At 33.9% G+C, this 61,783-nt stretch overlaps 2 protein-coding genes across 3 annotated transcripts; one reads left to right on the forward strand and one right to left on the reverse strand.

Moving 5' to 3' along the window:
- The first annotated feature begins 20,099 nt into the window (after nucleotides 1–20,099).
- LOC145032220 (uncharacterized) lies at nucleotides 20,100–25,413 on the forward strand. Of its 2 annotated transcripts, none has more exons than XM_078980963.1 (4): nucleotides 20,100–20,748; nucleotides 21,449–21,820; nucleotides 21,893–25,122; nucleotides 25,203–25,413. In XM_078980963.1, exons 1-3 carry the CDS (start codon nucleotides 20,617–20,619, stop codon nucleotides 25,088–25,090), a joined length of 3,702 nt encoding a protein of 1,233 aa, XP_078837089.1. In that variant the 5' UTR covers nucleotides 20,100–20,616; the 3' UTR covers nucleotides 25,091–25,122; nucleotides 25,203–25,413. The 2 variants fall into 2 exon arrangements, with proteins under 2 accessions (XP_078837089.1, XP_078837091.1); XM_078980965.1 differs by having other exon boundaries at nucleotides 21,908–25,122.
- On the reverse strand, nucleotides 25,372–51,499 carry LOC145032221 (alpha-dioxygenase PIOX-like). The gene is made up of 10 exons (XM_078980966.1): nucleotides 51,204–51,499; nucleotides 50,858–51,124; nucleotides 27,715–27,864; nucleotides 27,489–27,622; nucleotides 27,146–27,359; nucleotides 26,927–27,072; nucleotides 26,631–26,858; nucleotides 26,360–26,562; nucleotides 25,885–26,128; nucleotides 25,372–25,801 (listed from the first exon to the last, which is right to left on the reverse strand). The coding sequence occupies exons 1-10, from the start codon at nucleotides 51,321–51,323 to the stop codon at nucleotides 25,576–25,578; spliced, it is 1,932 nt and encodes a 643-aa protein (XP_078837092.1). The 5' UTR covers nucleotides 51,324–51,499; the 3' UTR covers nucleotides 25,372–25,575.
- Between the last annotated feature and the right edge of the window lie 10,284 nt (nucleotides 51,500–61,783).

Here is a 61,783-nt window from a genome sequence, read left to right on the forward strand (position 1 = left end):
TATATATATATATATGAAATTACATTGCTTCCCCTTGAAGACATAACCCTAAAATCACGTTTCCACTCCAGTATCCTCCTTACACTTCTCTTCGTTCAATCGTTCTTCTACTCCATCCGACACACCCAAAAATCGAAATTACTCTTATTTCGTAGAAGTAGCAAGTAGAAAGCAGCAATACACCACAAGGGAAGCAGCGACTCGGCGAGGCAACGACCAGCGACCAACGACTCAGCAACGACCAGTGAAGCAGCGACTCAGTGACTCAGCAACGTGCGACCCAGCGACTCAGCAACGTGTGACGACCAGGGAAGCAGCGACTCGGCGAGGCAGCGACCAGTGAGACGGATACGCAACCCACACGATTCACGAAGAAATCGACTTCGATCGATGCCACGCACAAGAGGTAATTTCGATTATTGAAATTGGTATGAACATTGAAATTTCGATTCTTGAAATCGATCACAGCTTGTAATTTCGATTCTTGAAATCCATATGAACATTGAAATCTGTTTGTGGTATTAATTTCGATTGCACCATTTGTAATATGTTTATTTATCATGAGTATTAATAGCTTAATAGCTTATTGATCTTAGGTATTAATTTCGATCACAGCTTAATAGCTTATTCACCAAGTCTGATTTCTCTACACATGGTATATGTAATATGTTTATTGATATTTCATTTCCTTAGATTGCATCATTTGGGTCTGAACTATGAATCAGTATTTAACTATCTTTGCTATTAGAATATAAAAGTATTTATTGGCTTCCATGAAATTTTTGGTCTAGATACTTGAATGATATTACAAATATAGATATAATAAAGATAAAAAAAAACACCCGGGATAATTGCACCACAAATGATGCAATTATCAGGATATTATTAGAGAAACTTCCTCTAAAATCACTAATGATGAATGGTGATTTGTTTCATATGCGTTGATGAGCACATATTCTCAATCTTATTGTCCAAGATGGCTTATCTCTCATTAAATTTGAGATTGAGAGAATCAGAGAGAGTGTTGCATTTTGGTTTGCATCACCAAAGAGGGAGCAAAATTTTGTGACAGCAGCAGAGCAGTTGGGAATACCATACTCAAAGAAGTTGATACTTGACTGCAAGACACGATGGAACTCTACATTCTTGATGTTGAGTGTTGCTATAAGCTACAAAGAGGTTTTCGACCGGGTGAAGACAAGAGATCCCAAGTATATATGTTTTCCTACAGACCAGGATTGGGAGTTGGCTAGTGAGATTTGTGAAAGATTACAACTTTTTATGAGGTGACTGATATGTTCCCTGGTTCAAAGTATCCTACAGCTAATGTTTTTTTTCCTTTGATATGTGAGATTGGGTATTCTTTGCGTGAGTGGACGAAATCTCCTATTGAGGAGATTAAGGTGATGGCTGACCAAATGCTTTCTAAGTTCAATAAGTATTGGTCTGTAATTCATGGGATAATGGGAATGGCAACGGTTTTAGATCCACGATACAAGTTAAAGTTTGTGGAGTTACTTTTGCCTGTGCTTTATGGAGAAGAAAAGGCAAATATTGAATTTCAAATTTTGGAGGGGTTTGTCACAACTTTGTTTTAAGAGCACGAGTCAAGTAATGCATCTAAAAAAAGGAAGAGTGAAGGTATTGTATTCTTCTTATTGTTTATATAATAAATAGAACATTATCTTAAATTATTAACATTTTTATACTAAACATTACGTGTTTATGGTGGTTCAGTTCCTGGTTCATCTTCATTTGGTTCTAGTATCTCTTCTGGTCATTGTGTTGGATTCAAAAAGCTCTTATCGGATATTGCTTCTATTACTAGAGATGATGATGAATCAGGAGGTATGAGTGAGTTGGATAACTACTTGAAGGAGAAATTGTTGCCTAAAGACATGGAACTTGATTTGTTGGCATGGTGGAAAACAAATGGGATTAAGTACCCGACACTACAAAGGATAGCTAAAGATATATTAGTTGTTCGTGTTTCCACTGTTGCCTCGGAATCAGCTTTCAGCACAAGTGGAAGATTAGTAAGTCCTCATCGTAGTCGACTTCATCCAAAGACATTGGAGGCTTTAATGTGTGATCAAAGTTGGTTGTTGAATGAAATTCGAGGTAGTATACTATTTTATATTAATTATATGAAATTGTGAATTTTTTTTGCATATTAATAATATTAATTTTACACAACAACTTGTTCTGAAGAGACCGAGGCATATTGTCGTTCTGTTGAATTTGATTATGATGTGGAAGAGGTAAAATGAAACTCCTAAAAATATTAATTTTATATAGTTTCCATGATTTGGTTTGATTTTGAGTTTGTTTGATATTTTGTAGGAAAACACTAAAGAAGGCGGGACAACAAGTTTGGATGATTTTGTTTGATTTTGAGTTTGTAACTTTGTTTTAATGTTAAGTGGTAATGTATTATTGTGATGAATTAGTTTTTAATGTTGTGTACTTGGGTGTTTTGGTTGATTGGTTGATGTTACAATATTAGACTATTAGTAATTTCTATTTGGTTAAATGATTTAAGAACTTATTTGGTATTTTAAGTTTATGCATCGTCTTAATTTATCATTCTGTATTTATAGTTTTTCCTTCTTTTTTTTTCTGCCATATTTCGGGTTTTAGGGTCGTGTTTTCGGGTAATTATCGGGTTTCGGGTTTAGGGTCGGGTTTGGGGAGAGTTTCAGCCCCGACGGGGCGCCCCGATAAGAAACCCGTCGGGTATCAGGTCGGGTTTGGGCACATATGTAGATATCGGGTTCAGGTTTGGGAAACCATGCCCCGCCCCGTTGCCATTCCTAGGGACAGGTGGTTGGTGCGAGGGCGAGACACAGAGGCGAGGTGTAGGAGGCACGTCGGAAGATGCGAAGGCCACGAGGCAGCCTCTGATTGGTCGAGACTTCGGTCCGAGGAGAATGGGATACGCATCAGATCCGGACTTGACCACAACTCGGTGACGTAGCAGCTTCGGACACGAGGCGAGGGTGACGTGGCCGGCTCCTATTCATGCGAATATTTCGAAAATTGCACCCAAAACTTCTAAAATTCATAACTTTTGCATACGAGCTCCGTTTTTGACGTTCTTTATATGCACGCATAGGCAGGAATATATTCTACAACTTTCGTTTAAACTTCATCGGCTAATTTTGACTTTAATTTAATATTATTAGTTTTAACAGACCGTGACAGGAAAATCCGTTAAAAATTCATAAATTCTCCATCTGACGTCCGTTTTCGTCAGTCTTTTTATCGTTGTACTACTATTAACGAGACCTTCGATTCTCATTTAGGTTGTGTCGGCTAAATATCGCTCGATTTTAAATTCGAGTTTTTAGTTGTCTACTGCTCCACTAAAACTTAGAAAAATCATAACTTCCTCATACGAAGTTAGATTTGGACGTTATTTTTTATCAAAATTCTCGGCTTAACGAATACTATGACTTTTGTTTAGATTGTTAAGGCTAAAAAGCACTTTATCGTATATTCACTTTTTTTTATGCTTCCCGGTGCTATGCCGGTTCCGTCGCGAAACTTTGACAGGTCATAACTTTTTCGTTATAACTCGGATTTCGGTGTTCTTTATATCTCCAGAATTCTTGTTTCGGCCACTACAACTTTCTTAAAAGATATCGGCTTTTTCTAATATTTATTTTCAATGATTATTTTCATTATTAATTAATTAAATCATAATAATTAAGCAAATAAGCATATAATTCACATGATATTCACATAATTCCTCTTTATTACTTCAAAATGAGTTACAAAGGTTGACCTAGACTATTACAACGTTATTAATGCTTTTAGGCCATAAACACGGGCATTACAATTCTCTCCCCCTTAGGATGATTCCGTCCCCGGAATCACACATCAGCAAACAAATGCTGGTAGCGACTCATCATGTCACTCTCTGTTTCCCAAGTGAGATTTGGACCATTCGTATGTTTCCATTGCACAAGCACTAAATCGACCATCTTGCATCACAACTTTTTAGTCTTACGGTCAACGATTGCCTCTGGTTCTTCGATTAACCTCTTGCTTTCATCCAACCTTAACTCAGATATTGGAATTATGTTGGGAACATCTCCCGTGAACTTCCTTAAATAACACACATGGAAAGTGTTATGAATACCATCTAGTTCTTCTGGTAGTTCTAGCTTGTAAGCTTGATTCCCAATCCTCTGAATAACTTTAAATGGTACAATAAACCTTGGACTCAACTTTCCTCTTTTACCAAATCTTATAAGTCCCTTCTGTAACGCCCAGGTTTCAGGGCTAAGCATTTTAGATAATGTAATAGTCTAGGTCAACTCTTGTAACTCTTTTTGAAGTAATAAAGATGAAATATTTGAGTATTATGTGAATTATGTGTATTTATGTGCTTATTATTTAATTATAAATGTATAATAAATAAAAGATAAAAATAAGCATCAAAATTAAAGTATGAGATAATCCCGATATCTTTACATAATGTTGTAGTGGTTGAAACAAGGATTCCGAGGATATAAGGAACGCCGAAATCCGAGTTATAACGAAGAAGTTATGACCCGTCGAAGTTTCGCGACACGATACCGGGAAGCGTAAATAGTGAATTTACGATAGAGTGAGATTTAGCCTTAGCAATATAAACAAAAGCCGTAGAATATGTTAAACTAAGAACATCGATAAAAAGAACGCCCAAATCTGACTTCGTATGAAGAAGTTATGATGTTTCGAAGTTTCAGATTAGAAGTATATAGCCCGAAATTTGAATATTAGATCAAGTGATTTTTAGCCGACATGACCTAAACAAGGATCGAAGATATCGTTAAGAGTAGTGTAATGAGAAAAATATGGGCAAAAACGGACGTCAGATGAAGAAGTTATGAGGATTTAACGGACCAATCCTGTCCCGGCCCGTTAATAATATAAATTTTAAAATCGAGTCAAAATTAGCCGACGAAGTCTAAACGAAAGTTGTAGAGTACATTCCCACCTTCACGTGGATATAAAGAACGTCGAAAGCGGAGCTCGTATGTGAAAGTTACGAATTTTTAAAGTTGGAAAGTGAATTTACGAAGCTGCTGCATGGACTGATGACGTGGCTTAATCCTGACCATCGCTTGCGGCCCACGGTCCTCGCTTCAGATGATGACGCGTCACCCTCGCTATTACGCCCCGCGTACGAAGAAGTTACGCCTCGCGTAACTTCGGTCTGATCCTTCCGAGATAAGTGCGAGACAGCTGGCTTCGGCTGGCATCCATACCTGAGGAGTACGCCCAGTGTAAAACTAAGGCTTCGCGCCTATAAATAGCTGCGAGGGCAGCCTCATTTATCACCCATTTTTCATTTCTCTCTCTACAATCTTTCTCTCTCTACGTGCTATAAACCCCCCTAAGCCCTAGATAAAACCCCAAGCTCCCAAGGGAAGCCCCGAGGCTCCCGGAGCCCCGAGAAAAAGGAGTCTTTCAGTTTCGAAACGCTGCTCCAATTAAGTTCCGGTTTTCGATAAAATTCGCTGTAAGTGTGCTACGCTTACGCAATTTTTAATATAGCTTTCAAATAATTATAGGAATGTTATTAGGTCCTTAAAATAATTATTTGGGCTATTATTATGAGTTATATTGAGTGTTATTAACGCTTGTATAATAATAATAATAGTTAGACTAATTAATTTGTCGCGGTTATCGTTAGACTAAACCCTATTGGTATTGGTAGTAGGTTTTATCAAAGGAAAATCGTTTTGAGAGTATCGAAGCGTTGTCCGAGTGCTGAGTCACCACCTTTCAGGTGAGTGCATAGTTACTTTCAGCTTACACATAGATATGAAGTATTTTATATAAATTACGTGCTATGTGTGCATATTACCTGAATACTTGCTATCTATGTTGGATGAACATTTTATACATGTTTTCAATGATTTAAACTGTATATGTATTTTATATCTACGAAAATGTTGGGGTAAAACATGGGTAGATGTATTAGTTGTTATGTAATAAAATGAAATAATGAGAGGCTTCGTTATAGATGTTATTGATGATCCAGTCATCTAGCGGAGTATAGATGACGACCACGGACTATTCTAGACAGTCCAGTGGAACGCTAGCAGGCTCGCAACCTGTAGGTGTTTATTCGAACTGTGTGTTTATTTGAACTGTGTGCTCACTAGACGTACTCCATCCCCCACATGGTTGCCTTAAGGACATTTATTGCTAAGGAATCCCCTTAGCAGTAGTGTCCATCCTGATGATAGTCCTTAGACTAGGTCCCTTATGTTAGATGTTTTAGGGACGTAAAGTGAGGATAAAGGGAATGGGTAACCGGGTTTGTTTGGTTTGATAAAGTTAATAAACTTATTTATTGTGGGTTGAAAACCCTATGTGCTCACCAGGCTCCCAAGCCTGACCCACTCAGTTTCTTGTATTACAGGTAGTGGCGCATGAGCATAGATCTGATGTCTTGGGATGAGAGATTAATGGATTTTAGGTCTGTAAATACGAAATAATGTAGTAAGGCCTATGTTGTATTGTTTATACTTATGTACTGTATCGAACATGACATCCCGAGTCTTTTTAATGAAATACATTTCTACGGAAATGCTTTTGATAAATCTTTATCATAATATTGTTTTGGGACAAATTTCGCAACTCTTTTATTAAAAGATTACTCTGATTTTGAAATAAAGTATAAACAAAACTGGTCTTTTTTGGCCGTGATTTTGGGGATGTCACACCTTCCACGGTGAGACTTTAAGCGAAACCGAATCACCAACTTCGAATGTTATCAGTTTTCTTTTCTTGTCAGTATAGCTCTTTTGACGATCTTGAGCTGCTAACATCCTTTCCCTAATCACTTTCAACTTTTCAGCAGTCTGATGGACTATCTCATGTCCCATAAACTACTTTTCTCCAGCTTCAAGCCAACAAGACAGTGTACGACACTTCTATCCATACAAAGCGTGATAAGGTTCCATCTTTATGCTCGAGTGGAAACTATTGTTGTATGAAAATTCTACTAAAGGTAAATGTTCATCCCAGTTACCTTGGAATTCCAGGGTACATGCTCTCAGCATATCTTCAAGTGTTTGTATTGTTCTTTCGCTCTGACCATCGGTTTGTGGATGGTAAGCTGTACTTAAACACAACTTGGTACCCATTTCCTCTTGTAGACTTTTCCAAAATTGTGACGTGAAACGACTATCACGATCTGATACAATTGTTAGAGTAACACCGTGAAGTCTCACAATTTCCTTCACGTAAGCATTCGCAAGCTTATCCATAAACCATTTTTTCATTGGCTGCTATGAAGTGTGCACTCTTGGTGAAACGATCCACAACCACCCAAATCATGTTGTGACCGCTCTTTGTTCTGGGTAGTTAATTCACAAAATCCATGGTGATGTCTTCCCATTTACCCATGGGTACAAGTAAAGGTTCTAAACTCCCATACGGTTTCTGATGCTGTGCTTTGACCCTTGCACATGTCACACACTCGGTCACATACTTAGCAACATCGAGCTTCATCATTGGCCACCAGTAATAGGGTTTTAAATCCATATATATTTTCGTACTGCCGGGATGAATCGAGTACATGGTCTTGTGAGCTTCTTCCATCAAAACATCTCTTACTCCTCCTGTCTTAGGTACCCAAATCCTATCTTGGAATACCTCCAACCCTTGGTTGTTTGTACCGAATACTAATGTTTTGCCTAAGCGTTCTTATTTTCGGTAATTCTTCTCTAAAGCTTCTTCCCGAGCTTTCTTTATACTCTCCAGAATTGTTGAGACAACCTTAATTCTCAACGCTCTTGACCTTTTCTTTTTAAGGTTGACTTTCCGGCTGAGAGCATCAGCAACAACATTTGTTTTACCAAGGTGATAAAGTATCTCACAGTCGTAGTCCTTGAGTAATTCCAGCCAGCGTCGTTGCCTCATATTCAATTCCTTCTGATTAAAGAGTTACTGGAGACTCTTATGATCAGTGAAAAGTTTGCACTTCGTGCCATAGAGGTAATGCCTCCATATTTTTAGAGCCAAAACTACCGCTGCCAACTCCAAATTATGAGTAGGGTAGTTATTTTCATGCTCCTTCAGTTGTCTTGATGCATATGCTATCACTTTATCTCACTAGGTCAGAACACAACCTAACCCAACTCCTGATGCATCACTATAGACTGCAAAGTCTTCAATTCCTTTGGGTAAAGAAAGAATTGGTGCTTCACATAATTTCTTCTTCAACTTCTCAATGGCTTCCTTATGCTTTTCACTCCAAGTATAAGTAGCTCCTTTGTGGGTCAAGGCTGTCAATGGAGCAACTATCGAAGAAAAGCCTTGGATAAACCTTCGGTAATATCCAGCTAATCCCAAAAAGCTTCGGATCTTCATGGGACTTTACGTGCATGCAAGGTATTAAAGGCTTAGAACACCAAAAACTAAGTTTATAATGAGGTTTAGGTCATGTTGAGGGATCAATACAAGATAAAGTTGATAGCTTTGTGAATTTCGGACCTGGAGGAGTCCAGATCTGAACTTCAGATCATTGCCAATACCTGAAATGGCTCACATATAGGCTAAAAATGACCCTAAACTCAAGCATGGAGAGATCTAGCTAGAGGGAAGTCAAGTTAACGACTTGATACCTTCAAAATGATGGCAAGATGAGGTAGAGTTAGATTCATAATATATTCTTTGCTCCAAGCTACTTAAGCTCCAACCCTTATTCACAAAATGCACCAAATCACTCTTTAAATCTCACAAACACTTAAGAACAAGATCTAGACTGATTAGGGTTTCCTCTGGCCGTCAATAGGTGGTAAGGGATTGGAGGTAAGGACTTAAGGTCCTTTAAATAAGGTGCAAACCCTAAAAATTAGGATTTCATCTTCCAGCTCCTACTCGTCGAGTTCGGGTCCTCCTACTTGTCGAGTAGGTCCAATAATCTACGCAGTCTATCCTGCCTCTACACGACGAGTTGGGGCAACCAACTCGTCGAGTAGGTCCATTAACATGTACATAATGTTTTAAAATGTATACCTCAAAGTCGGGGTGTTACATAAGCACAAGACTATAAAATCTAATCTTGATCAAATTTATTCTTCCATGCTCCACATCCACACTTCTTCTTAGCCCCTGGAAATTAGAACAAATGTGAAATCCACATCCTGTAGCAAGGACCCAAAAACTAGAATATGATGAGTTTTTAGATAACATATTGTATATACTTGTAAAAGTCGGCTTCACTTTGATGTCTTTAATGTCTTGTGGGTATTTTGAGCAACTTCATTTCAAATACCCTTTGTCATTGCAATAGAAGCAGGTGGCCTTTTTGGGATCCGAGACGCGGGGAGCATCAGAACCAGCTTTTCCTTTGGTCCTATTGCTTGATGACCCAGCTTGAGATTTTGCCTTCCAATTATGTCTTGGAGGACCTTCCACTTTTTCCCTTTCGCTTGACCAATGGCCAGAATGGGAGCACTAGAAGGAGTGTAGGCAACACTTTTTCCCTTTATTCCTGCTTCAGTTATTCGCAGGTGGTTATGTAGTTGACACAAAGTAGATTCATTGTTGTTCAAATGATACGTCAATATGAACTGATCATAATAAATCGATAAGAAGTTCAACACAATGTTGATTGCCAAATCTTCATCAAAATTCACATTAAGATTGACAAGCTTGTCCACATATCGTTGCATTTTTTATACGTCGCTGCTAATAGATTCTCCCCCATTCATCTTCCTTGCTATAAGGGACTTTACTACCTTATACTTTTCCAGATGAGCTTGCTTATGGTATTTCTCCATAAGGTCATTGTTCATCTCGTACAACCAGTAATCCTTGTAGTATCTTTGCAATCCAGGATTCGGCGTGGCCACCATGATGCATGCAACTTTTTTTGCATCATTGTAGTGTTTCTTATAAGCGACCATTTCATCGATCTCATCCGATGGTCTCTCAAGGACATATTCCTTGTCCTCGAAATGAAGTGTCAACTTTCTGTTGCACATTCAATCATTGTAGTTTGTGCCATCTAATGTCACGTTGGAGCAGATGTTAAACAAGGAAAAGTTATAGGAGGGGGAGGAGGAACCAGAAGCATCATTTGGAGAAGACATCTGTAAAAGAAAGGTACTTTTAGTTAGATAAGAACAATTCTCAATATAACAGCCCAAAAATGAAATGTTAAGGTTAGGATCCAACTATAAAATTTACAACTTAGAAAAGGGATGTCGTAATCTAATTGTAAATTTTATAAATATAGGTAAATGACAATTTACCAATTCCACCATGAGAAAACGGAATTTGAATGAAATTTAGTTGAGTGATTTACCAATTCCACCATGAGAAAACAAAATTTGAATGAAATTTAGTTGAGTGAAATTCCTAGATCTTTTGAGACTCATTGAAACTATTCAATAGCATGTTTAATCTCATTTTATGCTCTTCCATTTGTGAATGAGATACCGAGGATCACAAAAAAATGTGAATAACCATGCAAATTTGATTGGTACTCTCTATGTCATTTATCATCTCATTGTAATGTGTCGGTTAATTACACACGCTCCATTAATCAGCGATAATTTTCAAGATGCCCATTATTACTATTTATAGTCACTATCAGTGTGTCGGTTAACCGCACATGCTCCACTAACTACTATAAAGTATAATGTGCAATTTCATGGGTTAGCATACAAATTCACATTAATCCTAAAGTAACTACGATTGAGATTTAAATAAAATGATCTAGTTACTTTTTAATCGCATTATACTTATTAATAAGAATTAATTCGTCCTATCAAACCCATTCGGCTAATGACCATCCACTAATTAAGGAAGCGGTGGGTGAGAGCAGACACTCATTCAACTATCATTTTATAGGTAGTTTCCTTATACCCCCTTTATAAACCAGCTTTGTGAATTAGGCATACTAGCGGTTTGACTGAATTAGTCTTATACATATGGTAATAGTTAAACTTTTAATTTTACATATAGCATAATGTGTATTTTAAAACATTTACGTAACACCCATAAAAATCAAGCCAATTTAAAACTTTTTCAAACATTTAAAAGCCATTAGTTATTACAAAATGTTTTCAAAATAGTTTAATATCAGAGTCTCCCAGAAACATAGTCATAAAATGTGAGGAGCTATACGATCACGCCTTTGTCTTTCCGCGATCATCTGAGGTACCTGAAACCAAAACTGAAACTGTAAGCCCAAAGCTTAGTGAGTTTCCCCAAAATACCGATAAATTGCAAATAACACATATACAAATAACAACATATACTGGGTCCACAACTTTACACATTGGATTACCCCTGACCCACAGTATGAGTCTGGATTGGCTTCCGGGCCCACAACTCACATTTGGATTGCCTCCGAGCCCATAGTTTGAGTCTCGTATGCCCCACTCGAGCCTCAGCTCGTATCTGGTATGCTCTCAAGCCCACAGTACGAATCTAGCATGCCCTACCTGACCCTTAAAATCGCGGTTTTAGTCAATGTTAAATGTTAATCGACTCGTCTACTCCATTTTGTTTATAATTCTAAAACCGACTTCTGTAACATGAAGACGAAGGCAAATAAACTCGGAAAAACATCAACTCTTTGGAGTTTGGATACGATAGAGGGTACTTAATTTTTGTACACGGTTTTTTGAGCTTGTATATACTAATAAAACTTTGGTTAGTAAAGTAGTATATAATTGAAGTTTATTTTGGAATGAATGTTGTTGGTTTTAGCGATTTATATTAATGCATAATTATAACATAATCTTAATATTGCAAACGAGTCTTGTAAAATGGTTGGAAATCGGTTGATCCAGTGGATAAGGATATGAGTTTAATTATCTAAAACCCTACGGATTACGGATCGGATGTGAATCAATATTAGAAAATTAGTTAATGAGTTTGGATCAAGGTTGATCCTCTCCATTATCATGCCTAGTAAAGGGTACTTTTTAAGAAATGGTTTGTACTTCAAATAATTATAAGAGATTTTTTTGCACCGCCTTTTTAAGAAAAATATGAGAGGCATTTATAAAAATCAAATAATTTTTTGGTCTACTATTTTAATAATATATCGCATCAAAGTTCGAATTTTAATTGGAAAAATAGGCACAGAGGTCACATTCAACACCATGTATTAACGTATACAAAACAATCCATTATTCAAACTCATAGATAAAGACATGGACTTTGTCTAAATTACATGACCCCAAACTTCTTTCATGTTATTTTTGTAGGTTTGTTCATGTATTTGTAGTTCATCAACTAGAAAACCATTATATATATATATATATATATATATATATATATATATATATATATATATATATATATATATATATATATAATAATAATAATAATAATAATAATAATAAGTATTGTAGTTAATAATTTAAATGAGGGAAAAATATTACATGAGATGTTGCTATCATATGTTTAAAAGGCTTCCCCAATTTCAAAGCTGAAAGGAACATCAATGTGTCTTTTTCCAACCCGTCCCCTTCTAAACACCCATTTTTTGATAGTGATGGTTTTTAAATATATTATATAATAATTAATAAATGAAAAGAAACAAAAAGAACAATCCTATTTCAAATGGAATTATATCGTATCTGATTTTGTGCTATAAAGAAATCAAACATTGTGTTTAATGAAAACAAATGATTACGTATACAAAAATGTTATGTTTGACATGTCTCACGAATTATTTTTGTTTTTTTAATAATGATCAAATACGTAAAATAGTTCTTAGTTGCATAAATCCAAAATGATTGTATTAATGCAATAAGTTTACTAACACACTAATGAGTATTACTCATTGGAAACGGTGTATTTATCTTTCTTTTAATATAAAAACATATGCATTCAATGGCTAGGTTTTTGATCATTTGGAAATGATTAGTTCTACTAGACGTAATCAAGCATATCAAATTCCTCTCTACATCATAATATCTACTTGCTCGTGAGGTGGTGTTCTACTAGACGTAATCAAGCATACATGTCTCGCACATCAACATTTCAGCCGTAAAATCCTTTCGTACCCCAAAACCTTAGTTTGTCATTTTAGTGTGATATAACATCACTTCTACTTACTAGGATTTCACTCCTTTAATTATAGTTTGTCATTTAACTATCATGTCATTTTTCTCTCATTCTTTGTTTAGAGCATTAGGTATGAGCCCGTTGAAGTGATGTTATAACAACTTATAACACCAAAGGAGAAATGATGTTCATGGTGTTATGACAATATTACGAGAAAGCTAAGAGGAGAAAAATAGAGAGGGAAGAAATGTGCAGCTAATCAATGTTCTCGTTTCAATATGTCATAACGCCAACAAGATATGTCATTACACCAAAGAAGAAATGGTGTTCATAGTGTTATGATTATGTTATGAGATGCCACATCAGCAAAAACATCACTTCTCGTTGCTCATACCATATACTTTTAATATTGAAAATAGTCACATATCACATTCATTTATTCATATTTAAATAAAATTATAAGACTATAATGTAAAAGAAAAATATAAACTTATAATTTATTTCTAATAATATAAAACTAATAACAATAATTAAAATAGGACATCATTACGAACACAAACCTTGTTGATGTATTTTTTTCAAATGTTTCTTTTGATGGCAGTTACATTTTCGAAATAAACTCGACTTCCGGCTTGGGAGGGGTTGGGTTTCCGGAACATATACAAGAAAAGCTGATAAGTTGTTAAATATGTTCAGTAACGGTTGATACAAGATAAATTTATTGCACATTTTAAAATTGAAAATGAGGGGTAAATAAATAGGGAAGTCTAGTTGGGGTCGGTAAAGTGCTATCAAAGGATCGAAAGCAAAAATGTTATAATATATGTTCTTGACCTAGCAACATGAAACTTTCTTTCAATGAATCTTGGGGTGAGGCTCTTGGGAGGTTTGTTGGAATCCATTTTGATGAAAAATAGATTGAATGGTAGAATGTGATAGAAGGTTGTATGTAGAGTCGGTCTAAACCGTGTTGAGACCATTGTAAATAAAAAAGAGGTCTTAAGTATAAGAATTATAGTTAATAATTACAATTAATGTCGGAAAAAATAACATGCGTAATTTAAAAAACAAACATGTGTAATTCACTTTTTTTTTTTGGGGTAAAAAAGGACGACACCTCCGAAATTAATTAATCAAAATAATTAATACGATAGAGGATGAGGACTACACAAAAACATACATGGATTACTAAATGGACTACCATCTATTTATCCGTAATAGTATCACATTGTTTAACAACATGAGCTACACCTTAAAGTAAGATAATAGAAGCAAGTCGTCTTGCGTTTTCACATGCTACCCTATCTAGTTTTAAATACGATCGAGATATGGGGAAAATCATGTTTGTGAACACCCATTTTCAAGACATATTTAGGTTGCACACCAACAATGCACAAAAACATGATAGATGAAAATAGTTGTACACTTGAAGTAGATAATACAACGATACCAATTACTATAACTTATAAAAAATGAAAATCCCCTTAATATATGGAATTGGTTCAAGGGATATCTACATAAAAATAAACATGCTAATGGTTTCTTTGCTAATACACCACTCGACGGTGACCTTCCTAATATTGAGACTTTTAGAACCCCTAAATATCACATTTTCAAGTACTAAAGTTATCTTTTTAAACATGTATAATTTTTTAAACATGTATAATTTTCGCCACTTAAACGGAGGACTAAGCACAAAACAAGTGAACATTATGCTAGGTTTTTTTTTTATACTTTTGGGGAGAGTTGTTGTAACATGTCACACCCTCGAACTAGACGGCGGAAACGTCTGGGGGCTTGTGTGTGACTTCATCTTCTAGTATCATCACAATGTATATAATTGAAACAAGACAACATCATCATCATACATAACAAAATACAACCATCATTGTTTACATCAAGTATAGTATCATAAATTACATGCCAAAATATTTAATGTATGATGGAAACAAAATACGACAAATTCCACGTGTTATTGTTGACCATTCCGGTTAACGATTCCCTAAAAATACAAGTTATCTTGAAAATGTCAACATAAATAATATTGGTAAATTCATAAGCATGTTTGAATGAAAAGTTTTGTATTGTTCGTAAAACGTCAGAAAATCCGATACTTTTTGAAAAATGGTTTGAAAGTGATGTGTCAATATCAAGTACTAATCCGACCACATTGTTCCTTACATCCTTTCATCTCCCTTCTTCGTTTAACCGATTTGTAGATCTAGGGTATGGATTTGGGGTTTATTTTAGGGTTTAATTCAAGGTTTCTTTTTTATTTTTGGAGACGAATGGTGGTGTGTTGTCGAAGTTAGCTGGTGGCCGGAGGTGGCTGGTGTCAGAAGTGACTGGTTGTAGGAGGTTGTTGATGGTGGGAAGGTTCGGAAACAATTTAAGTGGAATTTCCATTTTCTAAAAATTATACTTAACAAAAAAAATAGTATATAAATTATAAACAAATGAAAAATAAATGAAAAAAGAAAAAGAAAATGGCAAGATAGTCATTTTATGTTTGCGATGGACGAAGCATGCAACTTTTAACCAAATAAGGGACGGTCCGAGTTAGTTTTTGAAAATAGGGACCAAACGTGCTTTTGGGCACATGCACGATGAAAGATTGGTGTAATTTACCCTTAGTTTTAATATATTGTTTGATGTGAACTAATATCATTTTATAGATATAATTTTGGAACAATTTGTATATAATACTTAGAATATTAATTTAAGTATAACATTATAGAGTCAACCTAAATATAAATTTTAGTTTAACTTAAACAACTCAAAAAATATATGTAAATAGTTAAAAGTGATAATTTTAGTGTCTTTCTAATAATGATTATAATTTGGTTAATAAGGTTAAATAAATATCAAACCTAAAGTGTAATCATAAATAAACTAAATTTTAATTTTAAAATAATATATTTACTTCTACTTATAAAGTCATGTCTTTAAATTTTAACATATTATACTTAATTTATTATATTTAGAAAGTTGTTGTATGTAAACTATTGTCAGTTTAAAGCTGCAACTTTTGAACAGTCTGGACAAAATACTTAAATTGTTAATTTAAATATAACATTACAATGTCAATTTATAAATAAATTTCAGTTCCACTTTAAAAAAACAATAAATATTTTGTAAATAGTTAAAAGTGATAAATTGTAGTGATAAATACAAAAACTAAATTGTAATCTAAGTCTAACTAAAATATTTCCTAAATATATTTTTATAATCGTTAATTTTTTTCAAATAAGTAGCTTAAAATAACTTATAATAACAATAGTTAAAAATAACTCTATATAAATGATTATATTGTTACCTTTAAAATCGAAAAACAATGTTTGATGTTTTAAATAATTTTAATGATAGAAATTAAAACATTAAGCAAATAAATTTTTAAAAATTAATTAACAACAACAACAACTATAAGTAACATTAAATTATATATTATATTAATTTTATTCTTGTGTAACTCGCGGGTAGAAATCATTCAAATGATTGAGATTATGCAGTTATAATAGATATATATATATATTACAATATAATTCAAAATAATCAATATATTATATCAATTTAGTATACGGATTATTTTATCAAAATTAACAATAATATTATTGTTCTATTTTAAAAAATATATATTTAAATAATATATTTACTTCTACTTATAAAGTTATGTTGTTTAATTTCTAACACATTATACCTAATTTATTAGTTTTAATATATTGTTGGATGTAAACCATTATCATTTTAAAGATATAATTTTGGAACAATTTTTGTAAAATACTTAAACTATTAATTTAAATATAACATTATAGTTTCAACTTAAATATAAATTTTAATTTAACTTAAAAAACCTAAACAATATTTTGTAAATAACTAAAAATGATTAATTGTAGTGTTTTTTCTAATAATGATTATAAGTTTGTTAATAAGGTTAAATAAATATCAAACCTAAAGTGAAATCATAAATAAACCAATTTTCAATTTTAAAATAATATTTTTATTTCTACTTATAAAATTATTTATTTAACTTTAACATATTATACTTAACTTATTAGATTTAATATGTTGTTGCATGTAAATCATTATCAATTTAAAACTACAAATTTTGAACAATTTGAAAAAAATACTTAAATCGTAATATCAATTTAACTAAAAAATTACCAAATATATTTTTATAGCAATTGAAAGTTTTCAAATAAGTAGCTTAAAATAAATTATAATAACAATAATTAAAAATAACTTTATATAGATGGTTATATTGTTACCCTTAAAATCAAAAAATAATGTTTGATGTTTTAAGTAATTATAATGATAGAAATTAAAACATTAAGCAAATAAATATTAAAAAATTAATTAACAATAACAACTATAAATAATATTAAACCGTATATTATAGTTAACTTTATTCATGAGTAACTCGTTGGTAGAAGTTATTCAAACGATTGAGATTATGCAGTTATAATAGATGTATATATTATCACATAATTCAAAATAATCAATATATTATATAAATTTAGTATACGAATTATTATATCAAATATAACAACAACTTTATTGTTATATTTAAAAGAAAACATATATTTGTAAAGACTTCAACTATATAAGTGTTTATGCGCAACGCACGAACATTTGCCTAGTATCTTATAATATAAGCATTTTTCTAAGCATCACACTGATTTGAAACTCCTCTGTCTTTTCTATTCTTAAATGACTATATTTCTAAGCATCACATTGATTTGAAACTCATTTGTCTTTTCATATTCTCAAATGACTTTTCAAATGTCTTATAAGTAATTGATTTAACATTAAACACTAAACATGCTATATTACATGTAAGAAGGATGTCATAAGAAAATGAAAAGAAAAATTTTCAATAGACACAATTCTTTTAGAATGTATTAGCAGTGATGAGTCCCTAAAAGAATTCTACAAATCAAGGTTGTGGATGAATGTATCATTTTTTACTCATAGTTTGATCGTGTTTTTTTTTTGTAGTATTGATGTGCAATTCGAGTTGTAGTTTGCAAATTTCGAAATTACATGTGAGAACATCATCATTATCCTATTTGTTTTTATCTATTTGTTTTTGTTATGAATATTTCAATATGCTTTGTTTTTTTTTAGATTTTTGTTTCCTTTTATATTTACATTTGTACATGTATAAAAGGTTGTTTGAACCACATATTGTAATTGACTAATCTAGTCATACATACTTATAAAGCTAACATTTTTCTTAAATATTATGCATTTGAAACCCCATTTTTTAACTTCTTCAAACCACATTCATTTGAAACCCTTTTTTTTTTTAACTAATGGAACTCAAAGATTTTCTTAATTATGATTTAACACTCAAAAGTTTTATAACTTATATTATGTTTAATTAGCATACAGTGAAAAGTTTATTTGTTTATGTAATTAGAAAACAATGTGTACATAGAATGACTACTTCAATTTCACATAGGAATCGATACCACTAGAGAGGTATGTTGTCTTTAATCGGTGGAAGGATATTCACATACCCTGATATCATTTTTAATTATTTATATTAATGCTTAGTAATATCTATTTTATATTCATATTCACCTTAATTTTTTAAAGTACAAATTAAGAAAGAGGATTTTCGGCTCACCAACATAAAGTTAATCGTATGTCTTGCAAAATTTGTAATTAAAATTAAATATTTTATTTACTAATCGACTTATTTTAAAACTCTTGATGATATTTATGTATAATGGTATATTTTATATGACTTTATCCTTAATTTCAATGTTTAATATTTGAAAGTTCATATATGAAACCTTGGATGTTATGGTGTAATATAAATAGTCTAATACAAAATTTATTAGTTCAATATTGTTTATTAATAACTCATTTAAAACAACTTATTTCTTATTTTATCCAAAAAAATATTATCAGACATAAGAAAAGTAGATTATTTTAATGTTATACAAAAACTTATAATATATATTGGATATTATAAAAGTAAAAGTAAAGTTTATAAGGTATTGACTATATTAGATAGTATCAAAATATAAATTGATGGATTTTTATGTTATTTAATAATTCGTATAATGCCCAAAATCTAACTAAAAGCGTAAATTTCAACATATTTAATTTTTTTTCCATAATTATTTTAACCACTTAAATGCATTATTGCGCAACGCGCGAGGTTACGCCTAGTATACTTATAAAAAAGACATTTTTACTTGCACCACGTGCATTTGAAATCTCCATGACTTTTCAATTTCTTTTTAATAATTATTATAAATTAGTTAATAATATTAAATTAATATAAAAGCAAAAATATAATAATAAATTAACTAAACTACAATATTAAAATATTATATTTTACTTCTATTTATAAAATTATAAATTTAACTTTTTATATTATAGTTAACTTATTACTTTAAATATGTTGTCATATGTAATCAGTTGTTATTTTAAAATCATAACCGTTGTATAATTTATGATTTTATGCAAATAGTTAAATTATTAATTTCAATATAATCTTAAACTGTTAGCATAAATCAAAATTTCAGTTAAACTATAAAAAGTCGAGAGACTATTTTATAAAAAATTAAAAGTGATAAATTAGAGGGTTAAACTTAAATTGCAATCCTAAATTAAAAAAAATCCATAAAACTATTTTTTATAATCACTAAGAATTTTTATATAAGTAGTTTAAAAATAACTTACAATAAGAATAATTAAAAATATTATTATATAAAAAATTATAATGTTTTTTTTTTCGAAACAAAAACGATATTTGTTGTTTTAAATAATTAGAATTAAAATACAATTATATACGAAAATTATATTGTTACATTTAAAAACAAAAAACAATTGTTGATGTTTTAAATAATTACAAAATGATAGATATTAAAATCCTTAGGAAATAAAATTTTTAAACTTAAATTAATCAAAATAACAACCATTAAATCATATTAAGAGGTAATTAGAGTTTTATTATTATTATTATTATTGACAAAGTCAGGGGCTTTTGTAACAATATCCGCTAAGAAATATATAGAAGTTGCAATTCCAAACGACATCGTCTTGTTCTTGACAACGATTAACAATCACACCACCGCACCTGCCTCGTTAATTCTTCGTTTGGGCGTAGCATCGTCATTCATTGCATCGGCGCCATCCGCTCACTCTCTCCAAAAGTTTTCAACTCTCTCCGTGAATTCTCAGCTAGGTCCAAATCCGGTCCAGAGACATCCCCAATTCGTAGATCTACAATTTTATCCCCTTTATTCGTTAACGAATTCGTTTCACCAAGTCTTAGACACATAAGCCCTAATTCGAACCCATACCACGTCTACTTTTTCATGATTGATTTAGCTCTGATTTCGAGGGATTCTGTTATTCAAATCACCGATCTCGATGTGCTGACCTGCATACTGTTCTCATCCAGGATCAATCAGTTCATAGACTTAGGGTTTTTAATTTATTAGAAAGGGGATCAAAAGATTGGCGCCGGTAATTGATGGTCCTCGTCGCGCAGTACGGAGAAGAAGGATTATATTTTACGAAAAGCGACGCCGTTGATGATTATGATGGAAGAAGGCTGTTATGTATGGGCGGTGGGAAGGTGAGCTGTGGTTCAACCGGCGGCACATGTGGTCGGTCCCCTCTCCCTCCACGCCGTCTCTAGTCGCTCCCATTAAGTCCTCCGTATTCATTGACTCTAACTCTTTCTCCAAAGTATGTAATTTCTTATTCCAGTCATCGCGTATCCATGCTATACATATACATTTAGAAATATTTCAATATCCGTTATTTCCTGTATTGATGCCAAGTGAATCAGCATGACCTTTGCTTGCTATTTGCATCTTGGAATTGATTGGAACGACAATACCACATCCTTCCTGCGTTTGCTTTTCTCTACGTTCTGTTTTCAGTACGTAGTAAATTTAATATGCCCACTTTATCCGGTTCTGTTTGTTGTGTATGGAAAAAAAATTGTTGTTTAGGAATCACTTCCCTTTTCAATATGCAGTAAATTTAATATGCCCGCTTTATTCAATTTACATGATATGCTATATTACTCATGCAGTTAGGACTTAGGAGATTCAATATCTTCTATCTTCGGATGTGTTTATCTGTGTTTGTTGATAGAGGTATATTTTGTTACTAAATTCTGCAATGAGTGGTGGAATGTATTATAGATATGCATCACTTCATGTTTGCAAGGCTGGCAAGCGGTTCTCAGGGGTTGCAACAAGATTTTTATATATAATTAGATGCCATTGTGAATGCATAATTATATATTCTGAGGTCTCTTAAGGAAAGCTAACATACAACATATGTTGAGTTATGAAAATTAACATACTTTCTGAAATCTTGATTCTCTTTCTTATCCATCTTTGATTATTGGTATCTAAATCCAACACATTTGTTTCAGGATGGACGCAAGATTCATGTTGGTGGCTGTGCACTGTTCAAACCACCCCATGATTCCCCTCCATTTGTTGGTATAATTCGTAGATTAATTGTAGATAAAGAAGACAATCTAAGCCTGAGTGTGAATTGGCTTTACCGCCCTTCTGACGTGAAGCTTTTAAAAGGTGCCTCTCTTGAAGCAGCACCAAACGAGGTCTTTTACTCCTTTCACCAAGATAAAATACCTGCTGCATCACTACTTCATCCGTGTAAAGTCGCATTCCTTCGTAAAGGTGTTGAACTTCCTTCAAGGGTATCATCATTTGTGTGCAGACGAGTTTATGATGTTGAGACTAAGCGTTTATGGTGGCTAACTGATCAAGATTATCTTAATGTAAGTATTGTAGCTAGCTTAGTTTTCTCTTTCTTTTTCGTCTGTTGAAAATCCTCTTGATTGGTTATGTAGTCTTTTCTGACGCAGGAACGACAAGAAGTAGTAGACCAGCTTTTAGATAAGACAAGAGTAGAAATGTATGGAGGCCATTCCCCAAAACCTTTAAATGGTCCTGGTCCTGGTCCTGGTCCTGGTCCAAATGGGACACCACAGGTAAAGGGTAAGAAAAGAGAGCAGACTTCAGACTCTGGTCAATTTAGACCTGAAGACATGTTAAAAGCTGAGATTGCCAAAATTACAGATAAAGGAGGGTTGGTGGATTTTGAAGGTGTTGAGAAAATAATACAGCTGATGCAGCCTGAGAGTGGTGACAAGAAAGTTGACCTGGCTTCCAGAATTATGCTTGTTAATGTCATATCAGCTACTGACAGTTTTGATTGCCTTAGTCGGTTTGTTCAGCTTAGGGGTTTGCTTATTTTAGATGAATGGCTTCAAGAGTTCCACAAGGGGAAGATTAGTGATGGTAGTCCTAAAGAGGGTGATTTATCTGTGGAGGAGTTTCTTTTTGCTTTGCTTCGTGCACTTGACAGGTTACCTGTGAATATTCATGCTTTGCAGACTTGTAATGTCGGTAAGTCTGTTAATCACTTACGTAGCCATAAAAACCCTGAGATTTTGAAGAAAGCTAAGTGTTTAGTTGACACGTGGAAGAAAAGTGTTGAAGCTGAAATGAATATGATTGAAAGAAAACGAGTCGAGCAAATGAATATCATTGAAACAAGATCTGGTACAAGACGTGCAGGTTCGGGTTCCTGGTCAAACAAGCAAATGATGCCTGAAGTGTCCCCTCATATGGTCAAACAAGTCAAGATTTCTTCTTCACAACCTTCTGTAGTGAAAGCTCAGGGTAAGCATAGTTCCGGTGAAGCTATCGTCAAGTCGCCGGAATCTCCTAGCCCTACAAAACTTCCGGGACCAGTGCCACCTGGCATTGCTCCTTCAGATGTCACAGTTAAACAGGAAAAGAGTAGCAGTTCTAGCCCTTCTGCTTCTGGTAAGGGGTCACCATTTAGAGCCACACCTGAAAGGGCAACTGAAGAAAACATACACAACAGCCAGAGACTTATTGTCCGGCTGCCGAACACGGGAAGAAGCCCTGCACACACAGCCAGTGGTGGATCTGTTGAAGATCATCTTGATGGGAGTGGGAGGCCAAAGGGAAAAGGGGACACACCACCAGACAACAATGTGGTAGCTATGGATATGGATTTATGTAAAGGGAAAGAAGGATTGGTTGGCTGTGATGCTGACGATGGTGATGCCGAGGCATCCAAAGGTGCTGACTCAACATCAGGTGGGAGTGGGACACTAAAATCAGGGAAGTCACATGAAGCGTCTTACAGCTCTATAAATGCATTGGTTGAAAGCTGTGCGAAGTTTTCTGAAGTTAACACGTCTTTGCCAGCTGGCAATGATGTTGGAATGAATCTTCTTGCCAGTGTGGCTGCTGGTGAGATGTCTAGGTCTGACGTGGCAACATCATCATGTTCCCCTGAAAACAAACAACCTTTACCTGAAGACACTTGCTCTGAAGATAATGGCAATCCCAGACAATCAATTGAAGATGGTTCCCAAGTTGAAGATAATGTTAAAGTCAGCAATGGTCATGAGCATGCCAGGTTGGCGGAAAACAGTAATGCTGTACCTATGGCACCTGAGGTAGGGCCTGCTCCATCAGCAGCAGATGCAACAGGTATAAGTGGAAAGGTCGAGACACATGTCAATAATGAACCTTCTTCCAGGTCATCATCAGATAAGCATGAGAATGAAAAGAAATCATCGCAGAAAGAGCATGATGACGTGGATTCTGAATTGCTGAAACCATCTTGTGGCCATGTTAGTTTAGAGCAGTTTGAGGAGAAAGAAAATACGGATCCTGATTCTTCTGTCCTGCTGCAGAGCAGTGAAAATGTAGATAAAAAGGAGGCCCAAGAGGGAGATGGGTCGGGCCCATCTGTCTCCACATCAGCGCCTCCTGTGTCAGAAAAGACAGTGAAGCTGGATTTTGACTTGAATGAAGTTGTTCCTAGTGATGATATGGAAAGGCATAGCTCATTACATTCTGCAAGTTCTGTTGTGGGGGGAAACCGGGCTGCTTCGGTTACTGTAGCAGCAGCTGCTAAAGGACCTTTTTTATCATCTGAGAATCTGTTAAAAGGCAAGGCTGAGCTTGGGTGGAAGGGATCTGCTGCCACCAGTGCATTTCGTCCAGCTGAGCCTCGAAAGGCCCGTGAGTTTTTGGACTTTGACCTCAATGTTGGTGTTGCTGATGATGTCATTGTCAACAACCAAAACCAAAACAATCCACCATCGTCAAAATACATGGATTCCAGGAACAAAGGAGGGCTCGATCTCGATTTAAATGCATGTGAAGAAACTCCCGATGTGGGCCCGTTAATGGTTAGCTTTAGCAGACCACAAATCCCTCCAAGGTCTCTTCTTTCTTCCGGGTTTGATCTCAACAACGGGCCTGGAATTGAAGAAATTGGCAGTGAATCAATACCACATTCCAGAAACGGTATTCAGTTTTTGCCTAATGTTCCTAGTGTCAAAATGGGGAACATAGACGTGGGAAACTTCCATTCCTGGTTTCCACCAAGTAGTACATACCCAGCAATTCCGATTCCAGCACAGAGTTATTCCATGCCAGTGCCACAAAGAATGTTAACTCCTATGGCTTCTGCTTCTGCTTCTGGCACTCCGTTTAATCCTGAATTATTTAGAGGGCCTGTGTTATCATCTTCTCCTGCAGTTGCTTTTTCATCCGCAGCACCATTCCAATTCCCAGGTTTCCCATTTGAAACTAATTTCTCTATGCCTTCAAATACAGTGTCACCAGCGTTTGTGGGGTCATCCGCTGGGCCTGGGCCTGGGCCAATTTGTTTCCCAACAATACCCTCGCAACTGGTGGGCCCACTTTCATCTTCAAATTACAGGCCTTATGTTATGGGTCTACCTGGCGGATCGAGTAACGATAACAAAAAATGGGGAACCCATGGTCTGGATTTGAACTCGGGTCCCGGAGGTCCGGATGAGACATTGCCTTCAGGATTGAGACAGCTTCCTCTTGGTGATGAACAGTTGAAGATGTTTCAGCAGATGGCGGCCAGTGGCGGCGGCGGTGGTGGAGTATTTAAGAGGAAAGAGCCTGTTGATGGCTGGGATGGCGATAGTAGGATTAACAGCTATAAACATCCATCATGGCAGTAGAAAATACTAGTTCAATTCCAGCATACCCTATGGTGAGTTTTGTGTTTAGTATTGACATTCCATAATTTATTATTATATATTGAAACCCTGGAATCCGTGATTGCTTTTTCAGGTCTTGTGGCCAACCGGAATCGGAGCGTTCTATCCATCTGAGAGAGAGTGACCATCATAGAAGAAGAAGAAGAAGAGGATTTCCAGTGTAGATATTTAACTACTACTCTTTGTTTGTTAGGTTAATTAGTTTTCTTGTTTTGCAGTTTTATTTCATACTTACTAGTTACTACACAGCCAAAAGTTTGGTATATTGATATTCCATTCACCAATTATGACTACATTTACTTTATTCAAACTTTAAACCCACACAAACACTACACTCGTGTTATTTTTTAAGAAATAAAAACTAGAGTAATATTATATTATACATATACATATACATATACATGCAATGGAATGGAATGGAACATGAAGATTGAAGAGTGAGTGTGTTACTTAGGAACACGGAAATACAAGGGTACATGATTACGAGGCTCTGGTGAAGCATCCCATACTGAAAAAGCACTTGTTGAGTTCATCCAAGTATCAGTCATCTCTGGATAATGTCGATTCAGCACATCTTTTAAACTCTCTGTTGTGTTGACCCATTCAAGCCCTTTTTTTGTATACACCTCTTCATTGTAATCACTAGTGAAAAATCGGTCTGCCTCAAGTCTCCTACAGTTTACTTCCACAAGTCAGTTTGCTTCTATTTCTATTTGTTTGTTCTCAGTTTTCATTTTAAAATTGTGTGAGGTTACCTTGATGCCATGATTATGAATATTACAAAGGCTGTTTCGCTTATGGCGAATCCCTTGATTTTTTTCTCAGCGGCCATTCCTACCAACAGATCCACTTGTTCAATGTCATCATTGTATACTTCACGCAATGTGGCAATTGCTTCTATATCATCCGTTAGATCTTCCCATTTGGAGATGGGGATCAACATAAGTGATCTACGGAACTCATTGTATCTTGCTACATTCCGTTCCCTGTCCCTATAAACTGCACCACAGTTTTCTTAATAAATTAACAACTAAATGCTTGAAAATAGCAACATATTTTTATTATTGCATCCTCCTTTTCTTTTAACCATTATTATTAAGACACCGGGTTTTTCTCTATTATTATACTTTTAGAGATCTGTCTCCGTATCTAACTAAAATTAATCCTGCAAATATGTCAAAATGGACTTCATATAACGAGTATGTTTAGTGAAAGAAAAATGATACTTACTCTCGAGTGAGGGTAAGTCAACATGATTGACCCGATCTGTGCCATCGATGTTTTGGGGAACAATATCCCTAAGCCACATCGGATAATTCCATAGCTCAAGTGCACCGCATGCTTGATGACCCATTGATACCATTTGTGTTATGAATCCAATTTTTGACAATTCCTTCTCTCCGTTCTTCCCAATTAAATTTATCATGTCAACCCTGTAAATTTACTATAATAACTTAAAAGTTCTATCGGGAATATAATTAGTACCGGTGTGAAAACTTACTTTTTGCTCAATCTTGGAGACTTATTAGGTCCTGGCTTTGAACTCACATCCCTAATGAAAAGCTGATCAGGTAAAAGCGAATGCATTCTGTAAACACTTGTAAACTCTTCCGTTAATGAGTAGGGTACCCCATGGTTATTAGGTTTCTTTAACCCTACAAGACCTCCCAACACAGCTCCTCCAACATGCCCAACTGTCTCCTTGAATCTCTTCCCCAACATGCCATGCCTGAATTAATCAATTTTCAACATAATCTATGCTAGTAATACTTTAACTTAAAAAATTGATTTAATTACCAATTAATTCTCATTGCGGCAGCAAGCGTGTCCGTTTTCAGAAGTTCAATAGTCCAATCAATGGTGTGGATCTTGGCAATCACTGCAGAAGTCACTAGTCTTGCGTGGCGATACAAATGTTCATCATCCAAATCACAATATTCTTTCTGGTTTTCATAACTATATTGTAAGAGCTAAATATGTTTATTTAATTTAAAATTAATGGATGCAAGTAGATACCTTTAACGTGTCACAAATGGCATTGTGTTCTTGGATAAAAAGGGCTTGCAAAGTAGAAACACCAATCCAGTTGTTACGAATATCACCTGCTATGGGCAATCCATTGTTGTCATGTTGGAGGAGACCATCTTTTGCTATCTTGAGCTTCCCATCTTTGAATGTTCTCACTTGCCACAATTCTCTCAAATTGTTTCCATATATTACACTCCCGTCCCTATATGTATAAGCCTCTTAGCTTCATATTATATATATAAAATGTTTATAAACACAAATCTTAACTTCATAATTTAAACTTAATGTCACAAATCTAAAAGAAAAATCATAGTTTTGGAAGAAATAATACCACCAAGGAGTTCTGGTGTTATGATGACCTTTCTTGATATCACTGAGACCAGTATCAAATTCTTTCGTCTTGTAGAATTTGAAGGATTTTAGAGGGCATTGACCAACTACTTCTCTAGGTGCATTAAGTTCGATCTTTGGAAGTAAATATATAGTTAAGTGGCGTTCATTAGAAGATTATATATATAGGTTGTTGGCATGAATCAATAAATGTAATCCAATCGAACCTGTTGTGTTGACTCAAGGTGGTTAATCCAATCATGAATCATGAACTGAATCCATGAAGCAGCAATCATGTTGAATTGTTTTCCACTATCTATAAACTGCTTACGTGCTAGAAGTTTTGTAGCCACCACCATGGGGTCTGGCTTTAATAGCTACACATAAATTAGAGTTTAATACTTTTTATATACAATGTATACCATTTTACGAAAAACTAAATCCAAATTCCAAACAACAACAATACCCAAATCACATAACAATGAGGTAAGGTGGAGATTAGATATAGATAATCGTAGCTCCACTCAAAGGTAAATGTTCAAAACCAGGGGATGAAATAAGAGCAAATTGATGATAATGGTTCATGAATATCTTATGAATCATGTATAATTTATCTTTCCTTAATCGATAATTTGACCTTTTTCCTGGGTATAAAAAACTTTGATACAAGATAATCTACAAGATAACACTTCAAGTTCTTACGCACAAAAACGAAGCAACAAAGTAAGTTCATGTATGAAAGGTTTAAATTTGTAGAAGAGCCAAAATTATGACATTTACTTAGTATATCTACCCATTGTACATATAAAATGGATAAGGATAATGAATTGACGGTTTTTTAAAAGCTACAAACAATTATAGACACTTGGGATCAAACCAGTAAGATTTGATTAGTTCATAAAATCTCACCTTCTAAATTATTCAGAAGGCACACCACCTTTTAAAATCTTTAGAAGGCACTCATACATGGCCATCATGGGCTTCAACTTCAGAAATACAAAAGGGTAATTCACTTGATAAGTTTTTAGAAGGTTCACAAACATCTCAATCAAGGATTTCAACTTCTCAAGTTTAGAAGGGAACTTCACTTCATAAGCATTTAGAAGGTTTTGAAAGGTTTCTGAATGGTAGTTAAAGGTTCATTGAGGTTTGGAAAATGAATATTTTCCATGGTCAAAATCCATTCCAATATAACACCACAATGACCTCTTCCCTTTGACCCACATCATTCTTCGTGTTTGGAGTCAAACTAGTCTTATATATGTATCTAAATCTTATTACATCATAGTCCAAGTCTTCTTTGACATGTGTATAAATTCTAATTACATCAAACAGTTAGGTGACACTAAAATGAGCAACAACCCTCCTCCATATTAGTATAACCCTTGAATTTTTACAATAATGTAAACAAAAACGAACTTGTGTATAAATGCAAATGTCGAATTGATCAATTTTTGTAACATTATTTTACGTATCCTAACTACTCTCGAGGTGTCATTAGGATTGAATTTATCATTAAATACTTAAAGATAAAATACACATAAATTTCTACACTTATCTAGTAAATAATGATGAGCCAATTATAAAGTTATATCTCCTTATCTCAAGTCCAAAAAGTACAACACAAACAATTAATCAAACTATTTCTTTGATTAAATGAGAAAATAACTCAAAACTCAATTTGTAAATATAATCTCTCTTACCGTACATGGCTAAACTATATATATATATATATATATATATATATATATATATATATATATATATATATATATATATTCTCATCTACCGACTTGTAATTAGATCACAATTAGGAAACTAGGAACCGAATTGAACATAGTTTCCTAAAACTAGGTTGCTTTTGCTTGGTCTTCAAGTCCTACTCGACTTAGGATTCCAACAATCACCCCCGAATCTCTAAGTCCTTCTAGCAAATTCTTCAACTCCGATCAAGCTCCGCATTTCCTTGAACCTGGTTCGAGCTAACGGTTTCGTACGAATGTCTGCCTTTTGTTCTTCACCTGGAATGTACTCCACTTCTACTTGTTCATTTCAACACAATTACGAATAAAGTGAAACCTCGTGTGAATGTGTTTACTTCTTCCATGAAAAATGGGATTTTTTTTGTTAGTTTGATAGCCGAGTTGTTATCAACTCTAAGAACCACTTTCTATTGTGCTTTGTTCATTAATTCTCCAAGCAAATCTTGAAGCCATATTGCTGGACATGTGGTCGCCGTGGCTGCCATGAACTCCGACTTGCAAGATGATAAAGCTACGATATATTGCTTTTGTGAGCACCATGTTATCGGAGATGACCCGTAGTAGAAAATGTGACAGATTGTGCCTTTTCCGTCATCCGGGTCAACATTGTGACTACTATCACTATAACCAATAAGTAGCATTTGTCCCATCCTCTCATACTTGATTCCGTATCCATTTGTTCATCGTAAGTACCTTAGAACGTGTTTAATTGCTTCGCCATGTGACTCTCTTGGACATTGCATGTATCGGCTAAAAACTCCAACCGCACATGCCATATCAGGTCTTGTTTGCAAGAGATATCTAAGACATCCTACCACTTTTCGATATTGTGTCGGGTCAATTTCGAGTTCGTCTTCGGCATTTGACAATTTATTTCCCGGTTCCATTGGAATGTGGGTCGGATTACAATCATGTAAACCAACTTCTTTTAGAATGTGTTGAGCATACGCTTCTTGGTTTATAGTAATCCTCGGTTTCTCTTGATTAACTTCAATGCCAAGGTAATAAGTCAATCTTCCAAGATCCGACATTTCAAAGTTCTTGGACATCTCAAATTTGAACATCTTGATCATGCTCAAATTTGTACTTGTGGCAAATAAATCATCAACATAAATTGCTAAAATTAGCAAATTAGATCCTTCACTTTTCTGGTACACCGATGGTTCTTTCATGCACTTTTGAAATTTCATACTCTTCAAAATCTCGTCAAGCTTCGTGTTCCATGCTTGAGGTGCTTGTCTTAGACCATATAGTGCTTTCGTAAGGCAATATACTTTATGCTCGTTGCCTTTCTTTATATAACCTTCCGGTTGCAATACATAAACGGTTTCCTTTAATTCTCCATGTAAGAACGCCGTTTTAACATCTAAGTGGTGAAGCTCCCACCCATTAGTAGTGGCTAAGGCTATAAGAAACCAGATGGGTTCAATTCGATCTACCGGAGCAAATACTTCTTGAAAATCAATACCGGGTTGTTGCACGTAACCTTTAGCAACCAACTTTGCCTTGTATTTACTAATGGTGTTGTCTGCATTTTTCTTCAATTTGAACACCCACTTGAGTCTAATTGGCTTCACATACATAGGCTTGTTTAGGAGAGTGCAAGTATTATTCTTGTTTATCGAATTAATTTCTGCATCCATGGATTTGACCTACTCTAGTTCTTTCTTCGCTTCTTCAACCGATACCGACTCGTCATTGGTTGTAAGAAGAAGTTCTTCAAGATTATCATTATCAAGTTCATAATCTTGAAATCGTCTTGGAGGTACTCTTGTTCTCGAGGGCCTTTGGTTTGTAGCTCCTTGTTGAACCTTATTATTTATTGGACTTTGTTGTTCATTATCTTGGAGGTACTCTTGTTCTCGAGGGCCTTTGGTTTGTAGCTCCTTGTTGAACATTATTATTTATCAGACTTGTTTATTATCTTGTACTTCAGCTCCGTCTCCAATCTCATGATCCAATTTAGTCGACTCCATTGGGTCATTGTTTACCTCGTTTCCTTGATTGTTGCTCGTCTCACATTCTGGGTAGTCCAATGGTATTATAAATGAGTATGGTTCTTCATTGTTGATTCCTGCTTCTTTAATCCAATCCTACCCTTTGGTTTCATAAAAAATAACATCTCAACTTATGATTATTTTTTGTGTCACCGGGTCAAATAACCGATAAGCTTTCGTACCCGGTTCAAAACCAAATGCACTAGTGGTCTTGATCTTGCATCCAACTTTTTTAGCTTAACCGGTTCAACCTTTTCATGTGCTAGACACCCAAATATACAAACGTTTTCTAAATTCGATTTCTTTTATACAACTTTTCGTATGGAGTTGTATCACCGAGGACTCTTGTGTAAACGCGATTGATTAGATTTCTAGAGTGATTTACCGTTTCTCCCCATAAGTAGTTTGGAACATGCATTGCCTTCATTATACTTCGTGTCGTGTCCATAAGTGTTCGGTTTCTTCGTTTCACAATTCCGTTTTGTTTTGGAGAATATGGGGCGGTAAAGTGGCGTTTGACTCCGTTTTGATCACAAAAAGAATTAAACTCACCTCCTCGATCACTTCTAAACACTTTCAAAGGCTTTCCAATTGAATTAAACTTGAGAAAAGTAAACTCACCTCCTCAATCACTTCTAAACACTTTCAAAGGCTTTCCAATTTCATTCTCCACTAAAGCTTTGAATTTTTTGAAGTGTGTAAACACCTCACTCTTTTCTTTCATGAGATAAATCCACATAAATTGTGAAAAATCATCAATTAGTGTAAAAATATATCGATTTTGACCCTTGGTTGTCGGCGTGATCAGACCGCATAAATCTACATGAACTAATTCCAATGGTTGCTTTGCTTTGTATGTCGTCATATTCGGGAATGACTTTCTTGTTTGCTTGCCCACCAAGAAAGACTTACATAATTGATTCTCATGATCAAATTTGGGTAACCCTTTGACTAAACCTTTCTTGGACATCCTTTTCATTGTCTCGAAATTGATGTGCCCAAGTCTTGCATGCCATCGCCACGTATCTTCACTTAGTCTCTAATGAAGGCAAATAGGAACTCCAATTTGTAATTTTATTTTCTATAGTCGGTTTGGAGTTGTTTGTACTTTCATTAATAAGCAATTATCGGCATCGTGCATGGTCAAATAGTTATCTTTCATTTAAATATCACACCTGGATTTAGTTGCTTGTCCAAGACTAATAATATTGTTCTTGAGATCCGGTATGTAGTAAATCTCCGTCATCAACCTTTTTTGACCCCCTTTTGCCTTGGAAAAGTATAACACCTTTTCCCTTGATTTTTACACACGAATTATCTCCGAATTTAACCGTCCCGGTTATACCTTCATCAAACTCGGAGAAAAATGACCGGTTTCTTGTCATGTGATTTCTTGCCCCGTTATCCAAGTACCATATGTCGTTATCTTGTGAGTCGTATCGAGACGGTATCACATTTTCTTTGTTTAAAAATACGGTCTCGTCGGTATCGTCATATTCTGCAAAATTACTTTCTTGTAATTATTTAATTTGGTTCGGACATTGAGATGCAAAATGGCCCGGTTTATCACACCGGTAACAAATAATTTTGGACCAGTCTTTTCTTGGTTTGCGGTTCGGATCAGAATTAGAATTGGACTTCCCACCTTGGGCTTGTGTTGAATTATTGGATTTATTTCTGTGTGGGTTGCGATTGGATTTGGGCCCATTTGAACCATTTGATCCACCTGATCCAGATCCGTATCCGTTTCTTTGATTATACCCAACCGATCTACCAACCCCTTTCCATTTGCCCTTTGTCCCTGTGTGATTCTACCGATTCGAACTCCCACCATGGTTGAAAAACAAGACCTTCGTTTGATCCTCACCACCGATCTCGTCCTCCCTAATCCGCTCCTCATATGATTTTAACCGCCCTACTACATCTTCAAAGCCAACAGTTTTCAAATCCAATTCCTGTTCCAAAGAGGTGACAATATGGATGTACTTTCTCGGTAAGGATTTAAGAAATTTCTTAACCATCTTCGATTCCTCAATCGTTTCACCAAGTGATGCTGATTGAGACGCAATTTTGGACAGCTTTCCGACAAAACTATCGACCGATTCCGATTCCGTCATCTTCATCCTATCAGATTCGAAGGTTAGGGTTTGAATCTTGCTTCTTTGACCCAGTCAACCCCAACATGACGAGCCTTGATTGCATCCCAAAAAGCCTTCAAAGACTCGGCTTCTCCGATTTGCATGATTAATGATTCCGGGATCGCCTGATATAATAATCCCATTGCCAGGTAATCCTTCTCATTATTTTTCTCTATTCCTGGTTCGATAATACTCCATGCTTTATGAATTCTTAAAACGACCTTCATACGAAGGGACCAAACTATGTAATTTATGGAATTGAGCATGGAACATTGAACTGTGGTCGCTCCAATCTCCTTCTCCTTCACTGGAGCACCGCCTGAAGACCCTTCATCTCCTACCATGTCGACCACCTTGTTCAACAAGTAAGTAAATCGATCTCAAAGCCCTATGTTCTTGGCTCTGATACCAATTCAAGTCCAGAAAGTATAACACAAACAATTAATCAAACTATCTCTTTGATTAAATGAGATATAACTCAAAACTCAATTTGTGAATACAATCTCTCTTACCCTACACGGCTAAAAAAGATGTATATATATATATATATATATTCTAATCTATCGACTTTTAATTAGATCACAATTAGGAAACTATGAAACGACTTGAACATAGTTTCCTAAAACTAGGTTGCTATTGCTTCGTCTCCAAGTCCTACTCGACTTAGGATTCCAACACTATCTACCGTAAAAATTAAGTCCTATTTTTCTAAAGTGTAGTTATACTTCACGATCACATAGATATTTCTTTTAAATCATGTAACGTACAATACATTTTACCAAATAATTATTAAGAGGACAAAGCATTAGCCTTTACCATTGTAGATTGGAACAAATACATCTAATGATTTATCAAGTATTCCAATATTTAAGTGTCATATTACTATAATGAATTTAGGTTCTAATGTTATCAATGGTTTATGTTGATTTTAATCCCATTCCAAATAACAAACTTGTGGACTAATTCATTTTTTTATTTAATGAAATGGTTTGCTAATTTATGATGCGTCTCAACACATTTAACAATATCAGAACATTCATTACTAAATTTCTAACCATGCTGTGTCTAACACCCAAATGTTTAAACTTGATTTTATACCTGTATATATGTCTTAACCAAATTAGGAAAACTATCATAATGAAAAAAGACTTGTGAAAGCAATTTAGGCCATAACAAAATTACATATACTAAACTTCTTAATAGTAATACCTATTTTACAATTGTAGAAAATGCAACAAATTTGGATTCTATTGTTGAAGTTTTTATGCAAGTTTCTGTCTTGGAATCCCAAGAAATGGCACCTACCTTAATATAACTCACACTATACTCCATGGTTCCTTTTTATATTTCCAAATATTCTTTGAGTTTCTCACTAATGTTGAATACTCAAATTGCTTACACAACCTACATAATTTCCATAGGGATTAAGCAATATAAGGTGTGGTGCTTGTCATTGACATATATCAAACACCAAATAGCCCATATCAACTTAGTTATATTTTGACCATGCTAATTATTTATTAGTTTCACACTCAGATCTATAGAGTGATCATGAGACAACAATCATCATAACTGAATTTATTCGAAATTTACTTAATATAATAATGGCCCATTTGATTTGTTGTTTAATACTTATCCCAATGTTTACACACACCTTCTCCATTTACTTTATGTAAAAATTTTCTGACAAAAAATTGTTAGTTTGATCAACATAACAAAAATAACATGTTATCAACATACATGCAAGCAATCATTCATGCACAACAAACATCAATTTTTTTTATTCTTTAGTTTTTTTATGAAAACATTGATTAGATTGGTTTGAAGCAATGCCACTTTCATGACTTATCAAATATCTATTTAGGTTTTAGGATGTTGCTCCAAACACTAAAAAGTCATTATTCGTCAACCCTATTTGTTGATATGCTAGCATGACCAACACAAGGGGCATACCCCACTAAGCGCACATGTTTTTTTAACCTACATCATTCGTAATTTTGGGATCAAACTAGCCTTATACAAATTTACACCATTTGACTTGAACAACATCATCCACTTGAATATTTTCTATTTACATCAAATGGTCATATGACATCAAATTCTCTAAAAATAGAGAGTTAGCTTCCAAAAATTAACCTCTGGCATATGAAACTCAAGCTTATAATAGTATACAAAAAGGAAGTAAAAAATAAAGAAAATACAAGCAATATAGATGAGATAAATAAGAGGAAAAATAGTTAAGTAAATAGTGTATATAACACATATAAATTAAAAAAAGGGACTATGACTCACACTACTCCATTTTCCTTATTTTAAGCATCCACACTCATATACAAGGTTATTTCCTTGGAATGAGCAAAATCCTTCTTTCCTAACCTACACTATCTTTCCACTTCCTTTACATGCGTCCTATCTTCCTCACACCATTACTTGTAACCATCTCCATTCTTATAACCATAGTAATTGGTTGCTTCTTTTATACATGTTTGAGCAACCATCATCTTTCTTCCTTTATTTTTTAGATGATCAATGCCATTTGTAACCTATTAATAATGTTCAATTGTAAATATATTATAAAATTTATTTCTAAAACTCAATCTTCTCACAAATTCATTCTCAATAAGCCAACATTATGATCTATACACAATTGTTGTCAAACCTACCATCTTATAAATCTACCTTTAGTTCATGGGAGCTTTTAGTCGTATAAAACTAATATTGTCACCCTCCACTTTAGCTTACCCACCTTTCATAATAGGAAACATATTTTTCAACACTATTTTCCGTATGAATCATAGATCCTAAATACCCTTTAGGTGTAGTAGTTTCTCTCTGATGCATTGTTATATACTCCTCTATTATTATAATCCCTACCGAATCTATACCAAATATATTTCATCTTGACACTTTTGACTTGTAACACTTTCTCTTTTAAAGTCCTACTCCAAGTATCTAATCCAAAATTTAGTAGGATCATAGTCTTTTGCCATCAACACAATATCTTTAGAAAAATCATACACTTTTTGGTACCATTCCTTATATAGAACACTATATATAATCCAAAATCAAAGCAAAGATGTATGTGCTAAAAGCTAATATCTAATGCAACATAATTTCCATTATATCACCGGTTGGAGTTTAGGCAAATATGGTGGACCAAAGTTACATATCGCATGTAGAATTGGCATATCTCATTGGGACCCTTTTAGCTTCTAAAGTCATCCAAATTGTTTCTCGTGGAACGATATCATACATCTTCTCCATGTTATGAACACCATATTAGGATCCATGCTTCTTTTTGTATGTTTCTTGATCTACAAGGTGTATTAGGAGGTGGATCATTTCTAATGTTGACCATGTTGACATTAAGTATAATTGATTTTCCAATACTACATTTTCATGACACAACCTCGCATTCAACGCTCTGTCACATAATTTCATGGTACACTAAGTAGCTCAATATCATCCTAATTAACAGACTTTATACACCTCCCTTGCTCTTCTATATAAATGACTACTAAATCTCTACTCAACTAACATCTTAACAGTCTTTAGAAGCACTGTTAAATTAAGAGGTTTGTTAGTGAACACACTCCTTCCTCTAAAGCTACTCACACATTAGTTAACATTCTTTCCGGACCTTTAACTTTCTCATTTCCATGCTTCTTAATGCTCTATTCACCTCCTCACACTAATATTCGTGCAAGCACGCTTAACTAGAGAGTTCAAATAGGATCTAGTGCATTCTCTCATTGGCCCATCCTTCTTAATGCTCTATTCACCTCCTCACACTAATATTCGTGCAAGCACGCTTAACTACAGAGTTCAAATGGGATCTAGTGCATTCTCTCATTGGTTTTTGATGCCTTTTAGATATGATTGTCCTTTTTTTTTTTTTTTGTATCCAATAACATTTACATCTCTTTATATGGCACATAAAATATTCTTTGATGTGAAGAAACTACATGTCTCAATTTTTTAGAACAAATTAAGTATTAAAGGTTTAAACAATAAAGATACAAACATACTATCTATATTCGCCCCCACCAACAACGCCTATTGATTGAGGGTGTTAGAACTTTATAAATGAGGTCTAAGGTTGAAACTTTGATACACCCTAAATATAACTAATGCTCCATGATTTAACCTACACATGAGGAGCCCTTGTACATATTCGACATGGGTGGTACATACGATGCAATTTATCGTTTTTTAATGTGATATTCGTGAAATTAATAACTATATAAAATCACTTTGAAAATATATATATTTCAAAAAATTGACTAAAAATATTTTGACGATAGAGTGTACTTGTTGTCATATAACTTCTCAATGTTTTTATGAGAACCGAATATTAAATTCAATATTTGCTAGTTTAACAAATTTCATAATGTAACAATAATATATATATATATATATATATATATATATATATATATATATATATATAAAATAGTAAACTTACTATTTTTTTTTTCTTTGAAGAATTGGTCCCTGTACTTTGCTCCTTATTTTTTTACTTATTTTGATACTTTTGGTCATTGCAATCAATATTTTTACATTTTTTAGGAACCTTTTAATATTTAAAGTTTGGCCACAAAACTTTAACGATTTGACAACTTTGATCCCTTTTTAAAAATTTGCTAATTCCTACCCCTTTAATTCTTTAGCCGTTTTGACATTTCTGATCCTTGTAGTCAAAATTTTTATATTTTTTCATAAAAACATGAAAAAAAGATCTCGGGTAAAGCCTAGGTTTTTCATTCTTGCACTTTCTACGTCTGTCATATTTATCGATTTGAAAACAACATTAAAAGTTTTTGGCCCCCGCATAGCGGGGGTAAAGTTTCTAGTTATAATTAATTTAAGCTGTTTAACATGATTCTTATTATAGTTTTTCTTACATAATATTTTGTATAAATTAGAATATATCATTTAAACTTTATAATTATTTTTCCCTATATAATGATAAAAAAACATATCTCAATCCTCTCTCTCTCTCTCTCTCTATATATATATATATATATATATATATATATATATATATATATATATATATATATATATATATATATATAGGGTAAAGTGAATATACCTAACAACCTTATATAAGCTTAGGTATCTAACCACATTATACTACATTGTTTTGCATTATATTTCTATTGCAATCGTCTAAGGTTCTTAAAATTCAACCCTTAACTTGATTTGCTTCCAAGATTTTCAGATATTCACCATTATATTCTTCCTACACCATTTGATTTGTAACGGTAGTATATGAAGCCCACCAGGAGGTCTCCGATAGAAAGACGTCATTTGAAGGATGATAATGGTGAAAGTTCAAAGATTTTGGAAACAATCAAGTTATGAGGTTGAATTTTAAGAACTTTGGGTGATTACAATGCAGATATGATACAAAATTACGTAGTATGATGTGGTTAGGTACCTAAACTTATATAAGGTTGTTAGGTATATTCACTTTACCCATATATATATATATATATATATATATATATATATATATATATATATATATATATATATATATATATATATATATAGAGAGAGAGAGAGAGAGAGAGAGAGAGAGAGAAAAAAGTGAATATACCCTTAAGGGTATGTAAGCTTAGGTACCCAAACTCATCATAATATGTCATTTTGTTTGATATATTTATTATAATGTTCTTCAACTTTAATCCTTAACTTGATTTACTTTCAAAATTTTCAAGATTTCATTATTATCTTCCTCTTACATCACATCTTTTTGACGAACATCAATTAGACTATATATATTATAGTTGAAAATGAAAATTATGTAAGAGGAAAATAAATGTGAAATTTATAAAAATCATTGAATGAAATCAAGTTAGAAGTTGAATTATAAGAACATTAGACAATTACAATGTATATATATGATACAAAACGACGTAGTATGGGGAGTTTGGGTACCTAAGCTTATATATCCTTAAGGGTATATTCACTTTTCCCATATATATATATATATATATATATATATATATATATATATATATATATATATATATATATATATATATATATATATATATATATATATAGGATCGTAAATCCTACTTCTTTTTTTTTTTTTTTTTTTTTTTTATTTTTTTTTTTTTTATCATTAATGTACAGTTATTTTTATTTTAAACTGTTATAAAATATATTTTTATATTACGTAATAGTCGGTATAAATCCAAATATGTCATTGAGACTATCTTATTTTTAGAATATTAGATTATTAATTATTTACCTCTACGTAATGTGAATTTTATCATAATTTTTTTTATGTAATACTTGGTATAAATCAAATATATTATTTAGAAACTTTCCCTTTTGTATATATAATAATACAAAATTGCATATATCAGATATGACATATTTTCGATCTTAAAATTTGTTTCATTTATACTGTTATAAAGTATGGTTCTTTCCTTTATATTGTTACATATTACGTTTTTCATAACATAATACTCGATATTAATTGAAATATATTATTATGAAGAGTTCAGATATACTTTTTATCTATATATAATGATACAAATTTCAGTTGATCCAACGTATATCTGACATATTTTTCAGTCTTAATTTTTTATTATATCATTATAAAATACATTTTTTAGTATCATATATATATATATATATATATATATATATATATATATATATATATATATATATATATATATATATATATACTTTTTCCTTTTACCTTTATAAATAACTCAAGCAAGCAAATTATTGTGGTTTTCTTTACAATAACTTTTATTATATAATAATGTGTAAATCAAAATATATTATTGAATCCATTTTTATTTATATTGTTTTAAAATATGTATATTTTATATTGTTATGAATATCCATTTTTCAAATTATTTTTGTTATGAATTACATTTTTTGTATTACTTAATACTTAATATATTTCCATTTTTCAACATGTCATATTGCTCAAATATGATGTTTGATAGACGTTAAAATCCATAACAATCTCATAAACTAACTGCTATTTTCTATTGAACCTGATAACTATTATTGTTTGATTTGAAAAAATAATTACATTGTTGCAATTGTTTTCAATGTTTTCTTTGCATCACATACAAACCCTAATTTATAATAATAAACTATTGAATTGATTGTATTATCCTAATACTAACTTGCAACAATGTAATTATTTTTTCAATTGTTTCATGCTAGTTAAACAACTTTAGACAAATGTATCGAAAACTCAATAGAGTCCTAAATCATGGAACTCTAGTGCATTGTTTCATGCTAGTTAGCCCAAAGATGTAATGCAAAATTTCAGACACTACATAGGAATGTTAGAATTGTAGATAACAAGTGCTTAGATATCACATTTGTTGGGGATGTGCTTCTCAATACAAATGTAGGAATGAAATTTACCTTGAAGAATGTCAAGTTTGTTCTATACCTAAAGAGAATATTAATATTAGTAAGGCAACTTAATAATGAGAATCACCATGTTACATTTGGTCATCAACAATGGAAGGTGAATAAAGGGGCCTTAATTCTTGCTAAAGGTCAAAAACATGGTATAATATATATGGTGGAGGTTTCTAAATATGAAACACCCACTCTTGAAGAATTAAGGGTAAGTAAGGAGGAAATAAAGATGCTAGTCTCAAAAGGAAGAATTCCATATCTGGAGACCGTGACAATTACTTCTCCTGAGCCATGTATCCTTGGAAGACAGAAGAAAGCCACTTTTATAAAGATAGGTCATCCATCTAATTCTGAGAAATCGGAGTTAGTTCACTTAGATGTCTATGGTTCCACTTCAGTCTCTTTAATTAAGGGATCCCGATACTATGTTATCTTCATTGACGAATGCATATAAAAAGTTCGGGTTTATTTCTTGAAGCAGAAGTCTAAGGTTTTCAACACATTCAAGAAATGGAAATCTACTATGGAGAATGAAATGATCTTGAAGATCAAGTGTTTCAGTTCAGACAATGGGGGTGATTACAACAACAAAGAATTTGTTGACTACTATGCTGACCATGTAATCAAAATGCATAGGAGGGTTTTAGAGTCACATAAAAATAATAAAGTAACTAAGATGATAAACCATACATTGAACAAGAGGGTGAAGATCGATCACGAGACTTCATGGAGATTTACCCAAGATATTTTGGGCGGATTTGTTCAACACATCAACATATTTAATCAATAGAGAATCCTCAATCTCCATAAGGTTCAAAATCCCATAAAAGGAAAGTCAAGGTCATGAGATTTCACTTAGACACTTGAAGGTTTACATTTGTGTCTCGCATGTCAAGGTTAAAAATTCAAAGAGAGACAAGCCAAATGTTAAGGTAATGAAGTGCAACTTTATAGGCTATAGGTTGGATGACAAGGTTACCACTTATATGCTAACGAGAATCAAAGTATTATCAGAAGTTGGGATGTTTTATTCAACGAGAGTGTCATATATAAGAAAAGACTTGTAGAAGCCTATGAAAAAAAACATTAGGTAGCAAAAAATCAAGCTGAGTTTGAAGATATTTCATATGAATACATTAAATACCTGTTAGTATCGAGATAGGTTAAAGTTTAGGAAGTAGTGTGAGCTCATATAAACCTAGAGATAATAGGAGCATAGGTGATAGTAATTAAGAGGGTAAAATTACAAATTCCGAGGCCTTGAGGATAAAAGACTCCATTAGAGAATGAACCTCTAGTATTTTTGTATATGCACATATGCATATATTTCCATTTGTTCATACATATTTTTCTGCATACATGCATAAATATATGTGCATATATGGATATACACATATACTTTATGAATGTTTTTTTTACATATGTAGATATATGCAAGGTGCATATGTTAATATAGATATTATGGATATAAAACATATTAATTTTTATAAACGTTCTTATATATGTGGATATGTGCATATATTGATATGCATATATGTATTGGATATGTGCATTTCTGCATATATTGATATGCACATATGCATTTTTGTAAATGTTCTTGTGTTAATTATTTTTGAATGTTATGTAGATTTGGAATAATTTTGTTGAGAGATTTGAAGATAAAAAAAATGATAACTTAAAGAAAATATGAGAATATGAACATGAAGAAATGAAGATACTGTTGGGTTCTATTCCAAAAACCATTTTCTAAAAAAGATAAAAACAACAACGTAAGATTTATAATCTGAATACATTTAAAACCATTTTAGCCTACCAATGATATTTTTTCATTCATAGAAAGATTAAACCAAACATAGAATGAAAATAATCACAAATTTTGTGGATTTTGAATCCTCAAGGTGGGGCTTGGAAGTTGATAAATATGGCAAGAAAGACCTATAGTAGAGTTCCTCTATATGTATCCGCCAAGCAAGTGTTAGCTACCAAAGATATTAGTCTCCTCTTGTATTAAATGCTTCTTAAGCCTTTAAGAACTAATATCAAAATGCTATTAAAGAGAAGCACTTATTAATCAACAACTATCTCACTAGTTCTTCGAAAGAAACCAAGTAGAAAAATGAAGAAGAACCCATGGTTCTAGAGAGAAAAAAAAGAAGGAATGATCAACAAAACAACTGGTCATTCGTATCTTTATATACTTGTATTTATGTAATAATGAAAATACTTCCATTAAAGTCAAAGCATATCAATGTAAGGAAGTACGAGTGTGTAAGACATTGCTTCACAAGCAATCTCAATCATGTAAGCATGCTCTCAACCCTACACACTAAATAGAAGAATGATGTGACTTTCACTAGCTTTTATTTCATAACATGTATAAGTATTAATATTCATGAACTTCAATAGGTCCAAAAATATGTACACAACTTATAAATCATATCTTATGAGTTTCTATTTGTTTTCTCTGTTGAAAATATAATTTTCATAAAATAATAATTTCCCAGTCAAACACAAGAGTTAATAATATTAATTAATAATCAAATTCTAATAAATAATCAATAAGTGTCTACTTGATATAAGGTGTAACCCTATAGGATCATATGTTATTAGAAAATATCATTCTATAATAATTCTTGAACATAAAGATCTTTTAGATACTTTGAAATTTTGTTGTATTTTTTGTTTTCTTTGTTTTATCTTGTATTGACTAAAACAATTAATGTAGGATTGTGTTTATGGATAACTGTGATTATATATATATATATACATATATATATATATATATATATATATATGTGTGTGTGTGTGTGTGTGTGTGTGTGTGTGCGCACCAGAAACAAGCATATATGCATATGGAACTACATGTTTTTTTAACAGTTTTTAAAAAATTACTATTTTTAAAAAATTAATGTGTTTTTTAAATATTTCTTTCTAAAAAAAAAAATTAGCATCTTTAAAAAATTCAAAGATTATTATTTTTATCAAAAGATACGAAAATTTGATTTATTATGTTAATTTTTAAGACTTGCTATTAATGTTTCTAATAAAAAAAATTAAATAAGATCTTTATCATAACAATCATGCCCTTAATAAAACTTATTTGATCTTACACTCTATTTTTAGTTCATAGGTTTTCACGAATATATGAATTCTCAATGGAACCCAACTCTCTCTCTCTCTCTCTCTCTGTATATATATATATATATATATATATATATATATATATATATATATAACTAAAAAGGGACGCAGGTTTTGAAGTCTACTCGATGAGTTAGAAAGTAAGTCTGCCAGAATGAAAGTCTAATTTCGGGGTTTTGCACCCTATTTAAGCATCTTAATCCCTACTTGTTGGCCTCATTTCTGGTCTCCAAGTCCCAAACCCTAATCCACGAAACCTTAGTGCCTTGTATGAGCTTGTGAGTTATTTTTGAGTGAATATTGTGTGTTTTGAAGCTTGTTGAAGAAGGAGGAGCTTGGGGATTCAGAAGGAAGCTAGTAGATCTAGAAACAACATCTCATCTTCTTCATTTTCTAGTAACCAAGCCTCAAACTTGCTTAATAGCTTGTTAGATCTCCTTGTTATCATTTTATGGGGTATTTGGTTCAAGAAACACGATCTTTAGGACATGGACATCCCAAGTGGATATACTTTCAGATCTATGACCTTGAGGGACTCACATGGCATAAAGGTGCAAACTTTATGGCCATGGAAGCACCATGCAAGCTATAAGTTGCCATCTAGCCTTATAAAACCTCAAAAGGCCATGCATGGAGGAAAAGGCATAAGCTTTACTTGCTCAAATGATGTCTAAGGCCTAAATCTATGTTTATACACCTTAGTTTGGAGTATGGGTGACTTGTGGACCAATATCTAAGTTTTAGGGAGTTAGGGTTTGAGCCAAACCTGTTATATGAGGGTATTAGTGGGTAAAGATGAAAACTTTACCCTTAAAATGACGTTTTTAGTGTGTATGAGAAACAAGTGTAACACCTGTTCCATGTATTACTTAATTTATTTAAGATCTAGGGTTTGGTATATGGACTCGGCGAGTTGGCCATCCAACTCGTCGAGTAAAGGGCATGTCAGGGACACGGGATCTACAACTTACTCGACGATTAGGCGCTGTAAAGATAAAACCCTAATTTTAGGGTTTTCACCTTATATAATCTCCTTAAGAGTCTTGAGGCTGACCTTCCATTAGCCTCCAAACCCTAAGAACGTTTGTGCTAACCCCAATCCCTATTCTTTTCGATTTTGTTAGCTAGAGTGACTTTTGAAGCTTAAGAAGAAGGAAATAGTGGGAAGATCCAGCAAACCAAGCACCCATCCTTGAGCTTGACCATCTTGTAGAGTGCTATAAGTCTTCAAGACTTGATTTTTATCATAAAATATGGCTAGATCTTGAGTTTACTCTTCATTTCCTATCACTATTGTTTATTGCATGCATGGGGTTCATAATGTTTGCAACTTTATAAATCTCCAGAGAAAAATGGTCCCAAGGTGGGCTAGATCTAGCCTTTGGTCGAGCAAGGACACCATGCAAGGGTTTTTAGAGCATATTTCCCTCTTTTTGACCATTTTGACCCAGGGACATGCAATTGACATGCATGTCCATAAAGCCTCCATCTTTGGAACGTTCTGAGGACTAGAAACTCTTTTAGAAAGGAGGGATTTCAGATCCCTAGAGTTTTGGACCATATGGCAAAGCTTTGGAGCTTTCCAACCTTTGATAAAGGCCTTAGAGCATTTGGAACGATTCTAGAAGGTAAAGTTGGAAACTTTATCCTTCTAGACACCTTTTGGATTCAGATCTAAGCTCTGGAGTCCCTGCATTCGGTGTATCATCACAACAAGCAAGCAGGAAGGGGGACTCGATGAGTTCCCTAAGCAACTCGACGAGTCAGGTTGGGTTTCCTTGTTTTTTGGATATCAAGTGAACTCGGCGCATTGATTAAACAACTCGACGAGTTGGCTAGGGTTTGATTAGGTCTTCTGGACTCGGAAGGAACTCAACGAGCCACTAGATGCACTCGGCGAGTTGAAGTCAACATGAACCGTTGACTTTGACTTATGACCTTGACTTTGACCAAGGTTGACCACGATTGATTTTGGGGGTAATTTTGGCTTTATGACAAGTCTATCTTATGATGCTTTTAGGCAGTTGAGTTGGAGCAGCACGTGGGACATATATGATTGTAGTTTTTCAGTTTAGTATTCGTGAAAGGTGAGTCTTCTCACCATACAAATGGGTCTAAGGCACCAAGGCCGACCCATTTCATGATAGTTGGTATAATTGCTATGTAGAGGAGTGTGTCATATTTATGTAGTGATATGTGGTAGAGATAAATTTTACAGCTAATGGTAGAGATAACCTTTATGGCTAATGGTAGAGATAACCTTTATGGCTAATAGTAGAGATAGCTTTTATAGCTAACGGTAGAGATAACCTTTATGGATGATGGTAGAGATAGCTTTTATAGCTAACTGTAGAGATAACCTTTATGACTAATGGTAGAGATAGCTTTATAGCTAAGGTGATATATGATATATGGTAGAGATAACTTTTAGAGCTAAAGTGATATGTGATATGTGGTAGAGGTAGCTTTTATAGATGATATGATACGTGTTATGTGGCTTGTGTGTGGGGTATGCTCTGGGGAACTCACTAAGCGTTAGCTTACAGTTTGTGGATTTGTATCGGGTACATCAAAGCCCAACGGCAAGAGCAATCCTTGATGGCGCGGCGTGCACTCTCTCAGGTGTATTTATGGGACATTATGATGTTTTGGAATAAAAGTTGTATTTGATTTGTGTTTTGAAAACAAATATATTTGGATTTCGTAATTTATGGAAATGTGTTCGATTAAGCAAAAATGAAAAAAAATATCTTTGAAAAATTGGGTCGTTACAACAAGAAACTTAGATCTGAAGTGTAGGGGCTTAATCCATTAAGATGGCCCAAGCAGACAGAGGAACTCGTCGAGTTATTAGAGAAACTCGACGAGTTGAGGCGAGTTATCCCGCTGTTGAATATGGTATAACTCGACGAGTCTGAGGATTACTCGATGAGTTGACTCGCTTAATCGCGACTATGAGTAGCTAGGAAACTCGATGAGTCAGAGGGACCACTCGACGTGTTGGATCACTATTTTAGGACTTTGATTTATAGAACTCGACGAGTTGATAGATCAACTCGGCGAGTTGAGTCAACCTAGAACGTTGAATTTGACCAGAATGTTGACTTTAACCAGGGGTAAAATGATCATTTTATCTTTAGAAGGATTATCAGTTTTTGACAAAGTGTTATTGTGATAATGATAGCCGGGGAGTCGTTAGAGCAGTCGTCAGAGATTCCTCACACGAGACTTCAACAACCAGATTGTGAGGTGAGTTTTCCTCCGGCAGGAACAGGTCAAAGGCACCAATGTCGGTCCATTTATGTATGTTAGCGTATGCCGAACTTAGGTCCGATGCCGGGGTTAGCCCGATGTAAATTATATGTTTCTGGACTTTGGTCTGATGTCGCAGCAAGCTCTAGGAATGTTTGTATGCTTGTTGTCTTCGTGATTCTTGCATGTGTTTGTTTATATGTTCCGGACTTTGGTCCGATGTAGGGGTAAGCCCAATGAATGTTTAGCTTATATGTTATGTGTTATATGTTTCGGGCTTCGGTTCGATGTTGGGGCAAGCTCGAGGAAAATCTAGCTTATATGTTTATGTTATATGCTTGTTGAGATGTTATATGTATACCAGACTTTGGTCCGATACCGGTCGGGGTACGATGTAGTGGGCAAGGCCCAATGTATGCTATTATGTGATTATGTGTATGATATGTGGTAGTTTGGGAAGACTCACTAAGCTTCGTGCTTACAGTTTTCAGTTTTGGTTTCAGGTACTTCCGCTAGCAAGAGGAAGAACTCGGGATGACTGCATGACACACACCACAATTTTTAGTCTGGGATGATTTACTTTGATATTTTATCATATGATTTTGATATATTGACAGTTGTTTATGATATTTTTGAGATACCCAACTTATGATTTTATATGATGAAAGACAATTATGGTTTTTATTTATATTATAAAATGAAATTTTTGAACCGTATTTTTATGATGTTTCAATATTATTGAATGATAGAGTTTAAAGAGAAAAATACAAAAAACAAACTAAGCACGGTCTATAATGGCTAACCATCACTATAACTTATTATTTTTGACAGATAAATAATGCCTACTGACCTTCATTGTAAAAAATATATCTTTAAATATCATCTCTAACTAGAAAAGCTTTTTCACAAGCTTATTTTTTTAAAATTATATATCTATCATCGTAACTCTTATTTAATTTATCATCTTTAAACAAATGACATATTCGATATTAATCTAATATATACTTTTAATATTTAAAAAACAATAAAATAGACGATTCTTTTATTTTGTATATTTAAGAAACAGATTAGTTGGTTAAACATGATAAAGTTTTAAGTTAAATATTAGTAAGGGTATCAAATAAAATGATATTGAGATTAGGTAGTGGTAGCATGGTATACCACAAATAAAATGATATTGAGATTAGGTGGTAACATGCTATCACATAATACAATATTCAGCGGTCAATATTGAAAAATAAATAGTTAATACCAATCTTAAAAAGATGGTACATTTGCTAATAGACATTTCAAATGCTTATTTCATAAAAGGGTACATTTGCTAATAGGCTGTTAAAATGCTTATTTCAGAAAATCTGAAAGTAAGTTTGTTTGGGATTAATATTATGTTTGATATAATAGTTGAAAAATTAACTGTTGGTTTAAAATCTGAAAGTAAGTTGTCATTTGAGATTAATATTATGTTTGACAGAGTAGTTGAAAAGTTAACTGTCGGTTTATAATCCAGTTGATAAAAAATAACATTAGGTAAATACGATCTGATAAGTTAGCTGAAATATATTAAATAAAATAATATAACAATTAGACGGATTTATGTTTTATTATTGATTAAAGATATATTTGAGAAATTTTAAAAAGCTACCAAAATTTGGTTTAAGTAGTTTTTTTTTAAAAAAAAAAAAATTAGCTTATAAGTTATTTTTTGTCTTATTAAACATAACCATTTAAAAAAATTAAAAAAATTATCTTATTAGCTAGCGCACGGTGACTAACCAATAAAAATAAGTAATGTACTCTACTATTAAAAATCTTTTATTATTTTATCAATCAAACAACAATAGTCTCTACAAAAACTCTTATGGGATATGCTTTTTGTTTTTGCGAGAATAAATTTGGGCCACATATTTTTTTTACTGTAAACTCCTCTCGTTTAACAGCGCGACGGATAAACTTAATATCATATACGATTATAAACCACCACATGTTTCTTTTTGCCGCAAAACCCCCCGCGTACCGATGTGGGTATATGCTTATTTTCAAGTGATTATTCATATACAAATATTATCTGTCCCGTCGTCCCGGTACACTGTAATGCTTAAGCGAAAATTTTGTAATATGTGATAATATATTTACCTATATATTTACATATAAATATTAAGTTCCTTTATCGCGTTAACATGATGGTTTTGCGGCAAAAGAAAATATGTGGTCCGGATTTCTTTTCGCGTTCTCGTTTTCATAATTGTTCTCATTTAAACTTTATATATATATATATATATATATATATATATATATATATATATATATATATATAATCTTAAATTAACTAAAATTTTAAGATGTTTGAACTTTGAAAGCTAAAGTTTTAATGTTTGTATCGTCACAAAATATTTAGTTTTAATTAGAAAACAGATTTATCTAGTTATTCTTAGAATGATAATAAATCAATACTATCATCTACTAAACAATTTTGATATGTATCTAATATTAATTATTTGTAATCTAGATAGAAAAGGGGTCCATATTCGATGCAATCATTGTACCACTTGTAATGGTAAAGAGGAAACATAAGAACATTTCTTTCTATAATGTTTGTCGGGCAAGGAAATTAGAGCAAAGATTAATGGCTGGTGGAAGGAGTTTTCTCTCATTGCTACCTCCTTAATTGAGTGGTGCGATGAGACTGCTTACAGGCGGATGAAGAAGGAAAAAATGATGCTGAGGGTCATTACCAAGACATATTTGTGGTATCTTTTGAATCATATGAATTGAATTGTCCTTAATTAACAACAAATTGGCTTGTTTTAGACGTGAAAATTGTTGCTTTTTATTGGCTCAAGTCTAGGACTAGAGAGGGGTTAAGGTTAGTTTGGGAGAGTCCTTGAAGATCCAATGTCCCTTGTGTTGTAACCTTCCCCTAGCATCTTGTTAGCATTTCTAATTATATTTCTAGACTAAGTGTAAGATCATGTATTATATTTGTTAATTAAAAAAATAAATAAATATAAATATTTAAATATTTAAGAACTTTGGATGTATAAGAAAACAAAAAAAATAATAACTTATAAAAATCGTTTTTTTTTTTAATTTAAATAAATAAACAAAATAAACTAATGAACTTTAATTTGAGATTTTTAAAATAAAAAGGTAAATCTATTAATGAAATTGATATTTATTTATTAATACATTTATTATAATCATTATATTAAAGTATCATGTGAAATTTATTAAAATAGAAAAAACTTGTGGAAAAGAATTTAATTTAAAATAACCATAAAATAATATTTGATGAATTTGTCATTCATTTATTAAAGTAAAATGTTAAAAAAATTATATTTATTTTATTATAATTTTTACAATAACTAGATAAATTTGTTTTCCGATTAAAATTAAAGATTTCATGATAATACAAAAAATTAAAACTTTAGTCTTCAAACATCTTAAAAATTTAGTTAATTTAAGATTAAAAACATAAAATTCGTTTAGTAAATGATGATCTTGATTTTATTATCATAATAACTAATTGTATAAAAGGTTATAACATTTATTAATATGTTTGGTATCTTTGTTACATTTTTATAATGTAGCAGTTAGAATAATCACTATCAGCCAATTCAGAACTAACAAGTAACAATATCCACACGACGCTAATCTCAATGTACGTACCTTATCTTTCTGATCAACAGGAGGCATGTTCCGGCCAAAAAAACTTCCTTCACCACCGGCACCTTCATTGAAAGGATCAGTGAACTTTCCATCGGCTGTTCTGAACGGAAAGTCAGCAGCATTGAACCGAACACCGACAGGAGTCTTCCCAACGTTGAGTAAACTATACTTGTCATGAAGACGCCGGCGTATAGCCAAGTACGACAGTCCCAAGAAAACCGGCAGACGGTGCCACCCGATGCCTGACTTGTCAACGCCGTGAACGTTCTGTACAGATGATTGATCAACTTTTGTGTGGAATTAATCAAGATTTTAAGCAACATGCATGCAGCATGAGAATACGTACCAGGAAGAGAACTTTGTCTGTCAGTGTCATTCTTTGAAAGACTCCATGGAAATCAGCATGGATGAAGTTCTTGATAGGTGAAAGAAGATGAGATTTTGCAGAAGACATGAAAGGGATCATGGGTTTGGTGGTGCGACTTACAACAATATCATAGCCCTATATATTAGCTGTGTTTGTGTGTTTGGGTCTTCAAAATAATAATAAAAAATTGACTGGAAATGAAGATGAGACTGGTACAGGAAGGCGGTATCCGAAAGAACCAGAATTGGCGAGTTTTTAACTCGAGATTGTACAACTAGACGTCATTAAACCACTAGAAGGGTTAGATCATTGAATAGGTTAAAATATATAATAGTAAACATAGCATATATTTAAATTGCATAAAAAAATCATGTCGAACTTTTACTTCGAATTTAAAATAAAGTCGACTTAAACGTCATTCTTGTTCTTTTTAGTTTCATAACATATTATTGTTTTACTTCAAAAATCAAAATACTCTATTTCAACTATCGACATTAGATACTGTAACTTTGTTGTACTTAATATAGGTGTTAGGGTTTAAGCACTTCAACAAACGATAAACAATTTCACACAAAGCGATGATTCATAACGAAAAACAAGAACACAATCAATTTATGTAGTTCATGCGATCAGAGTGATCGACTACGTCTATGATGAGCACGAAAGCAAAAGATTTTATTGCTTTATGCCAAATGAATTTTTGATGCATTAGGTTACACAAATTTAAGAGATATAACTACTAGTTGGTTGATTTAAAACTATCAATAAAACCAAACCTAAATAACTCTAACAAAAGCTGCCCCAGACGATAATGAAGGTGAATCTGATATAGAAACAAACCCACACATAATATCTTTATGGGGAGCTTCCTATGTCCCTAGCAAGGAACGAGACCCTTGCTTGGTCTGCCTAACAACTATATAGGGTCAAAGGGTGAATCAATATTCACAAAATAAAAAATTTCCACTTGGAGGATGATAAACAAAATTACTCTCATCCAATCTAAAAATATGTAATCTCTCTCTCTCTCTCTCTCTCTTTCCCTCTTATATATATATATATGTGTGTGTGTGTGTGTGTGTGTGTGTGTGTTTGTGTGTGTGTGTCTGGTCCACGACTTCTATTCATCTTTAAACACCTAGAAGGTTAGTTGAACCCGTACACATTTAAAAACATTAATATCAATCATTTCAACAAGAGAAGCACTCGAAACACCCTTGGAAGTTGAATCATATGGAAGAGGATTCACAATAGTGACTGTTATCTCTGTGTGGGATGTACGAAACACTCTACATCTAGCACCAAATACCTTGCGTTGGAAAACAGTTGTAGCAAAAGGGATGGCCACAAAGGCTTCTTTTGGAGGCATACCAACAACAACATGAAGTTTAACTGCTTCGTCTGGAACCACATGCAAAACGGGAAATGTACGCTCAGTCCGGGGTTTCGAAGTTAAAGATTCATTAAACATTTATTATTCTCCACAACCCGTATAGTCCTTTTTCGCTTTAGAGGAGAAATGTTAATCACGAGCTTGTAACGGTACGTTACATTTTCTAAAGGTAGGGTTCTTTTCCCTAGACACATCTAGCCCTAATTTCCTCTTCGAGGAAAGCTTTTTCCAAACACCCAGGTTAAAGAAGAGGGTGGTTTCCCACTAGCATGCTTTGTGTTAATAGTTTCATGGATAATCGTCAGGGAAACAACAGTGGAATCGTTACCTGAGGCAATAAGGGAATTTAGAGTAGAAGCATCATCCACTACTTGACTGGAACTGGCAAGCTGTTTCTTATGCAACCACTCAACAGTTTTTCCCACTATGGTCTGCAAAGGCCGTTTCCTCAACTTATTCCAATGAGAGCTCAAACTAGCCATCCCTAACATCGTTTCGTTAGGATCCGATCATTTCACATAATTTACAGAAAGACGATCGTAGATATTGTTAGGGAGCAAAGTCACACTTGAATGTATTTGTGCTTTACCCACTTGTATTGTGTAATGACTTGTCTTTCCTATAAATAGGAAGTGAGTGACACTCATTTATGTAATGATCATTTTGGAGTGTTAGACTAGAGAGAGAATTTGTACAAGACCCATTTGTATACTCTTTCTAGATCTAATAAGAGCTTAACACGATTTATTTACTCTATGCGTTCATAGTTTACATGATAATTCACTAGATCTTTTCTAATTTCGCATATGCCATCATAATCAACACCACTATAATTGGTATCGGAGCCGATGTTCTTGATTCAATCAAGAATTGATCCATGATGGCAATCTAGATTTGATGATTCTTCATGTTCTTATTGATCTTCGTGATTAGAGAGTGTTTTGTGTTTTAGAAATCAATTTTTTTTGCTTAATTTGATCCATAATTTGATTTTCTCTATCTATAATACTTGTTTGTACCACTTGCTCTCACTAGAATTTGGTTCATATTCACTTTCTCTCTCTAGAGATCTCCTTGATTTTTTACTTTCTCTCTCTAGAAAACCCATTCAAAATCACTTTCTCTCTCTAAAAAAAACTCAAGATCCTATTGATTGATGAATGATGGAAGAAACAATTCGTGATGATTGGTTTGTAGAAGGTTTTCTATGGTCATTCAAGTTTGAAGTAATTCTCAGTTGTTTTGTAATCGGGTATTTCAAACGAAATTTACTCATTTATAAGAAGAAATGAGAATGTGGAAAGTTCAGTGACTATCCTATTGATCATGATTATCATAAGATGTTGCTTGATCGTTTGGTAACAACTTTTCATGAAAGAAGGAAGAAGAAGAAAAATGATGAAATAATTGAAGGAATTCGTCTTGATGAATGTAAATATGGTGATAATATTCTTGCTTCTTACCCGGATGTTCACGATGTTCAAGAAAAAGGAGTTCAAGTTGATTCTCAAGATGAAAAAGTTTTTTGCTCGATTGGAGTTCAAACCTATGATGTTTTATGTGATTTGTTTGAATAAATGATTCCTTATCGGAAGCCGGTGATCCAAGAAATTCACAAGTATCAAACTTCAAAAGATTTTATTCAAACTCAAAAAATTGAAGTTGTAGAAAGTGGGTTTGTTCATCAAATCAAGTCTTCAAGATGCAAAAAGGTGAGAAAGAAAAAGAAGAAGAAGATTAAACGCAAAAACAAGCAGGTTTACTCACAAAAATCGTCAAATGTTGTGAAGCCGAAATCCGTGAAACAAAATTTGGTTTCCAAAGCAACAATCTCCAACGGTTGCATTGAATTTGAAGTCAAAACCCAAAAGTGTTGATGGTTCTTATGAAGATGTTCTTGGATCGATGAAGAACATGAAGAACACAAAGAACGAGTTGTACATCACGAATAGTGGGTGGTACAATGTTCAAATTGGAGATTTTCTCGTTCCAACAAAAGAATCAAGATCTTCTAAATTTGATTCGTTCGTTGAAAATGGAACTCGATTCGTCAAAAAAGTATCTCAAATTCTCAAATAGATTCCAAAACGTCGATGATTTTGATCCGTGCTTTTTGTTTTTCATTTTTGATCTATTTGCCTCATTGGATCAAATCCGTTTCAACTCCTTTGATTGATCCAATTATTTTTGTTTAGATCAAAATTCCAAAAATCATATCCAAATTCTCAAATTTTTTCTACTATTCATCAAATCAAAATGAAAATCAAATTTTCCTTGTCATTGTTCATCAAAGTGTATTGGTTTCGAAGCCTAAAATAATTGGTTGTTACTTTGTAACTGTTCACCGAGACTATTTGTGCCCAAGTTCTTTTTGTTTGAATACTGTTCATAGAACAAAAATTGAGCCCAGATTAACATTACAAGTACTGTACATTTAATTTGAGCTTAGTTATCTCTTCGAAAATGTTCACGATCTGATTCGTTATTACCTTTTATTCTTGATGTTCAAAGTTTAGCTTTTCTCTTCTCGTTCTCATCATCACTATTTAATTCTTGTATCTTCAAGTCGATTTTGAAACTAAATTTCAATTGATTTCAGCGATGTATTGGAAGTCGATTAATAACAAAGACCTGATACTTTGTTTTTGGCTAATCGATTTGAGGGTTGAACTGAGAACAGTCGGTCAATGTGACGTTAAGTCTAAACTGGAATCGATGGTTAGATTGACTTTCAAAAGTCAAAGGACGGCCGATTGATGAACAAGGATCGATTTTTAATGAAGTTGTTTGATGATTTTGGGGTTAAATTTCGAAGGTTTGTTAATTTTGTTGTCGATGGTCATCAATTTGGGATGAACAAATGGTTCCTCATGTTGGTTCAATTTTGAATGATTGAAGAGTTAGGAATCAAATTCGCTTTGGGATTGTATGCGAAGATTACTGTTTGAATGGTGATTTTGATTTTGAAGGAAGGCTTGAGAACAAAGAATGATTTTGATTGGTGTTGAAATCGATTTCGATAGCGATAGTTGTTGAGTTGGATGTCGCTGTGAGATTTTGAAGGTTTATTGGTTTGAGGTCAATGCATGTAATATGATTTCAAAAGCCATAGTTTAAGAATCGGAAATCGAAATTTAACATGGAAGTGAAGAACTTAATTTTACATACAGGAAGCTTTGTTGATTTTGGGAAGTCTATTGATAGAGATTAGAGTCGAATTGCAGTTTTAGGAACAAAAGTCAGTTTGTGGATAGGGATATCGACTTGTGAATTAACAATTTCGACTTGAGAAGAAAACCGATGGAATGGGTTAGAAGACGAACTAACTACGCTTTTGCTAGTTGTTTTGTAGTCGATGGTTTGTATTAACGTAATGAAGCTTTTGTTGATGACCCTGTGATGAAAAAGAGAAGGTTTTGTGGTTGAATGGTTCAGATGAGATTCAGTTATTCGCATACCTTTGTTTTTGATATTCTATTGATTAAGTAAAAATTTCGTTATCAATGGTGTTGACCTTCATGACTGAAACTAGCGAAGATTTTTTTGTCTTTGTAACGAAAGGGTAGGAAGAAATATCCGTGTATGTATCTGATAACGAATTGGGGAAGAAGAAAACTTAAAGTTTTGAACTTGATCCCTGAAGTTTCGAAGATATGGCTTAAATGGTTTAGGTTTATAAGTGCAACAATAATTGGAGAAGAAACCAAAAAGTTTCGAAACTTACCTTTAATGTTTCGAAAGATTGACAGTTTGCACCCACTTTCGAAATAAAGACTAAACTTTCGAAAGTTTGAAGAAGTGTGCGGAAGTTTCGACAGTAGCACCTGAAGTATCAAAATTTTGGCAGAACATACCCAATTTCGAAAATGGAGTTACAAAGCTGAGAAATTGAAAATATTTCATTTCTGTTCCCTACAGTTTGTGCGAATTTACACTTTCTACCCAGTTCACAAATAGGGGAGAGTTTCATATATTTGGCTGTTTTTGACGCAACGGGTCCCTGCATAATTTTGTTATTGATAAATTTTACCCGGATTTTGGAAAATCTTGCACCTCTCACCCAAAAGTTGAAAATTTTCATAAATTGGAAATTTTTTCGAGGCTTTTTAGTGATTGTTTTTCCGTGTAAGTTTATCGGGAGTTTCATTTTGGTACACATCAAGGGGGAGTATTGTCAAGTTCATTCCTTGGGCGCTTCTCACCCTTAATGGGTTTTATAATCATTTTTTGATTATAAAAAGGGGGAGAATGATGGGTATTCGAAGTGGTTTTTTCAGGTATTCATTGCGGATTTGAAGAGAAGTATTAATTCGAGGGGGAGTTTGGTCTTGATTGCGCGAGCTTGTTGGATATTGAAGCCGGACATCCAATCCTAACTTTGATGGGGAGAATGTTAGGGTGAAAAGTCACACTTGGATGTATTTGTGCTTTACCTACTTGTATTGTGTAATGAGTTGTCTTTCCTATAAATAAGAAGCGAGTGATACTCATTTATGTAATGATCATTTTGGAGTGTTAGACTAGAGAGAGAATTTGTACAAGACCCATTGGTATACTCTTTCTAGATGTAATAAGATATTAACAAGATTTATTTACTGCATGTGTTCATAGTTTACATGATGATTCACTAGATCTTTTCTAATTCCGCACATGCCAGAAAACAAGTATAGTCGAATCTATCAATCAAATAATGCTATGAGATATGGGCCCTGCCCATACTCGGCTAATTATGAGATACGGGCCCCGCCTACACTCAGCTACTAATCTATAGACATAACATACATGGGCCGACCTTGGTGCCTTCAACACGTTCAACTAGGAGGAAACCCACCTTACAAAGCTAACCATGAAATCTCACGGTGAGGAATCTCTAACTGCTGCTCCAACGACTCCCCGACTATCATTATCACAATAACACTTAGTTAAAAAAATCTGATAATCCATCTTAGGGTAAAATGACCATTTTACACCTGGTCAAAGTCAACATTATGGTAAAAGTCAACGTTTTGGGTTGACTCAACTCACCGAGTTCTATAAATCAAAAACCCTGGAATCACGATCCAACTCGTCGAGTCATCCCCCTGAATCACCGAGTTCCCTGGCTACTCATAGTTGCAATTAGTCGAGTCAACTCGTCGAGTCATCCTTAGACTTGTCGAGTTCTACCTGGTACAAAATCGGGATAAATCGACTCAACTTGTCGAGTTCCTCTATGGACTCGACGATTTCCTCAGTCTGATTGTGCCTTCTTAATGGATTAATCCCCTACTCTTCATATCTAAGCTTCTTATATCTCATGCATACTGAAAACGTCCTTTTAAGGGTAAAGTTTCCTACTTTACTCGTTAATACCTCAACTTCATGGGTTTAGCTCAAACACTAACCCCTTAGGACCTAGATCTTTGTCCACAAGCCATCCATTCACAAAACTAATGCATACAAACATAGATTTGGACCCTAAATACTTCATGCACATGTAAAGCTTCCACCTTTCACTCCATGCATGGCCTTTTGGAGCTTAAAAGGCCAAAATGACATCCTATGGAAGTAGTTCTAGTGAAGGTGCAGTGGCAGCAACACAAGGGTTCAGAATGGACGTGGGAGCCGGAAGACGAGATGAGGGAGCACTGCCCCTGAGTTATTTCCAGCAACGACAACGGAGTTCGAGGACAAAGTCTAAGTTAAATGGGGGTGATATGTAACGCACGGGATTTATAAGGTACTAATCTTGTATTATTTAAAGATGATAGCTTTATAAGGTTTGGACTTGGGCCTTGGGCCTTTGTGTTTGGGCTGATGAGGTACGTACGCGGGGCGTACCTTCCCATGTACGCCCAACGTACTCAAGGATCAAGAATGCGGAAGCCAAGCACGTACGCCCAACGTACCAAATGGTACGCACAACATACGCACATAGGGTCCAAAAACCCTAACTTTTAGGGTTTTATCCTTATATAAAGGGCATTATGGCCTTGGACCAGCCTCCCTAACACCCTTAAGCAGCCATCTCGAAAACCCTAGGCGAATTTTGTGTATCTTTGCAATTTGAGAGCTTCTTTGTGTGATTTTGGTGTTTTAGAAGAAAAAGAGCTTGGAGAAGGAGCAACGATTCAAAGGGGAACTTGTAGATCGAGGAGACTAGCACCATTTCTGACTCATTTGAGGTATCAAGCTTCAAACTTGATCATTACATGCTTAGATTTGATTTTAGGGTGTTTAAGGTTACTTTTGGACTCCATTGTTGAGGCTTCTTGCATCTTAATGATTTCAAACCATAATAGTTGTCCTTTTGGACTCTTAGAGGCACTAAGAGTCATAAAAATCGGACCTTGGTGGTTAAGCCACAACCATGTAAGTGTTAGTGGGTATTTATGCTTGCTAAAGGACCCAAAATCATGTTTGACCCCCAAACATGCATGAAAACACATAAAGTTCGTGACTTTATGGTTTAGGAGGTCTCAAAGGACGTGGATCTACATTTTGGACGTAAAGGCTTAATGGATTAAGTCATGGATGAAGTCCCAAGGAAGCTGGCCAGTATGCTGGGCGTACTCCCTGGTACGCCGCGCGTACTGGGTCAACTTCCCGTATGTGGTCAAGGCCAGCGTACATCGGGCGTACGTGCCATGTATGCCGCGTGTACGCATGCAAAGTGGATTCCTTTGGGCTTTTGCACCTTAGAGGGTTGAGCCTGACTTTTGGGCCTCATAGCCCACTGTAAAGCATAATTTTGGACCCGAGAATTTAGAATTATAAGCGTTGGGCCCTTGGGCCATATTGGGCCATTTGGGATTATTTTGTTTGGGGCTAAAGACTTATTAGAAATTGTGAAAAGTCGCATTTGAAGGGTTGGGCTTAATTTGGAAAAATTAGGCCATTAGTGGAACTTTAGGGAGTCTTGGGGGCCATGGGTGAGTTGGATTTAATGCGCTAGAGTGGGGTCTTATGAATGTTCTCAAATTGGACTAATTTACCCCAAGTAATGTTAATATGTTATAGATTATGATTTAGTGTTAATATGACCATGATAGTCGGGACTCATCGTAGCAACTGTTAGAGACTACTTTCCACGAGATTAGATATGCAGTATCACGAGGTGAGTTACCTTTTAGTAGCAGTGGGTCTACGGCCACAATGCCGACCCACTAGTAAGAGTGTATGTTAGACAACTATCTTTGTGATAATTTTATGTGTTTGCTAATACTTGATATGTTTGTGTTAGCATGTTATGATGTTATATGATTGTAGCAGTAGGGGGAGATAGTCCCCAAGTTACCGACCGATATGGACGAAGGGGATAGTTTAGTACCCAACCATGCTAGACAGAGTATGATTATATGATAATATGTAATAGTAGTAAGAGGGGGAGATAATCTCCCAAGACCGGTCGAGAGGACCGAAGGGGTAGGCCAACACCCATATATGCTAGGCAAGGTCACTGGTCGAGAGGGCCGAAGGGTTAGGCTAGGCACCCAGATATGCCTAGCAGTATGTATATTATATGATTGTATGGCATGTGGTATGATGGGGGAACTAACTAAGCTTCGTGCTTATAGTTTTCAGTTTATTTTCAGGTACCTTCTCAACGAAGGGGAAAGAGCCGGCGCGGTAGTGACACATTACACACACATGATTCCACACTATGAGATTTCTTGGGATTGTACTCTGACATTGCTACTATTTTTATAATATGACCTTAAGACATGAGATTACGGTTTTATGAAATGATGTGACTTAATGATGTTTCTTATAAATGTTTTCTAAATTGTTATATAAAAAAAATGAATTTTTTGGTCCTGAAATTTGGGATGTTACAAGAGTGCTCATGAAATAGAATATGAGTATTAAATTAAACCTATGCTCATTTGAATCACTTCATGAAATTTATCATGAGAGATTGTGAGACGATAATATCGTATAATCTTTAAACCGAGATATATGAGTTGTTGTGTACGAGTTGATTGTACATTGATAATATGTAAACGCATCAGTAACTTGATGTTATAAAACGTATTGTCGTGCGCAATTTGATGAGTAAATAGTACAAGTATATAAGTCAAAGTTTATCTGTTCATTTTTACCTAACGGGAAAAGCGATATCTTGGGCCCCTTAATGATTTTGTGTTGACTTATGTATCGGGCCCGGTCAGGACTGAATTGATGTGTTCAATTAAGTTCCTTGTCAAATAAATCAGAAACCGGGAAACAAACTGTTGGACATTGAGAATAATTATGTTCCATGTTTCTGTCCATATAATATCTTGTAGAACGGAGGATTATATGATCCCTTATCTAAAAGACGCGTTATTTACTAGGTCAGAGTTCGACAATGGCATTTGAAAGCTACGGTTGCTAATTGGATTTTGAAATCATAGTTGCAGTTATAGTTATTAGACTTATCCAAGTGGGAGACTGTTGGATTAGGTGTCTAAGCCCATAACTATAATTGGTATGTACTTGATCTGATAGTAACATGGTCCTTTTGGGTTGCCTTCACCATAGCAACGGATATAATGGGATTTTGAGAAAGTGGTTAATAAATGGTTTATTAATATATTATAAGAATAATATATTAATTTGTAATCATATTATTTAAATAGTATTAATAAGAAATTAATTTGGAATTAATTTAGTGGTTAAAGGAACTGATTAAAAGAACGGGTACTGATTATGTAAATAAGTGATAGTTGTAGTTTTGGGCTATTGGACTTTACTGATGGGGAGTGGGCGAAAATCTATGGCAAGCCCCATAGAGTTTTCGTCCAAGGCCTTTCATTTGGGGGTCCAAGAATTGCTTAGGGCCTAAGCAAGGAAATTAGGGTTTCCAGTTGAAAACATTAGCAACCTTAACTATAAAATGAACTCCTAGCCTCAAGAAATCGGCCTGCCTACCTTCTAAGAGAAACCCTAGCAGATTTCCACCTCCTTCTCCCTCATTCTTTGCTTGTGGTGCTTGTGACTCCATTAGAGGTGCAACACTTGGGACACTAGGCTTTCGAAGGTCAAAAAATTGAAGAAGGATTACGTGTTATTATAATATATAAAGAAAGGTGAGATCTAAACCCTATTAGTTTTGTTTTATATATACTAGAATTAGGGTTATTGCTTTGGAAATCTTATTTGCATGTATAACATGAGAAAAACCTCGATCCAAAGCAATTAGGGT

Source organism: Lactuca saligna, chromosome 2 (genome assembly GCF_052625555.1).
Source record: "Lactuca saligna cultivar CGN05327 chromosome 2, ASM5262555v1, whole genome shotgun sequence".
Lineage (NCBI taxonomy): Eukaryota > Viridiplantae > Streptophyta > Magnoliopsida > Asterales > Asteraceae > Lactuca > Lactuca saligna.

Bases quoted from the DNA above. Each gene is read 5' to 3' on its own strand.
- LOC145032220 (XM_078980963.1), top strand. From the start codon at position 20,617: ATGTATGGGCGGTGGGAAGGTGAGCTGTGGTTCAACCGGCGGCACATG. The intron at 20,749-21,448 runs GTATGTAATTTC...CATTTGTTTCAG, and splicing joins ACTCTAACTCTTTCTCCAAA to GATGGACGCAAGATTCATGT. The intron at 21,821-21,892 runs GTAAGTATTGTA...TTGGTTATGTAG, and splicing joins CTGATCAAGATTATCTTAAT to TCTTTTCTGACGCAGGAACG.
- LOC145032221 (XM_078980966.1), bottom strand. From the start codon at position 51,323: ATGATCCCTTTCATGTCTTCTGCAAAATCTCATCTTCTTTCACCTATC. The intron at 27,623-27,714 runs GTTCGATTGGAT...TTACTTCCAAAG, and splicing joins ACCTTGAGTCAACACAACAG to ATCGAACTTAATGCACCTAG. The intron at 27,360-27,488 runs GTATTATTTCTT...TTATACATATAG, and splicing joins AACACCAGAACTCCTTGGTG to GGACGGGAGTGTAATATATG.